Source organism: Carcharodon carcharias, chromosome 19 (assembly GCF_017639515.1).
Source record: "Carcharodon carcharias isolate sCarCar2 chromosome 19, sCarCar2.pri, whole genome shotgun sequence".
Classification (NCBI taxonomy): domain Eukaryota; kingdom Metazoa; phylum Chordata; class Chondrichthyes; order Lamniformes; family Lamnidae; genus Carcharodon; species Carcharodon carcharias.
In genome coordinates, this window is record NC_054485.1 from 109,744,789 (window position 1) to 109,815,420 (window position 70,632).

At 50.0% G+C, this 70,632-nt stretch overlaps 1 protein-coding gene, 1 long non-coding RNA gene and 1 pseudogene across 2 annotated transcripts; 1 reads left to right on the forward strand and 2 right to left on the reverse strand.

Moving 5' to 3' along the window:
• Window positions 1-406: 406 nt before the first annotated feature.
• On the reverse strand, window positions 407-37,283 carry LOC121291331 (annotated as a pseudogene).
• On the reverse strand, window positions 27,099-37,436 carry LOC121291411 (zinc-binding protein A33-like). Its single transcript, XM_041212537.1, has 5 exons — window positions 37,288-37,436; window positions 36,382-36,471; window positions 32,622-32,644; window positions 32,409-32,524; window positions 27,099-27,860 (listed from the first exon to the last, which is right to left on the reverse strand). The coding sequence occupies exons 2-5, from the start codon at window positions 36,403-36,405 to the stop codon at window positions 27,274-27,276; spliced, it is 750 nt and encodes a 249-aa protein (XP_041068471.1). The 5' UTR covers window positions 36,406-36,471; window positions 37,288-37,436; the 3' UTR covers window positions 27,099-27,273.
• A 45-nt stretch (window positions 37,437-37,481) lies between these two features.
• On the forward strand, window positions 37,482-43,562 carry LOC121291412. Its single transcript, XR_005945997.1, has 3 exons — window positions 37,482-37,550; window positions 39,998-40,072; window positions 43,439-43,562. It is a non-coding gene; the product is annotated as an uncharacterized LOC121291412 (long non-coding RNA).
• Window positions 43,563-70,632: the final 27,070 nt, after the last annotated feature.

Consider the following 70,632-nt stretch of genomic DNA (forward strand, 5'->3'; position numbering starts at 1 on the left):
CTGGATTTCTCTCTCAGGTTTTCATGTTCTGGGTGCAGAGTGAGAAATGGAAACACAGAAGAAATCCCAGCTACAGACTGGGAAACAGGTGAAGAGATGGAGGATGGGACTGGGTGGTTTGACTGACTGAAGCAGGGATTAAATGAAGGAAGGAGACACACAAGATATTAAATTTACATTTTATATTAATCCGCTGACATTGATATTTGTATTGGTTTTATTTACAATCTGACTGGGATTTTACAATTTGAGATTAAATGACAAATTTAATGACAATCTGTTGTCAATGGTGGTTTCAAACCCCCAACCCCTGACCTCTGCTCCTGACTTTAATCACGGGGTCAAGTCATGGTGACGTCAGGGATGATGTAACATCCCGAGACCCCGCCCCTTTCCCAGAACCGAATCAGAACCTGGAGCAGATTCTCAGAAATTGGTTTTCATCCCAAGTGCTGAAGAAAGGATAAAGTTTCTCAGTGAATTTATTCCCAGTGAAGCTGTGGAGATGGGACTTGGTGTCCGCGCTGTAAAATGAAACTGTCCCAGACTCAAAACTGAGATAAACTCCCACCTTCCCGGGGATCTGACCGACAGGGAGACGGGATTCAGGAGAGGATTTTATATAAAACTGATCCTCAAACCGCTCAATGGTCCAGAATCCAGTCTCCGGGATCAGACTGACCCTGTCCTTCCTCTCCACAGACTCTGCGGCTACTCCCAGACTCCAGCGCCGATTCCCCTCCACCTCCACCTCCCAGTAATGTCTCCCCGATGTGAATCCCTCTGATCCCAGGACACAGGGACAGAGCCTGTCTGTAAACCTCTTCCCGGTGTCAGGGAGACTCGTCCGGGTCCGGGTCCGTCTCAAACTCTTCAGATCCTCAGACACCTCGAGCTCGGGATTCGCTGTTTCCACATCCAGGTTCACAGAGACTGGGAGAGAAAAGCAGAGAATTAGAGACTCACTGGGGATCGGGGGAGAGACTCACTGGGGATCGGGGGAGAGACTCACTGGGGATCGGGGGAGAGACTCACTGGGGATCGGGGGAGAGACTCGCTGGGGATCGGGGGAGAGACTCGCTGGGGATCGGGGGAGAGACTTTAATCGATCTGACCGTTGTTGATTTGTTTTCCTGTAGCTTAACATGAAAAAGAGCCGGCCTGAAGGGAGGAAATGAGAATCTGACAACAGCAGAAAACACTGGGACTTCCACAGAGGGAGGTCACAGCTTCTGGAAATATCAGACATTACACCCACCCTCCTCAGCTCTGTGGGACTGTGTGGGGATAGAAATAAGAAAATGAGCAAAAGCTGGGACTGGAGCCTCAATGTAAAAATAAATCCTGTTCCCAGATTAATGCATCACAAAAGAGTTTTACAATATCTGGGATTCAAACACCCACCACACTGCTGAGCAGATTACTGATTGAGGAAACTCACTCTGTAGCACTGGGGGTATGAATGTGTGTGTACGTGAAAGAGTGAATATTGGATGAAAATTACCTACAAATGAATCAGAAAAAGTTAACATGCGAGTACAGCAAGAAATTAAGAAGGCAAATGAAATGTTGGTCTTTAGTAAAGGGGATTGGAGTATAAAAATATGGAAATCTTGCTACAATTCTACAGGACATTGGTGACACTGCACCTGAAGTACTGTGTAAAGTTTTGGTCTCATTACTTAATAAAGAATATATTTATATTGGAAGCAGTTCAGAAATGTTTAATAAGCTGATTCCTGGGATGAATGGGTTGTCTTATGAGGAAACCTTGAGCAGGTTGGGTCAATACCTTTGGAGTTTAGAAAAATCTGAGTTGAAGTTATTGGAAAGTATCACATTCTAAGGGGATTTGAAAGGGTCAATGCTGAGAGGATGTTTCCCCTTATGAGGAAATCTAGAACCAGCTCGCAGAGTTTAAAAATAAGGGGTCTCCCATTTAAAATGGAGATGAGGAGGAATTTCTTCCGGATCGGATGCATCCCAGGTAACTGATGGAAGAAAAGGTGGAAATTGTGGATCCTCTGCCCACAATCTTCCAATCCTCCTTGAATCTAGGGGAGGTACCAGAGGACTGCAGGATTGCAAATGTTAAGCACTGTTTTAAGAAAGGGAGGAGGGGTAAACCCAATAATTACAGGCCAGTCAATTCATCATCGCATGCGGGGAAACTTGTAGACACAAATATCTGCGGGAGAATGATTTGGCCTTTGTAAAAGTATGCAATTAAAAATAAAATACATAAACATACAAATAAATAATAAAGTCAGTATGGATTTGATAAAGGCAAATGTCTTGATTGTGTTCTTGATGAAGTGGTGAAGAGATTTGATGAGGGGACTGCGATTGATGTGTTTAGCGACTTACAGAAGGCATTTCACAATGTCCCACATGAGACTTGTCAGCAATATTAAAACTCATGGAATTAAAAGGAATGGATGTAAATTTGACTAAGGATGGAATATTCCGTGCCCGGCGGCAGCAGGCTTGATGGTGGCCTGTGGACAATATGACACAATCCAGCGGGAAGGCAGATCGTGATCGTCCGCTCAGCCTGACGACAGTGAGCTGCATTTCCCGCCAATGGTCGCTGGGGAGCTCATTGTAATAAATCAGTAAATCATTAAAAGCCTGCCAGGCTTTTGGACCCCCGCCGGCTTGTCCACTTGGTGGCCTTTACTTTGGGGGAATTGGTGGTGAGTGAACAGCATCGTTCTGCAGAGCTCGCCAGGGTGGCCTGTTGCTTTGCAGGCTTCGGGGTGCCAGGGTGAAGTGCTGCCCTGCCATGGAAGTGACTATCATCGGGGGTGGGGGCATCTGGGGGCAACTGCAGCCCAGCCTCAGAGGTGACCATTGTCAGGGGTGGGAGACAGGGTAGGCGAGGGAAGTGGCCATGCAGTAGGGACAACTGTATTAACTGAGCATCCTTCTGCAACTGAGACAGTTCAGGCGCAGCCACAGTGATATGATTGGGGTTGGGCTCGTAGCCTGCCCACCCAGGCAAGCACCAAAGTGTCACCAAGTGCTGCAGACCTTATCCCACATCCCTGCTCCCCACACCGGCACAAGCTGCGAGTCCACAACCACTTTGCTGAACCGCGGAGCAGTTGGGCTGCACACATTGTGCAATCTCCTCGCCAACACTGGCCATGTAGCAGTCACTGCTGGAGGCGCTCACAGCCCCCTTGCAATCTCAGTATCCCACTTTGGAGCAGTCTCCCCCACGTCATAGGCTGACAGGGCAGCCATGCAGTGCACTCAACTGTAGCCATCCGAGGGGTGACCAGCACTTCCCAGGAAGTGTTAAGGGGCCGTCACACAGATCCATGCTAACCACGTCCTCTCCCTCTTTCATGCTGGATTGGATTGAGGGGCCATTGGATTTGTCCTGATCTCAGGATTCCCACAGGTGCAGGGTGCAATCGACAGCACACAAGTAGTGCTCAGGTCTCCAATGATACAGAAAGTGAACTACATCAACTGCAAGGCTTCCACTCGCTGAATGTGCAGCTGGTGTGCAACCACCAGAAATGCATCCTGCAGGTGTGCAGACAGTTTCCAGGGAGTGTGCATAACGCTCACATCCTCAGTCACTCACAGATCCAGGGTCCATAAAGGCTGCAGGGATAGCTCTTTAGGGACAAGGGCTACCCACAGAGGCCGTGGCTGATGACACCCGTGCGGTGCCCTCAGACTGCAGCAGAGCGACGCTATAATGAGGCTCATGCAGCAACTCATAACTTGGTGGAGCAGACCATCGGGATGCTGAAGATGAGGTTCTGGTGCCTGGACTGGTCTGGTGGAGCCCTGCAATACAGTCCACAGAGGGTGTCACACATCATTATCTGCTTCTCTCTTTACAACCTGGCTCTCTAACGGGGAGATGAGCTGCCTGAAGAGGACATGAAGGAGTTGAAGGTCTCCTTCGAGGAGGAGCACACCGGCAGGGATGAGGGTGTGGAGGTCCTCAGTGGTGACGATGTCAGAATGAGGCTCTTGCACTGGCTAGACAAGGCAGGCACGCTTGGGAGGCCTCAAACCTGTCAGATTTGTGGAGGATAATGACAACATGCAGTGAGATATCCCCATCAATCCTCGCAATGCAGTTGTGAACGTTTGACTCCGGTTTGCCTTATGGCAGTGCAAATACCCTCAGTGAGAATGTTCATGCCATGGAGATGCAGTGGGAGGCCCTAATAGTCGCTTGGTCGCAGGAGGCTGATGACGACATGCAGTGAGGACACTCCATAAATCTTCACCCAGCCTCTGAGAAGGTCTAACTCCTGTCTGGCTGAGGGCAGCTCACTTGCGCTCCATGATCAGGGCCATCACAGAGACGCAGCCATGAAACTTTAGGTGCATCTGATGCTGTGCATCACTGGTCACAGGTGCTGGTGTGATGGGGGCCAGCCCCACCTTAAAGGTGCTAAAAGCACGGAAAGAATGAGAGAACTCTGTGGTGCCTGCTCAATACATTCTGGGAGCGATGACCAGCACTGCTGAGGTGCAGGTATCAGTAATGTTTCCAGGGAGTGTGAGGCCAGACCATTACTGCGGTCCAAACACTGCACAGAGCAAATGGCAAGCAGCCCTAGGCTGAGGCATCTGCCTTTCTCTTGTTCAGTAAGGTAGCACATCCACTTGCCAAGATCACTGCTTGTCAGAAAAAGAGGTCTTGGCAGGGAAACATTCTTGGGAGTTCATTGAAAATAATGAACAGTGTGTAAAAGTGATCAACAATCATGCCCAGGCTGTGCAACTACTTTCCCTTAACTGCCCTAGCCCTGTCTTGGTGCTCCCCGGACATCCACAGCAGGAGTGGAGGCAGACTGCTGACTGTGACCCCCTGTCTGTGATGGCTTTGGCATGCAACCTCTGGAGGGCCCCTGCTTTCCGGTCCTGCTGTGTGGCAGTGTCGGTCACTCCCGGAGTCTCCTGGGTGGATGGCCCCGGGGTGTGCGCCTGTCGATCCTCCTCCCAATGGGTGCCCAGGGGCCCCAGGCTGACTCTTTGAGGAGGAGGGGTGGCTGGAGTGAGATCGAGCTGCCCAGCACCCGTCTCACATACACACTGTTGGAGGCCAACTCCATCAGTGATGGAGTTCAGCCCACGCAGCAGTGCAGGAGTGACGTTCTGGACCATGGCGGCCACCATCCTGACAGTGTTGCCCTTGGTGCATTGCAATCCCAGTGCTATCACCTCAGCCTGAAGGTGGATGGACTCCTCCATTGTGCCTTGCAACCTGAGGAGTGGAGCGGACATCCCTTCCTGATGTTCCCGAGTTTGCCTTTACAGCTCCAGCAACTGTGACATGACCGAGTCCAGAGTCTCATCATCTGACTCGAATTCAACAGGTTCCTGGCCTCCAGCTGCCCTCCAAATGCTGGGGACCTGGGAAGTCCCTGCCACTGCCTGCTGTGGATCAGACTGTGCTCACTGGTATTTAATCCTGTGCCTATTCTAGAGCCAAGTCCCACCAAGGTCTCTGCGCTGGTGGAGGGTGTGGGTAGTGCTGTGATGGAACTTCTGCAGGGTTGTATTCAGGTCCCCCTTTGTCCCTTCCGAACTGGCTTGGAGGCCCTGGGTCATGGGCTCTTTCAACACTTGGGCTGATGGGCTTACGGAAGCAAGGGAAGATAATTAGTACACGGCAGTGGCCTGTGGCACAGAACACATCACTCAGCATGGTTGTCTGATGTATGTTGCACTGCTGGACCCTCACTTGGTTGAGCACCACTGACCTCACTGTCAGCACTGGACAGGTCCGATCATCGCCGGCCAGCCAGATGGCTCTGTTCTCAAATTCTGTAAGGATCTTGAGCTCCGGCATCCCTCCACCAGCCTGCAACATTTCCCTCCTGTTGTGTGCCAGTTTGTCCTGCATGAACAGAGATGGAGAGAGTGTAAGCAGGATGCAAATCTGGGAAAATTCTGCCTGAAGTGCGGTCGTGGGTGGCCAGAATGGGGTGTTACCTGCTGATGGAAATGTCGGGTTTTCATGCCGTGTTGTCACGAGCCCGCCTCATTATTTATGCATTCCCAGGAAATACGCCACCCCCATGGTGGGTGGGCTCTATTCGACTGCCTGCCAATGCCTCGCTGTTGCACCACGCCAGCCACCATGTTTAAAAGGCAGCCACACTGACAGCACTCGTCGCTACCAGTTCACCACCGCTACCTGGGAGAAATGGCCAGCAAAGGATGATAAGTATGCCTGGCACGTTTGGGTGGTGAGTGGTTCCATGGACAGGCTGAGGGCAATGCTGGTGTGTGTGAGTGTGTGAATGGTGATGTCCTTTGAACTGGTAGTGAGTGTGGGCCTGTGGATGTGTGATGGGTTTGTGAGTGAGAGAGTTGGAAGTGATGAAAAGAGTAACTTACCCTGGAGATGGAGGAAATCATTCATTCATCTTGCGGCACTGGGTGGCTATCCTCTTCTGTAGGGGGTTTGCGCTGACCACCGCCTCTAGAGCTGTGTTGGTCAAGTTGTTTCCCATCCTGTGGCCAGAGCGGAGGTAAAGAACATCCTGGTGGGCCTCTACAGCATCCAACAGTCGCTCGAGGGACCCGTCGTTGAAGTGGTGGGGGTCGGGGTGGGGGCTGCAGTCTTTTTTCCTTTGCTGGCCATTTCTCCCAGGTAGCGGTGGTGAACTGGTAGCGACGAGTGCTGTCATTGTGGCTGCCTTTTAAACATGGTGGCTGGCGTGGTGCAACAGCGAGGCGTTGGCAGGCAGTCGAATAGAGCCCACCCACCATGGGGGTGGCGTATTTCCTGGGAATGCATAAATAATGAGGCGGGCTCGGGACAACACGGCATGAAAACCCGACATTTCCATCAGCAGGTAACACCCCATTCTGGCCACCCACGACCACACTTCAGGCAGAATTTTCCCAGATTTGCACCAAGAGACAGAAAGCAGAGAATAGCGGTAAGCAGTTGTTTTTCAGACAGGAGGGAAGTATACAGTGGTGTTCCCCAGGAATCGGCATTAGGATCATGGATCTTTTAGCTATATATGCTAATTATCTGAACTTGGGGTATTCAGGGTCCAATTTAAAAGTTTGAAGATGATTGAAAACTCACAAATGTAGGAAACAATGAGAAGGATAGTAACAGCATTCAGGAAGACAGGGATAGACAGTGAAATGGGCAGACACAGGGCAAATGAAATTCAACACAGGGACATGTTAGGTGATACATTTTGGTCGGAAAAATGAGATCAAACAATACGAACAAAGTGATGCAATTTTAAAGGAGGTGCAGGAACAAAGGGACCTGGGTGTATATGCTCAAATCTTTAAAGATGCCAGGATACATTGTGATGACTGCTAATGAAAACTTGGCTTTATTAATGGGGAATAGAGTAAAAAAACAAGCAGGTTGTCCTAAAATTTAATGAGCTACTGGTTAGGCCTCAGCTGAAGCACTGTGTTCAGTTCTGGACATCACTGTTTAGGAAGGACGTCAAGGCCTTGGAGAGGGTGCAGAGATTAACTAGAAGGTTCCAATAATGAGGGCCTTCAGTTATATGGGCAGATGGAGAAACTGAGGTTGTTCTCCTTAACCAGAGAAGGTGAAGAGGAGATTTGATAGAGGTGCTCAAGGTCTGGCAGCATTTGTCTCTTCTTCAGTACTGAAGGCTTGTGCTCCAGAACTTGCAGTGCCCTTAGCCAAGTTGTTCTAACACAGCTCCAACACTGGCATCTACCCGGCTACGTGGGAAATGCCCGGGTATGTCCTGTACGCAGCAGGAAAAATCAAACCCAGCCGATTACTACCGATCATCAGTGAAGTGATGGAAGGGATCATCAACAGTGCACTTGCTGAGAAATAAGCTGCTCACTGATGCCTAGCTTGGGTTCTGCCAGGGCCATTCAGCTCCTGACCTCATTACAGCCCTGGTTCAAACATGGACAAAAGAGCTGAACTCCCGAGATGAGCTTAGAGTGACTGCAAGGCTGCATTTGACCGAGTGTGGCATCAAGGAGCCTTAGCAAAACTGGAGTCAATGGGAATCGGGGGGAAAACTCTCTGCTGGTTGGAGTCATACCCAGCACAAAGGAAGATGGTTGTAGTTGCTGAAGGTCAATCATCTCAGTTCCAGTTAATCGGTGCAGAAGTTCCTCAGGGTAGTGTCCTAGGCCCATCACTTTCAGCTGATTTCATCATGAGGTCAGATTGGGGATATTCACTGATGATTACGCAATGTTCAGCACCATGCATGATTCCTCAGGTACTGACGCATTCTATGTCAAAATGCAACAGACCTGGACAATATCCAGGCTTGGGCTGACATGTGGCAAGTAACATTCACATCATTCAAGTGTCAGGCAATGATCATCTCTTCACGAGAGAATCTAACCATCTCAGTATTTTGCTTTTATCTTAGAGAATCTAAGCATCTCTGCTTGACATTCAATGGAATTCCCATTGTTGAATTCCCCCACCATTGACACCTTGAGAGTTACCATTGACCAGGACCAGCCATATAAAACTGTGATGGCAAGACCAGGTCAGAGACTGGGTAGTCTGTGGTGAGTGACTCACGCCCTGACTCTCAAAGCGTGTCCATCGTCTACAAGGCAAAAGTCAGGAATGTTTTGGAATACTCTCCACTTGCCTGGATGAGTGCAGCTCCAACAACACTCAAGAAACTTGACGCCATCCAGGACAAAACAGAGTATTTGACTGTCAGCCCATACCGCCTTAAACATTCATTCTCTCCACAACCGACGAACAGTGGCAGCAGTGTGTACCATCTAAAAGATGCACTGTAGTAACTCGCCAAACCTCCTTTGACAGCAGCTTCCAAACCCATGACCTCTACCACCTAGAAGGACAAGGACAGCAGAAGCACAGAAACTCCTGCAAGTTCCCCTCCAGGTCACATCCCCATCCAGACTTGAAACTATATCTCTTTTCCTTCACTGTCACCGGATCAAAATCCTTGAACTCCCTCCCTAACAGCACTGCGGGTGTACCTACACCACATGGGCTGCAGAGGTTCAAGAAGACAGCTCACCACAGCCATCTCAAGGGCAATTAAGAATGGCAACAAATGGTGGCCCAGCCAGTGATGTCCACATCCCATGAAAGAATAATAAAAAACAATTGCGAAAATAAAGTACACCCATGCAGTTTGTACTCAGCCATCAGATTTACTTGGTTACTAGCTGAGTACAAACTTGCTGTAATGGTTTGTTCAGTAGGTCTCACAAAGCAGTTCAGAGGCTTGTAGGGTTGAACAGTAGTGTTTATTGGTACACATATGCATATGTATAAAGCATAGCCCAGACTAGTAGCTAACTTCATGTTGACTTCTACCAGAGTTGCTCCATACAACGCTAATTCATGTGTCTTTCTACATCATACTGTAGGTGATACTGTTCTCTAGTCCCACATTAACCCTTGCTATGCTGAACACCCTAATACTACATACTGAAATTCCAAAAAGAAATATAAAACAGGATAGAATTTCTTCACTGATGATGCAGAAAATAAAGTGTTAATACAATTACCATGAGTTATAAAGTGAGTTATACTTATGAAAGCTGTCTCTTTCACTGTATTTTTCCACTAGAACCCTTGACGTACACATCTGCACGTTATTTTCTTTATGTGTTTTGCTAGATGTGCTTATTCAAAGGGGGAACAGATATTGAACTCCAAAGGTGACATACATGACCAGGAATGGGGCGTAAACAATTGTGTCTGTACCTTATGAGTCATTGAATAAACATCTTGCTATTGGAATGAGTGAAAATTTAAGGTGATAAGAGTGCAAATCAAGCAGGCTGCTTTGTCCTGGTGTCAAGATTCTTAAGTGTTGATGGAGCTGCACTCATCCAGGCAAGTGGAAAGTATTCCACCTCACTCTTGACTTGTGCCTTGTAGATGATGAATAGGCTTTGGGGAGTCAAGAGGTGAGTTATTGGTGCAGAATTCCCAGCCTCTGACCTATTCTTGTAGCCACAGTATTGATATGGTTGGCTCTGTTCAGTTTCTGATTGATGGTAATGCACAGGTTGCTGGTAGTGGGGGATTCAGCAATGGTAATGCTGTTGAATATCAAGGGGATAGATAGGATTCTCTCTTGTTGGAGATGGCCATTGCCTGGCAATTGTGTGGTGCAAATGTAACTTGCCAATTATCAGCCCTAGCCTGGATATTGTCCAGATCTTGCTGCATTTGGGCATGGACTGCTTCAGTATCTGAGGAGTCACAAATGGTGTTGAACATTGTGCAATCATCAGCGAACAAGCCCACTTCTGATCTTATGATGAAAGGAAGGTCATTGATGAAGCAGCTGAAGATGGTTGGGCCTAGGACACTACCCCAAAGAACTCTCACAGAGATGTCCTGGAACTGAGATGATTGACCTCCAACAACCACAACCATCTTCCTTTGTGCTAGGTATGACTCCAACCAGTGGAGAGCTTTCCCCCTGATTCCCATTGACTCCAGTTTTGCTAGGGCTCCTTGATGCCACACTCGGTCAAATATGCCTTGATGTCAAGAGCAGTCACTCTCACCTCACCTCTGGAGTTCAGTTCTTTTGTACATGTTTGAACCAAGGCTGTAATGAGGTCAGGAGCTGAGTGACCCTGGCGGAACCCAAACTGGACGTCAGTGAGCAGCTTATTTCTGAGCAAGTGCTGCTTGATAACACTGTCAACGACCCTTCCTTCACTTTACTGATGATCGAGATGGGGTGATAATTGGCCAGGTTGGATTAGTCCTGCTTTCTGTTGACAGGAAATACTTGGGCAATTTTCCACATTGCTGGGTAGATGCCAGTGTTCTAGCTATACTGGAACAGCTTGGCTAAGGGCGCAGCTAGTTCTGGAGCACAAGTCTTCAGTACTATTACCGGAATATTGTCAGGGCCCATAGCCTTTGCAGTATCCAGAGCCTTCACCAATTCCTTAATATCACGTGAAATGAATCAAATTGGCTGAAGACTGATCTCTTATTGTTGTACGGTCTGTTCCCTCCTGTCACACTTTATCCTTACTCATATCTCTACCCTGCACCTTGTTCTCTCTCTTTAATCTTCCAAATCTCCCTTCGCATGAGCCCTTCCCACCCACCCACTATTTAATTTCAAGTCCCCTCTTCAACACTAGTTATACAATGCCCCATATTATTAGTCCAAGCATGTTTCAGGTGAAGAGTGCCCCAATGGTACAGCTCCCTCTTTCTCAAGTACTGCTTTTTAATTCAGCCCACAGCTGGTCATACTCCCTCAGCAGAACATCTTTCTCAGTCCTACCTATGTCGTTTGTAATAACTATTTATTACGAACAGGTTTCCGGAAGCAACAATAAACTTTATTTACAGAGAATTCTTCAGATGCTACATTGTTGATATCCCATATGGACCACGACAACTGGATCCCTCCCTTCCCACTGAAAATTCCTCAACAATTTTAGATTGTAATCTCTGGGCCTATCTTGTTCTGAGACTTTTTTCTTGCTGTTTTTTTTATCTTTTTTCTTTATTAACCCCTTTACTTTGCATTCAGATGGCTGGTCTCCAGCCATTCACACCTCATCTAGACACATCTTATGCTTCTTTACTTTGTCCACTACCACGCCTTTTGCCTTTGCACCATGAAACTTTTCTTCACTTAATCTCTCCTGACCCCCACCCTATTACAGACCAGCCCCTTTGATCTCTTGCCTTTCACATGCTCAAATCCTTTCTAACTTTCCTTAGTTCTGATCAAAAGTCACAGGTCTGAAACATTAACTCTGTGCTTCTCTCCACAGATGCTGCCTGACCTGTTGATTATTTCCAGCATTTTCTGTTTTTATCTCAAAGTTTCTTTTCTGTTAACATCTTCACAAATCTGCTTTGCATAAAGCCTGAGTCTGCCCACAGACATTAATAGGGAATTAGGATCTCCATTGGGACATCCTTGCACCCACTTGGACAAATGATAAGCCTCATTCCCCCTCCAAATACTTCGCATGCTCCAACCATGCCACCTCCTATGATCCCTCATGCCTCTGTTGCCAAGCTCTGCCCTTCCACCCATCCCTATGGGCCCTCATACCGAGCTATGACACTTCCGTGACCACTGACCCACTGTACACTTTCCCGAACTGATGAACCCTGTACCGTATAGTGGCCAGGTCGGGAATGCCTGATGCAGGCTCCTGACTTAGTTCTGTTGAAGGGTCATGAGGACTCGAAACGTCATCTGTGCTCTTCTCCGCCGTTGCTGCCAGACCTGCTGAGTTTTTCCAGGTATTTCTGTTTCTGTTTTTGTTTTGGATTTCCAGCATCCGCAGTTTTTTGCTTTTGCCACTATCTGCAGGGCTGACTTATTGGACCTTAAATGTAAAGTTTATTTACAGGCCGCATAAGGCGACTTCCTCCCTTCCTGTCACTGTGTTTGACTCTATTTTCTGTATAAAATTCCCTCTCCCCCGGCCCCTTATACAGATAGATCCCTCCCCCAGCAAATAAAGAATATTGGGGACTACCTCTTACTTTCGCACTATCTAATCGGAGATTTTTCACATCTTTTCACTAGATCTGTAAGGAGACAGAGAAGTCACCGCAAGTCCCTGAAAACAGTGAGTTACGGAAATGAATCACACTCCTGAAAAATGTCGCAGCGGCCAGGACCAAAGATGGCGCTGCCGACGTCATCCCAGCTGGGCGGCAGCCAGTACCAAAGATAGCGCCGCCGACGTCATCCCAGCTGGGCGGCAGCCAGTACCAAAGATAGCGCCGCCGACGTCATCCCAGCTGGGCGGCAGCCAGTACCAAAGATAGCGCCGCCGACGTCATCCCAGCTGGGCGGCAGCCAGTACCAAAGATAGCGCCGCCGACGTCATCCTAGCTGGGCGGCGGCCAGGGCCAAAGATAGCACTGCTGGTGACAGCTGGGCGGCGGCCAGGGCCAAAGATAGCACTGCTGGTGACAGCTGGGCGGCGGCCAGGGCCAAAGATAGCACTGCTGGTGAAGGGTGTGTGTGTGTGTGTGTGGGGGGAGGGGGTGGGTGTGGTTGTAGGGACAAACAAGCAGTGATAGAAGCAGATCATCAAGAGATGTCACCAACAATAGAACAAAACACATAGGTGTTAAAGTTGGTGATATTATCTAAACGAATGTGCTAATTAAGAATGGATGGTAGGGCACTCAAGGTATAGCTCTAGTGGTGGTGGGGAGAGCATAAAAGATTTTAAAATATTTAAAAATAATGGAAATAGGTGGGAAAAGAAAAATCTATATAATTTATTGGAAAAAAAAGGAAGTGGGAAACAGAAAGGGGGTGGGGATGGAGGAGGGAGCTCAAGACCTAAAGTTGTTGAATTCAATATTCAGTCTGGAAGGCTGTAAAGTGCCTAGTCGGAAGATGAGGTGCTGTTCCACCAGTGTGCGTCGGGCTTCACTGGAACAATGCAGCAAGCCAAGGACAGACATGTGGGCAAGACAGCAGCGTGGAGTGTTAAAATGGCAAGCGACAGGGAGGTTTGGGTCATTCTTGCGGACAGACCGCAGGTGCTCTGCAAAGCGGTCGCCCAGTTTACGTTTGGTCTCTCCAATGTAGAGGAGACCACATTGGGAGCAACGTATGCAGTAGGCTAAGTTGGGGGAAATGCAAGTGAAATGCTGCTTCACTTGAAAGGAGTGTTTGGGCCCTTGGACGGTGAGGAGAGAGGAAATGAAGGGGCAGGTGTTGCATCTTTTGTGTGGGCATGAGGTGGTGCCATAGGAGGGGGTTGAGGAGTAGGGGGTGATGGAGGAGTGGACCAGGGTGTCCCGGAGGGAGCGATCCCTACGGAATGCCGATAAGGGGGGTGAAGGGAAGATGTGTTTGGTGGTGGCATCATGCTGGAGTTGGCGGAAATGGCGGAGGATGATCCTTTGAATGCGGAGGCTGGTGGGGTGATAAGTGAGGACAAGGGGGACCCTATCGTGTTTCTGGGAGGGAGGAGAAGGCGTGAGGGTGGGTGCGCGGGAGATGGGCTGGACACGGTTGAGGGCCCTGTCAACCCTGTGGGTGGAAAACCTCGGTTAAGGAAGAAGGAGGACATGTCAGAGGAACTGTTTTTGAAGGTAGCATCATCGGAACAGATGCAACGGAGGCGAAGGAACTGAGAGAATGGGATGGAGTCCTTACAGGAAGCGGGGTGTGAGGAGCTGTAGTCGAGGTAGCTGTGGGAGTCGGTGGGTTTGTAATGGATATTGGTGGACAGTCTATCACCAGAGATTGAGACAGAGAGGTCAAGGAAGGGAAGGGAAGTGTCAGAGATGGACCACGTGAAAATGATGGAGGGGTGGAGATTGGAAGCAAAATTAATAAATTTTTTCAAGTCCCGACGAGAGCACGAAGCAGCACCGAAGTAATCATCGATGTACCGGAGAAAGAGTTGTGGAAGGGGGCCGGAGTAGGACTGGAACAAGGAATGTTCCACATACCCCATAAAGAGACAGGCATAGCTGGGGCCCATGCGGGTAACCCATAGCCACACCTTTTATTTGGAGGAAGTGAGAGGAGTTGAAGGAGAAATTGTTCAGCGTGAGAACAAGTTCAGCCAGACGGAGGAGAGTAGTGGTGGATGGGGATTGTTTGGGCCTCTGTTCGAGGAAGAAGCTAAGGGCCCTCAGACCATCCTGGTGGGGGATGGAGGTGTAGAGGGATTGGACGTCCATGGTGAAGAGGAATCGGTTGGGGCCAGGGAACTGGAAATTGTTGATGTGACGTAAGGTGTCAGAGGAATCACGGATGTAGGTGGGAAGGGACTGGTCAAGGGGAGAGAGAAGGGAGTCAAGGTAACGAGAAATGAGTTCTGTGGGGCAGGAGCAAGTTGAGACGATCGGTCTACCGGGGCAGTTCTGTTTGTGGATTTTGGGTAGGAGATAGAAGCGGGCCGTCCGAGGTTGGGCGGCTATCAGGTTGGAAGCTGTGGGAGGAAGATCCCCAGAGGGGATGAGGTCAGTGACAGCCCTGGAAACAATGGCTTGATGTTCAGTGGTGGGGTCATTGTCCAGGGAGAGGTAGGAGGAAGTTTATTAATTTTGCTTCCAATCTCCACCCCTCCATCATTTTCACATGGTCCATCTCTGACACTTCCCTTCCCTTCCTTGACCTCTCTGTCTCAATCTCTGGTGATAGACTGTCCACCAATATCCATTACAAACTCACCAACTCCCACAGCTACCTCGACTACAGCTCCTCACACCCTGCTTCCTGTAAGATCTCCATCCCATTCTCTCAGTTCCTTCGCCTCCGTTGCATCTGTTCCGATGATGCTACCTTCAAAAACAGTTCCTCTGACATGTCCTCCTTCTTCCTTAACCGAGGTTTTCCACCCACGGTCGTTGACAGGGCCCTCAACCGTGTCCGGCCCATCTCCCACGCATCCGCCCTCATGCCTTCTCCTCCCTCCCAGAAACATGATAGGGTCCCCCTTGTCCTCACTTATCACCCCACCAGCCTCCGCATTCAAAGGATCATCCTCCGCCATTTCCGCCAACTCCAGCATGATGCCACCACCAAACACATCTTCCCTTCATGCCCCCCGGAGGCATTCCGTAGGGTTCGTTCCCTCCGGGACACCCTGGTCCAATCCTCCATCACCCCCTACTCCTCAACCTCCACCTATGGCACCTCCCCATGTCCACGCAAAAGATGCAATGCCTGACCCTTCACTTCCTCTCTCCTCACTGTCCAAGGGCCCAAACACTCCTTTCAAGTGAAGCAGCATTTCACTTGCATTTCCCCCAACTTAGTCTACTGCATTCGTTGCTCCCAATGCGGTCTCCTCTACACTGGAGAGACCAAACGTGAACTGTGCGACCACTTTGCAGAACACCTGCGGTCTGTCCGCAAGAATGACCCAAACCTCCCTGTCGCTTGCCATTTTAACACTCCACCCTGCTCTCTTGCCCACATGTCTGTCCTTGGCTTGCTTCATTGTTCCAGTGAAGCCCAACGCAAACTGGAGGAACAACACCTCATCTTCCAACTATGCACTTTACAGCCTTCTGGACTGAATATTGAATTCAACAACTTTATATCTTGACCTTCCTCCTCCATCCCCACCCCCTTTCTGTTTCTTCCCCCTTCCTTTTGATTTTTCCAATAATTTATATAGATTTTTCTTTTCCCTCCTCTTTCCATTATTTTTTAATCTTTCATGCCCCCCCACCCCCACTAGAGCTATACCTTGAGTGCCCTACCATCCATTCTTAAGTAGCACATTCGTTTAGATAATATCACCAACTTCAACACCTCTGTGTTCGTTTGTTCTTTTGTCTGTGACATCTTTTGATTATCTGCTCCTATCACTGCTTGCTTGTCCCTACAACCACACCACCCCCCTCCACTTCTCTCCCCCCACCCAACACCGCCACCCCCCCCCACCTTAAACCAGCTTATATTTCACCCCTCTTCTTGGATTCACCCAGTTCTGCTGAAGGGTCATGAAGACTCGAAACATCAACTCTTTTCTTCTCCGCCGATGCTGCCAGACCTGCTGAGTTTTCCGAGGTAATTCTGTTTTTGATTTGCCGAGAGTGTTTGGCCAGGGAGAGAGGAGCGAGTGGGGGGAATTATGTTCCCCCTGTAAATACTTGCCCAACCCTCTACACGGACTCCCGATGCCGACTGACACACAGTGTCACAGTATCTTTACAGTGCAGGAGGCCATTCGGCCCTTTGGGTGTGAACTAGTTCTCTGAAAGGACACCCCCCACCCCATGAACCACCGAATTTTGAACTTCATGCACGCTCAATCTTTCTGATGTCACCACGCGGTGCAGGCCTGCACAGATGGGCCTTAACTGTGTGTGCACGCAGACCGCCTTGCGTAGCAGGAGACACAGAGTGCTTAATATTCCTTTTGTCTTGTGTCCATGACATCCGTGTCAATCTCTCCTGAGCTCCCATCGATCCCTGACCTTCCATTTTGCTCCAACTCTCCCCCCCCCACCTTAAACAGTATAAAGTCCATCACATTTCTACTTCTCTTTAATTCTGAAGAAGAGTTATATGGACTCGAAACGTTAACTCTGTTTCTCTCTCCACAGATGCAGCCAGACCTGCTGTGTTTTTCCAGAGTTTTCTGTTCTTAATGCACTGTGCCTTCCGCCAACACAAGATGGCCACCTTTACCCTTCTGCGTATGTGCAGAAAACCAATGACATCATTGGCCAGAGGCAAAGTGCTAGCCAAATGCTGCGTTTGCTGCCAATGTGGTGCATGCGCAGTTGTATCATTTTAACTCTGTGACATCACTGCGAGTAACAAAAGTCAGAATTGTAAAGAGCGTATTATTTTTTTCTTGGACTGTAGCTTTAAGATTGGTCTGTGCTGTTAAAAGCTACCATGGCTGCGGTTCAAAAGAGATGTTCAATGGAGCAGGAAGTAGAAAATCTGCAATGTTATGGAACAGTGTGTGCCGGGTTGGACCGCATGGTGCTGGAATGGAGACCTGGTTTAAGAGGGAACTGCCTGGCAACAATGTTTTGATTGGCTCTTGACCAAGTAGCCAGGTCCTGTGTGAGGTTAGTGTAGTCAATCAGCTCCTAGCCTGAAAAGAGGAAAGATCTGAAACCTCTCTCTTCTTGTGTTTTGTAAGACTCCAGTAATCCTGTCATAGTAGCTAGCTAGCTATTTCTCACATTGCTGTATCCTACTTCCCTTGAGAGACTCCTGTCAGGAGGAAAAGGGGAAAAATCACCAGTGGAGACATTAAAAGCAAGTTTCAACCAGAGAACCACAGACTGCAAGTGCTCTGTGTCAGCCACAGGGAATTTGGAAGAAAGCAATCAAAGTTAACCCATCGAATCCCAAACTCCGGATTGGTGTGATTGAACTGTTTTATCTCACCCATAAAATCCATGTTTTGTGTGTCTTAAGTGTGTGTGTGAGAGAGTTTGTGTATAGGGGTTTATGAAGGGGTAGAGTTTAAGCTATAGAGTTAAAAGTTAGCAGTTCATATTTCTTTTTTTGTCACTGGTTACAGACAATTTGTTTAATAAACTGTGAGAATTGAGTTGTTAAGATTACAAACCTGGTGCTTGTATTCTTTTAACCCAAATTAGACAGGTAGAATTGGGGCAATTTGGTGGTCTAATTAAACTTCTGACATTTGTCACGTCTCAGGGAGCAGTGGTGCTTGATACTACAGCACACCACCCCCAGTAAGTCGTGACAAAATTTGGTGACTTGAGCAACCACTGGAACAAAAGACAACAATGATTGAGATGTAGATTTAGTAAGTAATATAGTCTAAAAGGAAACACCAGATTTGATAAGATGGCACTGGAAACTGCTAAAGCTTTCCTGCAAGTGGAAGAGATGTCCCTGACAATTTTACAAGGGATCCCAAAAGCCAGGTTAATCAAATTGGCAAGTAAATTAAGAGTAGGATTGCCTGCCAAAGCTAGGAAGGCAGAGATAATCAAAGAGATAGCATAGCATTTAAAACTGGAGGGAATACCCGAGAAACCGAGTTCTCTAAGGGGTGGTTCATTGGGCTTGAATTCAGTTGCAAATAAAAAAAATTGGAGCTAGAGGCAGCAGAAAGAGAAAGGGCACTCCAAAGGGAATTAGAAATGGAAAGGTTAGAACAGGAGGAAAGAGAAAAAGAGAGAGATGGAGAATTCCAGCTTAGAGTGCTGGCAGTTAAAAAAGAAACACCAGGAGGTGAGGCAGGACTTATGCCCAGATAACAATCCAGTGGGGAGATGTTTAAATTTGTACAGACTCTTCAAAATTTGAAGAAATAGATGTTAGAGCATTCTTTATTTCATTTGAGAAGATAGCTAAACAGATGGATTGGCCAAAGGAAAACTGGACATTGCCCATGCAACGCAAATTGACAGGTAGAGCACAGGAAATTTATGCCTCACTGTCAGAGGTTTCTCGGGACTATGACGTGGTGAAAAAGGCCTATGAATTGATCCCTGAAGCATACAGACAAAAATTTTGAAATTTAAGAAAACAGCCTGGACAAACTTACATTGAACTTGAAAGACTTAAACAAAGCAGTTTTGACAGGCGAATACGAGCATTAGGAACTGAAACTATGAAGTTCTCAGAAAGATTATTCTCTTGGAAGAGTTTAAAAACTCCCTACCTTCTGTAATAAGAACCCATGTGGAAGACCAAAGGGTTGCAACTGCCAAAAAGGCAGCAGTGGTAGCTGATGATTATGAGCTGATTAATAAAACCAAACTATTTTTCCATCACCTACATAAATTTGAAAAAGATAGCAAGTGGGAGAGTGAAAGGAAGGTGAGTAGCCAGAGTAAAGAATGGATAGCTGGGAATACTTTTGAGATCTCTTCCCCAGATCAAGAAGAAAGGTGGTGAGGTTGGAGGTGAAACTTGAAGACTGAAGTGTTCCGATTGTAATAAAGTGGGGCACATTTGTCCAGAATGCTGAAAGTTGTGAGGGAAGCCAATGGGACTTATTGGAGTTTGTAAGAGTGAGTCCAAAAAGGGAACTCAAAACGAAAATTCCACAGACCAAATCGTAGCTTTAACTACAAATAAGGGTCCGGAGGTAAATACAGCAGTTTGGGTATGAAACAACTGAAGTTTACCGCCTATCACTCACAGACACGGAGCTCTAGAGAGATATCATCAGAATCTCAAAACCATGATTAAGACCTATTGCCATGAATACCCAAAGGATTGGGGCAAAGGATTAGATTTCTTACTATTTACTAGCAGAGATTCTCCCAATGAATCCATTGGATTTACCATTTGAATTGATCTATGGTCATGAAATAAGAGATCCATTAAAATTGATTAAAGAAAAGTTCCTGAAGCCAAACGATGAATCCTCCATGTTGGATTACGTGTCCATTTTTCTAGACTTACAGGAGCATGTAAAGTAGCACAAGAGCATTTAAAAATCTCACAAGTCAAAATGAAAGAATGGGCAGACAAACATGCTTCAGCTAGAACATTCCAAGCAGGAGATGAAGTATTGGTATTATTACCTATGCAGGGTGAACCTGTGGAAGAAAAATTCAGTGGCCTCTACAAGAGGAGTCAGTGCAATGACTTATCTGATAGATACCCCTGAGCGTAGGTTATGTCACATAAACACATTGAAGCAATATCATTGCAGATAGAATAATGAGAAAGAGCAAGTGTGCCAACTGGTAGGAGTAATGGAGGATGACAAAGACAGTAAAAATCAGGTAGAAGGGGAAGTAGACAGTGCACAAAGCGAACCAGCTACCATTCGACTAGCCAATATGAAAATAATGGGACAGTTATAGACATTGTGTTCTCATATTTAGAGGAAGGACCATGGGAGGATTTAATAAGATTACTTAGGAAGTATAAGGGAATTTGTAGAGATGTACCAGGATGTACTACGTTAACTAAACATGATGTGGACATAGGACACTCAGTGCCAATAAAACAATGTCATTATCGGCTGAGTCGAGAAAAATGAGCTCAGTAAGAAACAGAGCTCAAACATAAGCTGGAAAATAAATTGATCGAGCCCAGCCAAAGCAGCTGGAGTTCACCAGTCATGTTGGTTCCTAAACCGGATAGATCCACTAGATTTTGTATAGATTACAGGAAAGTGAATGTAGTAATGAGGACAAATTTGTACCCGTTTCCTCAGTTAGAAGATTGCATCGATAGGGTTTGCAGTGCCTCATTTCGTTCTAAAATTGATGTATTGAAAGGGTACTGGCAAGTGCCATTAACATCAAGGGCTTGAGAAATATCTGCCTTTGTTACACCCAGTGGATTGGATCAATGTCAAGTCACGCCGCTTGGATTTAAGTATGCCCCAGCTACATTCCAGAGACTTATGAATCTAGTCGTAGCTGAAGTACCTAACTGTGCTTTAGTTAGACGATGCGTAATGTATAGAAACACATGGGAAGAATATCTAAAGCAGTTAGAGGACCTGTTTAAACAGCTGCAATTAAATCAGGCCAAAAGCCAATTTGCAATAGCAAGGGTAACTTACCTAAGTCACATTGTAGGACAGGGCAAGTGTTGCTGAGGTCAGAAAAAATGAATGGAATTTCCCATTCCTAAAACCAAACGAGAAATTATGAGGTTCTGGGAATGTGTGGGTTTTATAGAAAGTTTGTGCCTAGTCGGGCATTAAACTTTAAAAGTGTTGAAGTGATAACAACAATGCTAGAGTTTCCTTTTCCACTATAGAGTACTTGCTCTGATATTGATTTATTTTGTGAGAAAAGTACCCCACCGGCTTCTCAATCCCTAATTTGTCATCTTGTATTAGAACTGCACCTACCTGCGAGTCACTAGCGTCAATCACCATTTTAAAAGCTTTGGTAAAGTCAGGGGCGGCCAACACCGGTTCATTTATTAAGATTGCCTTCAGCTTTTCAAAGGCTGCTTGGCATTCTGCTGACCATACCCCTTTTGCCTTTTTCTTAAAAAATTGCTTAGAGTTCTTTCATAGAGATATTGTGCTGAAAGACACGATAACAAGGAAACACTAATCTACACTGACCATAATCTGCTGGTGTTCATTAAGAAGTTTAAAACTCAAAATGTGAGACTGTTTAGATGGAGACTATTGTTTCAACCATCCATTATAAAGCTTGTTCACATTACCAGTAAAGATAATATGATTGCAGATGCATTGTCCCGGGTGTAAATTACTGAAATCAGTTAATGCTTACAATTATATAAGGGGGATGGATGGATGAATGAGTGTAAGTCTGTTGTCTATATATCACATACCCTGTGATGAAATGCATTTTTTAATTGGCGTTTCAGCTTTTTAAGGATGGAGGCATCTAAAGAACATATTTTTATTTTTTTCTTGGACTGTGGCTTTAAGATTGGACTGTGGCTTTAAAAACTACTATGGCTGCAGCTTAAAAGAGATGTTCAATGGAGCAGGAAGTGGAAAATCTGCAATGTTGCTACTATGGAACAGTGTGTGCTGAGTTTCTTTTTATTCATGGGATTTGGGCATTACTGGCTAGGCTAGCATTTATTGCCCATCCCAAATTGCACTTGCATTTAGTCAACCACATTGCTGTAAGTCTGGAGTCACATGTATGCCAGACTAGGTAAGGATGGCAGATTTTCTTCCCTAAAGGGCATTAGTAGACCAGATGGGTTTTTACAATGATCAACAATGGTTTCATGGTCATCATTAGATTTTTAATTCCTGATTTTATTGAATTCAAATTCCATCATCTGCCATGGTAGGATTCAAACCCAGGTCCCCAGAGCAGAACCTTGGATCTCTGGATTACTAGTCCAGTGACAATACCATTGCCTCCGCTGGATTAGACAGCATGGTGCTGGAACGGAGACCTGGTTTAAGAGGGAACTGCAAAGCAAAAGTATTTTGATTGGCTCCTGACCAAGTGGCCATGTCCTGTGTAAGGTTAGTACAGTAGATCAACTCCTAGCCTGAAAAGAGGAAAGATCTGAAACCTCTCTCTCTCTCCTGTGTTTTGTAAGACTCCAGTAGTTCTGCCATAGTAGCTGGCTGGCTATTTCTCACATCCTGTATCCTACTTTCTTTGAGAAATTCCTGTCAGGAGGAAAAGGGGAAAAAAATCACCAGTAGAGACATGAAAAGTAAGTTTCAACCGGAGAACCGCAGGCTGCAAGTGCTGGGAGACCACTTTGTGTCAGCCACAACAACCTGCAAGGAATTTAGAAGAAAGCTCAACCCAACACTTTGTCCCTTTCCCAAGGCACCTTCCCATGCAAGCGCAGGGTATGTAACACCTGCCCTTTTACCTCCTCTCTCCTTATGTCCAGGTGAAGCAGTGATTTACTTATACCTTTTTCAATTCAATATATTGTATTCACTGCTCACAATGTAGTCTCCACTGGGGAGATTACACACAGATTGGGCAACCACTTTGCTGAACATCTCTGTCTTCAGTCCACAACCATAACCCTAAGCTAACGGTGCCTTGCCATTTTAAAGTCTGCACCATGATCTCACACTGACATCCCCGACCTCGACCCACTGCACTGGTCCAGTGAAGCTCAACAGCAGCTCGAGGAATAGCAGCTCACCTTCCAATTAGGCTCTTGACAGACTTCAACATTCAGTTGAAATTTCAGAACATAATCTCTGCCTCCCCCCCACCCTCCACCCCTCTCCAACATTTTGTCTCCTTTGCATTTGTCTGTCTTAACTTTATTTTTCTCGTTCTTGCTTTCAGGTGGCAATGGTTCATTATTCTGCCATTCACACATCCTCTGGAGACATCTTTTGTTTCCTTAGTTGTCCCATTACAACTCCCTATGGCTCGGCCCCACCAACTGTTTTGTCATTTAATGTCTTCGTCTTCTGCCCTATCACAGACCTTCCTTTTATTACCCTCCCCCATTTCACCTCCTTAAAATCTATTATATTTCTAACTTTTCCCAGTTCTGATCAAAGGTCACAGCCTGAAATGTTGACTCTGTTCCTCTCTCCACAGTTTCTTCCTCACCTGTTGGGTGTTTCCAGCATTTTCTGCCCATGTCCTTGCCCTTCCCTATCCCTGTAACGTTCTCCAGCCCACAGTAAACATGTGATTTCTGCTCTTTTAAAACATAATTTCCAAACTCCCCATATCCTTGAAGAGAGCTAATTTGTGTGTTTGTTGTTATTAATGATATGAATGAATGCTACTAATGATATGTTGAATACCGGTGGAATGTTCTCATTTTCACAATACAATACTAACTTTTTTAATACAAGTGACAGTGGGACTGATAATGGAGCTGTTGCTGGATGCACGTTTCCTTGAAGAATATTAGAAAAATATCAAACAATATGAGTATCCTATTACGTTTTAGGAACATTGAGCAGAGATAATGATTAGGGAACAGCTTTGAGCATCTCTGCTCTGCCTGCCAGTGTGATCCTAGCAGTGTGAAGGTTGAACACGGGAGCTAAATGAGGAAAAGTGTTGGAGCCATCAAGTGTGGAGATGATAGTGGCAGGGATTAGGTACTGGGTGTGAGCTAGGTGGGGGTGGAGATGGGTAATGGTCTGGAGATAATGTTAAGATCTCAGCTGATCTTACCCCTGGACAAGCCTGATCCCAGGGAGGAACCCAGCTTGTTAGATCCTAACTTTTGTTTGTTTAGATACATGGAGAGTGGCTACTGAGAGTCACCGGAGTCAGCTAATGAACTTTTAACAAAAGCATAAAATATTTATTAAGGAAGAAGAGATGAATTGAATCACAATACTCCTTCATTCACAAGTACACCTTTACATATATATACAGATTTGCAAGGAGAACACAAGTTACAAAAGCTATCTTATACTTTAATGTTCACAGTAAGTACACAGTCCATGTAAACCAATAGGTGACCTGTGGTCAGACACACCACACTCTGAAACCAAGTGACAGATGCACCTCAACCAAATGCTATAGCTCTCTCATCAACTCCCCCCAGATGCTTGTTATACTGTGAGCCAATCAGTCTCACTGAACTCCATCTTTCCAATCTCTGCTCTCCAAGAACTCGCATTGGAATCTTCTCCCAAACAGGTGCTTTCTCTCAGACATCTTCCGCAAGGGTCCAGCTCCAGGGTTTCAAATTCTCCTTCCAATGTTCCTCTCCCTTAGATCACCACATGCATTCAAGCTTTCCTCCACGCACTCTCTCTCACTGGCTCAGCTTTCAACAGTACACCACTTCTTCACATGCCCAGTTGTCTCTTTGGACGCCTGACTTCTCACAAGCCTTTATTGTTTTCTGCTTCCTGTACCTTGGAGCTTGAAGCCTTTCTCTGCCCCCCAACTCTTAACTTCACTTAACAGGACCTTTTCCAAGTTCCTGTCCTTCATTTGACAAGAAGATCTGCTTGGGACTTTCTCCTGTTTCACTCCCCTGGATTTAGGGGACTTTCTTCTTTAGCTTGGGACTTGCTAACTGTCCCCTTTGCTCCAGTCTCTCCTGGCAGCTGTCTTCAAAATCAGATCAAAAGTGCTTCTTCTAGTTTCTTCTGTGTGTGTGTCTACGGGTGGGGCCTGCCTCTCTGGACCTGTGTTGCTAGTCAACAGCGCAGTTTTTTTCTACTTGTGTTTGCTTAACTGCTCTTTAGGAGTCGTAAAACTCATTAGAAATGCAAGGACCTTTTAAAGTGAAACTAAAACTCAACCATAACACAAATATACAGAAATACAAATCAGACTCAAAGTTTAGAGCATGTTCCTAACACCAACAAATACAAATATAATTTAAACTATCCCTATCTCCTAACAATAGTTGTAAGTGAAATAAAGGGAAAATGGAGAGGAGCAGAAAGGGAAAGGGGAAGACCTGTTCCATTACAACTACAACACTGGCATCTACAACTTTGGCATCTATCCGGCAATGTGCAAAATCACCCAAGTATGGCCTGTACACAAAAAGCAGGACAAATCCAACCCGGCCAATTACCGCCCATCAGTCTACTCAAGATCATCAGAAAAGTGATGGAAGGTGTCATCAACAGTGCTTTCAAGCGGCAGTTGCTTAGCAATAATCTGCTCACTGATGCTCAGTTTGGGTTCCGCCAGGGCCACTCAACTCCTGACCTTATTACTACGTTGGTTCAAACATGGACAAAAGAGCTGAACTCCAGAGTTGAGGTAGGAGTGATTGCCCTTGACATCAAGGCAGCATTTGACCGAGTGTGGCATCAAGGAGCCCGAGCAAAACTGGAGTCAATGGGAATCGGGGGAAACTCGCCACTGGTTGGATTCATAACGAGCACAAAGGAAGATGGTTGTGGTTGTTGGAGGTCAGTCATCTCAGTTCCAGGACATCACTGCAGGAGTTCCTCAGGATAGTGTCCTAGACCCAGCCATCTTCAGCTGCTTCACCAATGACCTTCCTTCCATCATAAGGTCAGAAGTGGGGATGTTCACTGATGATTGCACGATGTTCAGCACCATTCACGACTCCTCAGATACGGAAGCAGTCCATGTCCAAATCCAGCAATACCTGGACAATATCCAGGCTTGGGCTGACAAGGACAAGTAACATTCAAGCCACTCAAGTGCCAGGTACTGACAATCCCCAACAAGAGAGAATCTAACCATCGCCCCTTGACACTCAATGGCATTACCATCGCTGAATCCCCACTATCAACATTCTTGGGTTACCATTTGCCAGAAACTGAACTGGACCAGCCATATAAATACTATGGCAACAAAAGCATGTCAGAGGCTAGGAATTCTGTGGTAACTCACCACCTGACTCCCCAAACCCTGCCACAATCTACAAGGCACAAGCCAGGAGTGTGATGGAATATTCTCGACTTTCCTGGATGATTGCAGCTCCCACAACACCCAAGAAGCTTGACACCATCCAGGACAAAGCAACCAGCTCGATTGGCACCACATCCACATACATTCACTCCCTCCACCACCGATGCACAGTGGCACAGTGTGTACCATCTACAAGATGCACTGCAGAAACACACCAAGACTCCTTAGACAGCACCTTCCAAACCCATGACCACTACCATCTAGAAGGACAAGGTCAGCAGATAGATGGAAACACCACCAACTGGAAGTTCCCCTCCAAGCCACTCACCATCCTGACTTGGAAATATATTGCCGTTCCTTCACTGTCATTGGGTCACAATCCTGGAACCCCCTTCCTAACAGTATTGTGTGTGTACCTACATCACATGGACTGCAGTGATTAAAGAAGGCAGCTCACCACCACCTTCACAAGGGTAATTAAGGATGGGCAATAAATTTTGCTCTAGCCAGCAAAGCTCACATCTTTTGAATGCTTAAAAAGATCCTTGGATCGGTCCTTTCGGGTGTGGGGAAGGAGTGTGTCAGTATTAAACTGAGAAGGAGTGTGGAAAGAGAGTCTCAGCATGCACTCTAGGGGAAGGGTCAGCTTCAAGTGAGGGGCTTGAAGAGGGAAGAATGTAAATTCCCAAACACCATGGAAATGCAGTATTGTCACCCTTCAATATCTGGATTTCTCTCTCAGGTTTTCATGTTCTGGGTGCAGAGTGAGAAATGGAAACACAGAAGAAATCCCAGCTACAGACTGGGAAACAGGTGAAGAGATGGAGGATGGGACTGGGTGGTTTGACTGACTGAAGCAGGGATTAAATGAAGGAAGGAGACACACAAGATATTTAATTTACATTTTATTTGAATCCTCTGACATTGATATTTGTATTGGTTTTATTTACAGTCTGGTTGGGATTTTACAATTTGGAAATTAAATGACACATTTAGTGACAACCTGTTGTCAATGGTGATTTCTAACCCTCAACCCCTGACCTCTGCTCCTGACCCTAATCATGGGGTTAATTCATTTGTGACGTCAGGGATGATGTAACCACGCTAAGGCCCCGCCCCTTTTCCAGATCCGGATCAGAACCGGAGCAGATTCTCAGAAACTGGTTTCCATCATAAGTTTCAAAGAAAGGATAAAGTTTCTCAGTGAATTTATTCCCAGTGAAGCTGTGGAGATGGGACTTGGTGTTCGCGTTGTAAAATGAAACTGTCCCAGACTCAAAACTGAGATAAACTCCCACCTTCCCAGCGATCTGACCGACAGGGAGACGGGATCGCGTAAAGGAGTGTATGTTAAACAGATGATCAAACCGCCCAATGGTCCAGAATCCAGTCTCCGGGCTCAGACTGACCCACCTCTTCCTCTCCACAGACTCTGAAGCTACTCCCAGACTCCAGCCCCGATTCTCCCCCACCTCCACCTCCCAGTAATGTTTCCCTGATGTGAATCCCTCTGATCCCAGTGCACAGATACAGTCTGTAAACCTCTTCCCGGTGTCAGGGAGACTCCTCCCAGGCCCGATCCATCTCAAACTCTTCAGATCCTCAGACACCTCAAGCCAGGGATTTGCTGTTTCCACGTCCAGGGTCACAGAGACTGGAAGAAAAAGCAAAGAATTTGAGAGAGTTACTGGGGATCATGGAGGGCAGGTGTGGGAGGAAGGAGGGACTCGCTAGGGATCAGGGGAGAGACTCGCTGTGGATTGGGGGTGAGATTTCCTGGGGATGTGGGAGTGGTGAGAGAGCCACTGGGAATTGAGGGAGAGACTCGCTGGGGATCAGATGTGAGACAGTCACTGGGGATTGAGAGAGAGACTTGCTGGGGATTGGCGGGGTGGTTGGGTGGATTCACTGGGAATCAAGGAAGATCCTTGATCTGACCGTTTTTGATTTGGTTTCCTGTTGCTCACCATGAAAAAGAGCCACCCTGAGGGGAGGAAACGGGAATCTGACAACAGCAGAAAACACTGGGACTTTCACAAAGGGAGGTCACAGCTTCTGGAAATATCAAATATTACACCCACCCTCCTCAGCTCTGTGGGACTGTGTGGGGATAGAAATAAGAAAATGAGCAAAAGCTGGAACTGGAGCCTCAATGTAAAATTAAATACTGTTCCCAGTTTAATGCATCACAAAAGGATTTAACAAACATTACCACACTGCTTGCCAGATTACTGATTGAGGACACTCATGTTGAAGGGCTGGGTCTATGTGTGTGTGTGTGTGTGTGTGTATCTGGTATGTGTGTGTACAGATGAGTGTCTGTGTGTGTATTAGATGTTTGTGTATGTGTGTGCATGTGTGTATATATGGGGGGAAAATTACCCACAGTTAGCTCCAGTAAATTCTCCACAGGCATGGAGATTCTTTACAGAACAGATGGGAAAGTGTTTGGATTCATGGAGGATTTGTGGAATACTGACACCTGTACTGGGGACAGAGGGAGCTGTAGTATTGGGACAGCCTTCACCTGAACTGCACTGGGACCAGTGTCCTGGTGAATAAGATAAAAGCAAAAAACTGCGGATGCTGGAAATCCAAAACAAAAATAAAAATACCTGGAAAAACTCAGCAGGTCTGGCTGCTTTAGCTCCTCACACCCCACTTCCTGTAAGGACTCTATCCCATTCTCTCAGTTCCTTCGCCTCCGTCGCATCTGTTCTGATGATGCCACTTTCCAAAACAGTTCCTCTGACATGTCTTCCTTCTTCCTTAACCGAGGTTTTCCACCCACGGTCGTTGACAGGGCCCTCAACCGTGTCCAGCCTATCTCCCGCGCATCCGCCCTCACACCTTCCTCTGCTTCCCAGAAACATGATAGGGTCCCCCTTGTCCTCACTTATCACCCCACCAGCCTCCGCATTCAAAGGATCATCCTCTGCCATTTCCGCCAACTCCAGCATGATGCCACCACCAAACACGTCTTCCCTTCACCCCCCCCACCGCCCCCCCCCCCCCCCCCCCAGTGGCATTCCGCAGGGATTGTTCCCTCCGGGACACCCTGGTCCACTCCTCCATCACCTCCTCCCATAGCATCTTCCCATGCAACCACAGAAGGTGCAACACCTGCCCCTTTACTTCCCCTCTCCTCACTGTCCAAGGGCCCAAACACTCCTTTCAAGTGAAGCAGCATTTCACTTGTACTTCCCTCAATTTAGTCTATTGCATTTATTGCTCCCAATGCGGTTTCCTCTACATTGGAGAGACCAAACGTAGACTGGGTGATCGCTTTGCGGAACACCTCCGGTCTGTCCGCAAGCATGACCCAGACCTCCCTGTCGCTTGCCATTTCAACACTCCACCCTCCTCTCATGCCCACATGTCCGTCCTTGGCCTGCTGCGTTGTTCCAGTGAAGCTCAACGCAAACTGGAGGAACAGCACCTCATCTTCCAACTAGGCACCTTACAGCCTTCCGTACTGAATATTGAGTTCAACAACTTTAGATCTTGAACTCTCTCCTCCATCCCCACCCCCATTCCGATCCCCCCCTTTTTATTTCCAATAATTTATAGAGATTTTTCTTTTCCCACCTTTTTCCATTATTTTTAAATGTATTTCCATTCATTGTTTTATCTCTACCTTTTAGCCTATTTCAATCCCTTGATCCCTTCCCTTCACCCCACCCCACCCCCACTAGGGCTATCTGTACCTTACTTGTCCTGCTTTCTACATTTAATTAGCACATTCCTTAGATAATATCACCACCTTCAACACCTCTTTGTCCTTTTGTCTATGACATCTTTTGGCTATCTCCACCTATCACTGGTCCTCTATCCAGCTCTACCCCCCAACAACCACCCCCCCCACCCCCCCCCACCCCACAAACCAGCATATATTTCACCTCCTTTCTATTTTTACTTAGTTCTGTTGAAGAGTCATACGGACTCGAAACGTTAACTGTGTTCCTCTCCACAGATGCTGCCAGATCTGCTGAGATTTTCCAGGTATTTTTATTATTGTCCTGTTGAATAAGGCTGTTGCAATAGCAGCGTAATGGGCAGAGTCCCTGCCTCTGAGTCAGAAGCTTCAGGTTTGAGTCCCACTCCCGGACTTAATGGCCAAGGAAGTTGCATTCGTGAAATGGCCAATAGGTTGATTATCAACTTGTAAATCCTTTCAACAAACACCAATGGCTGGTGGTAGGAGCGGGAGAGATTCCATGCGACAGAATTAAAATCGGAGCCTCGACCTTCACCCTGTATTCAAAGGACTATACTCCACCATTTCTGCCACTTATAGCCTGATTCCACCACCAAACACGTCTTCCCCTGCCCTCCTGTTTGAAGGCACCGCTCCCTCTGTGATACACTGATCCATTCCCCAGTCACCCCCAATACCCCCTCCCTTTCCTACAGCATCTTTCCATACAAGCACAGGAGAGGCAACACCTGCCATTTTACCTCCTCTATTCTCACCATCCAACGCTCCAAACACTCTTTCCAAGTGAAACAACGATTTACGTGTCCTTTTTACAATATAGTATTCACTGTTCACAATGTGGTTTCCTGTACATTGGCGAGACCAAACTCAGACTGGGTGACTGTTTTGTGGAACTCCTCCATTCATGTCACAAGCATGATCTCGAACTTCTTGCCACCTGACATTTTAATTCTCCATCTTGCTCTACTTTGACCTTTCCATCCCAGGCCTCCTGCAATACTCCAATGAAGCTCAACTCAATCTCGAGGAACAACAGCTCATTTTTTGACTCGGCACTCAACAGCCCTTTGGACTCAACACTGAGACTCAAGAACTTTAGGCTAGAACTGCTGCCTCCGTTTTTTTTGTGTGCGTTTCTTTTTTGAGATTTTTTTTCTCATTTCTTTCTTTATTATTGCTTTTTATCGAGATGACTGCTGTCCAGCCATTCACAGCTCATCTAGCCAGAACTTTTGTTTCTTTACTTTACCCACTACTGTTCCCTTTAGCTTTTGTATGATGAAACCTTTTCTCTGCTGTCCTCCACTCTAATCACAAACTTCTGACCAGATCCCCCTACCCCCCAACCCTGTACCCCTTTCAATTGCGTAAACTATTACATTCCTAATTTGCTTTAGTTCTGATGATAGGTCGTTGATCTGAAATGTTAGCTTTGTCTTTCTCTCCACAGATTCTGTCTGGCCTGCTGAACATTGCCAGCATTTCTTGTTTTTAGTTCAAATTTCCAGCAACTGCAATATTTTACTTTTGGAAAAGCAGTGACCTGGATGCAAATAATAATTCCACTCCTGAGTTTTATAAGGGCCAAATGACGGAGCTGACTCTCTTCCCACTGAAACCCTTACACCATGTGCTGGAGACAGAGACCCAGACTCCCTTAGACACAGTCATGTTAATACATATGGACAGAAAGCACGTCACCTCTGCTCATCGAAAAAAACAAATCCTTTCTTCAAAGCTGCCTGGAAAATTTAGATCAAGATCTCAACACCAAGATATTTCCATTCTGGTCTGAGGGAACAAATAATATTTGATACAGGGACACATGTGGAGCCGGTTATTCAATATAACACTCCACAGTCAAACCTCTACCTTCATACTCTCCTTAGATGGATAAAAAATATTCACCTGGAGTGAGTGCAGTGTTTCCTCAAGGCAAATGAGAAAATAAGCTTTCCTGACACTCAGGAAATGGATTACAATCCAATGCTTGCTCCCCAGGTCCACAGTGAACACCAGCTGACTCCATACCCTTCACCACTCCTCCTCCCTCAACACACAGGCAAAGCCCCATTCCCAGGCTTTCTGTCCTGACGTTGCTCATGGACATGAGTGTGGTTAACAAGGTAGAGATGTATCAGGAAGCTGAATATTGTAGAGGAGGAAAGGTTCAGTTGGGAATGGTGAGCTTTCCACTTGCTGAAGTTTGTAAAGTATCGATGGGCTCTGGAGACAGTGCTTCATCTGACAGTTCCTGTATTGGTGATGTTCGGGGAGCTGATAGTTCCAGCTGACCAGCTGAAGGTGATGCTTTTTTTGGAAGGTGGATTTGGTGCATGAATAAGAACTCAATTCCAATCAGGGCCATTTTTATCCACATTTCTTTATAACAAAGCACTTAAACATATTGCCTTTGATATTTGCATGCATACAATTCAAATTATAAGATATAGATCAGGAAAGAGGAACTTATTTGAGTTTTACCAGGGTTAATGGCATTCAGCATTTCTCTGCCCACTGGGTACGGTAAAGGGCCATTGAATTTTCCGAAGGACAGGACATCATCTGCTCGTGATAGCTTATTACTGTGACCTCTAATCCTGTAAATATTAAACATTTGATTATAAATTGACCATAAACACTTTCCTGAGTAATTTTACTAACTTGCACTGAGCTTCAGTAAAGTTTATGTCCTACCTCCTCTTCTGAGATGCTTCCTCCTGAAATAAACAAAACACAAATCTGAGTTAACAGAGACTCTCATTCTATATCAGGTTTATCTAACCTTTTTGGTTGGGGGCCCACATTTCACTTTTTTCTCATTCAAGGGGTTCGACGATCAAATTTTGGTACAAAATTTGGTACGAAAAACTCATTATCTTGAATTTAAAAATATCATTGTCAAAGTAATAAATTTCAAAAAAGAGTAATTCATAAAAACACCCATTAAAAAGTGCCAAGCAGCAGCGCTTACCAGGAAAATCTTTTTTTTGCCTTTACACTTTAGAAGCAGAGAGAGACAGACTAGGCCCCAAGTCGTGGTCATCAAGCAAGGGGCAGGGACCAGGCCTGAACTAAGGATGTGATTTTACTAACACTGACCTTGCATTCTCCTCTGATGGCACACATTTCATGCTGGCCTCAGTGGAATTCATATGAAATCAGGCTGCAATTCAGCCTGGGTTTTTGTCCCCTTCCGACTTGCTTTGTGAATCGATTTTTGGGAGTGGGGGGGGGGGGATGCAAGGCAAGCAGGATGTGTGTGTATGGCTCAATCCCAATCTCAGGGTTCTCGATCTTACACTCAATCACCCAGAGTCACCTACTCTCACACACACCCACACACATTCACAAACAGAGGCACACACACCCACACAGACACACACACACAGCAGAATTTTCCCAAAATTTGCACTAAATCCAGTAGCGGGCAAGTAAAACTACTTTTTATCCACCGGCCGCAATGGCAGGTTTTCACGCCGTATCATCCCGAACCCGCCTTATTATTTATGCATTCCCGGGAAACATGCCGTTTCCATGGCAGGCGGGCTCTCATTCGCCCGCCCTCCATCACCCCGCCGCTGTGTCACGCCAGGTGCCATGTTTAAAGCCCAGCCACAAGCACACAGCTCAGTGCTTCCAACTCACCACTGCTGCATGGAAGACATGGCCCTGAAACTAAGGAAGACTGTAGCCCCCAGGTTCAGCCACCCGTCTCTCGAGCGATGCCGTGGAGGCCCACTGGTGTGTCCTGTACCCCCCAGTCTGGCCACATGATGGGCAGCAATGTGACCAATCAGTTTGGGAGGCGGTGGCAGCGGTGGTCAGCGCCAATGCCCTTCAGAAGAGGACAGGCACCCAGTGCCGCAAGAGGATGAATGATTCCCTCCATTCCGCCAGGGTAAGTTAGTCTTTTCATCACTCTCAACTCATACACTCACAAACCCATCACACATCCACAGGGCTCACACTCACTGTCAGTTCAATGGGCATCATCATTCGCTCTCTCACACTCACCGTCACTGTCCTCATCCCATCCATGGGACCACTCACCACCCACACAGGCCAGGCATATTTATCATCTGGCCCGGCAGGAGTCCTGCTTAAACTGTCTCCATCTGTATCCATGCAGGACAAGCTGGCACACAACAAGAGGGAGGGATTGCAGACCAATGGTGGAATGCCCAAAATCAAGGTTTTCATGGACTTTGAAAACAGATCCATCCAGCCGGCAAGGATCTGGACCGGTCCTGCACTGACGGTGAGGTCAGTGGTGCTCTACCAAGTGAGGATCCAGCAGTGCAACATCCATCAGACAACCAAGCCATGAGTGATGTGTCCTCTTTCACAGGCCACCACCATGTGCTAATTATCCCTCCTTGCTTCTGCAGGAACATCTGCCAAACAACCGACAGAGTCCAATGATCCAGGGCCTCTAATCAAACCCCAAAGAAACCTCTGAAGAGGAATCTGGAGGCACCCTCCCTGAAGTCCCGTCACAGCACTCACCCATTCCCTCCACCAGCGCAGAGTCAGACCTAGCTTTACAATAGCCTCGGGATCACAACCCGGTGAGCACATCGCACTGTCCCATCCACTGTAGGCAAGGCAGGGACTTACCAGGTTTCCAGCACTCGGAGGACTACTGGAGGCCAGAACGTTGCTGAGTTCGAGTCAGATGACGAGCCTCTGGACTCGGTCATGTCACAGCTGCTGGAGCTGAAAAGACAAGCTCAGGAACATCAGGAAGGATTGTTCGCTGCACTCCTCAGACTGCAATGCACGATGGAGGAGTCCTTCTGCTTTCAGTCTGAGGTGATAGCGCCAGCATGCTAATGCACTGTGGTCAACACTGGTAGGATGGCGGCCACCATGGAGACCTTGGCCCAGGACTTCACTCCTGCACTGCTGCACGGGCTCAACTCCACTGCTGCTGACTTTATTGGCCTCCAACAGTATGTACACGAGAGGGGTGCCAGGCAGCTCGATCTCACTCCAGCTATCCCTGCTCCTCAAGGAGTCAGCCTGGGGCCCCTGGGCACCGGTAGGGAGGAGGATCACATTCCAGGCCCATTCACCCAGGTGACTCCGAGAGTGTCCGGCCCATCCAACTCCCCTCTTCCTGTGACCTCAACAGCTCCAGCTCCACAAGTCACTGTAACCCTGTCACAACATCTTGGTGCTCCCCCGACAGCCACATTGGTGGTAGCCAGCTGACTGCTACTTGCTGTCTGTGATAACTTTGACGGGCATTCCTCTGGACGGCCTGGCCTGCTTTCGGGGTCCTGCTGTATGTCAGTGGCACCCTCCTTGGTCTGTGGAGTTGGAGCTTCTGGGATCACAGGAAGAGGGAATTCGATGGGCTAAACCCTCCCCGAGTCAGCTTGTTGCCCGGGGATGTGCACCTGCTGATCCTCCTCCCTATGCCTGAGGGCCCCTGGCTGATTCCTTGAGGAGAAGGGGAAGCTGAAATGAGATCGAGCTTCCCCGCACCCCTCTCACGTTGCACCGTTGGAGGCCAACTCTGGCATCAGCGATGGAGTTCAGCCCGCGCAGCAGTGCAAGAACGACATCCTGGACCAAGGTCTCCATGGCGGCTGCCATCCTGCCAGTGTTGCCCTCGGTGCGTTGCAATGCCGGCACTATCACCTCAGCCTGAAGGCAGACAGACTCCTCCATCGTGCCTTGCAATCTGAGGAGTGCAGCGGACATCCCTTCCTGATGTTCCTGAGCTTGCCTTTGCAGCTCCAGCAACTGAGGTATGACCGAGTCCAGAGGCTTCTCATCTGATTTGAGCTCAGCAGATTTCTGGCCTCCAGCAGTCCTCCAAGTGCCAGAAACCTGGGAAGTCCTTGCTGCTGCCTACTGTGGATCGGACAGTGCGATGTGCTCACCAGATTATGATCCCGAGGTGACACTAGGGCTAGGCCCCACCAAGGTGTGCGCATCCACGCTGGTGGAGGGTGTGGGTGAGCACTGTGACGCGTCTTCAATTAAGGTGTCATCAGATTCCCAACCTCCACCCACTCCTGGACCATCCCAACCTCCAGGAGCTCCCAGACCATCCTGACCATCGCCGACTCTCTGGGCCTCCAATCCCTTCTGGGCCGTCCCAGCCTCCATCCGATTGCTCAGCACTTGTTGCTTCCTGCTTGCCACCCTGCTTGCTGTTCCTCTCCCAAACCCTTGCTTGCTTTCCTTGTACTCTGCTTTTCCTGGTGGCCGCCCTGCTCATTCCTCCATCTTAGCCCTGTGCTCCTTCAGCCAGTGTGGGAGGACGAGAGAGAACAACACTTTGAAAACAAAGGAGCAGCCACTTATCTTCACACCACTTGCTGTTCGGCGAATCAAAGACTGATTCCCTCCAGAATTTGCTGCTTGCTGACCACAAATGTGGCAAAGAAACCGCCTGTGATTGGAGGATCAGATCCATGCAGATATCTTTCATTCAACTTACCCATTGTTTGAACTGTGAATCCATGGGCCGGATACAGAGGCTTCGGGAACTGGATTGTGGCCCACGGCCCGAGTGTTGGACAAGCCTGTTCTATAACCAGAAAGCAAAAATTACACTCGCATTGTTACATGTTGCTGAGAATTGTCAATTCCCATTCCTGCAGGCACACAAGTGGAAAGAGGATATTATAAAAGGACATGGAAAGGAAGTAGACAGGGCAAAAAATATTTCCAAGAATTGAGACGATAACAGGAAAGATTAATCTACTTCACTTGAGAACAGAGAAAACCTAATTGGGTTCTTGAAAATTATGAAAGGAGTCTGCACAATACATGTAGTGAAGACATTTCCAATTGTAGGAAGCCCAGAAATCGGGGCTATAAAAATAATATAGTTAGAAATAAATCCAATAGGGAGTTCAGGCGAAACTTCTTTACTAAGAGAGTGATGAGAGTGTAGACCTCACTAAAACAGGGTGTGATTGAGGTGAAAGTTACAGATATATTTAAGGGGAAACTAGATAGGAATCTGAGGGAAAAAGAGAAAGAAGGATATTTGGACAGGGGGAATGAAGTAGTGCTCTCTGTTTCCCCTTGAATTTCTACAATTCACACAGATCAACTTCTTGTTAATTTCACAAAACAGCTTCAGTTTTTCCTGATGTTCCTCACATGAAGTTTACTTTCCTTCTCTTTCAGATTCACCTTTAATTTTCGAACTTTCTCAGCCAAATTCGCTAAGACCCGACTTATCCTGAGGTTTCTTTCCAGAAACACCTGTCTACATTCCGGGCAGGAATTTATCTCCTTTTCCCAACACTGGGTGATACAGGAGTGGCAGAAGTTGTGTTCACACTCCAGTAAAACTGGATCAGTGAAGAAATCAAAACAAAATGCGACACATTACCTTCTTAGTCCAACTCTCCTGCTGCCTGGAATCTATGTCCACACTCAGCACTTCCTAATTCAAACCACTTTCAGTTTCAATGTTGCTGTGCTGCTGCTGAACACATTCAGTTCAGTAATTCCCTCATGACGTTCACTGCAATACACAGGAATTATTGTTATTTGCTGCTCTAGGCCCCACCCACTCTGTGACCTGGAGACGAAACCCAGAATGAAGAATCAACAGGGTTAGAGGGACTGACAAGGAATAATTGAACCCAGGCGGTGAGAGTGAAAGTCTGTTGGTAGTGGGGGTGGGTGGAGAGAGGATGGGAGGAGGTGGGGATTTTGTCCTGTGAGTGACTGGCAGCCTGCTGCTCTCCTTCATATACTCTGTCTCAAAACAGCACCAGGCATGGATGGCCAAGTTGTGTTTTACTTTATGGGAAACACAAACTGAAACATATTGCCCTGCTCCTCCTGACCTCTCCCTTTAAATCCACAATGATTCTCTCAATCGTCACTTTGGTGGTCATTCCGTTTAACTGAAGTCCCTCATCCCTGGTCCCACTCCGATAAATCTCCCCTTGCATCATCCCTTTGGCCTTGATATCCTTCCCAAAGTGTGGTGCCCAGAATTGGCTGTAACTTCAGCAGAAGTGCATTGGAAAATGTGTAGGCGCTGTCTCCTCCAGGACAAAGCAGTCAGCTTGATTGGCACCTCAACCACAAACATTCACTCCCTCCACCATTGACCCACAGTAGCTGCAGTGTGTACATCTACAAGATGCACTGCAAGAATTCACCAAGGCTTCTTCGACAGCACCTTCCAAACCCACGACCACCACCATCTAGAAGGACAAGGACAGCAGATAGAAAGGAGCACCACCACCTGGAAGATCCCCTCCAAATCACTCACCATCCTGACTTGGAAATATATCACCTTTCCTTCATTGTCGCTGGGTCAAAATCCTGGAACTCCCTCCCTAACAGCACTGTGGGTGTACCTACACCACAGGGGCTGCAGCGGTTCAAGAAGGCAGCTCACCACCACCTTCTCAAGGGCAGCTAGGGAAATTCAACCTCAAGCTTTTTAATCAAACTGTACAGGCTACAGCAATTCTCCCTCAGATTGTATCTCTCTTCCTTGGGGAGGGGGAGGGGTTAAGGTGACATGAGTTATCCATGAGACCCAGTGTCCTCCACTTCAATGTGCAACGCATTTTCACTTCGCCGTTCAATTGAATTCACAAACGGAAAGAGGATCTAGTATCAGCATCAATGAATTCTAGATCAGTGATCAGACAGGATCTCCACAATGTACCATAGATCCAGCATCAGTGCACGACACCATGACTGCCCAGTGTGAATTCCTCCACTCATCACACAGCCTTTCTCAGTAATGTTGGTGCTGTGGATCCTATTGACTCTACTCCCACTCCACAGACCCACGTGAAACTTTAGAACAATCGAGGAGTCCATTATGTGAGCTGGCTGTACTACAGCAACCAAAACTAATCCTACTCATCAGATTCTTATCGCCTTATAACCAGAAGATATGTTTCTGCTATTAGCCTGGACTGAAATTAGCCAGTTCTCAGAAGTACGAGGAGAATTCCATATCCCACCTAATCCCCTCCTGAAAATAATATTCCTGCAATCTGCACATTAGTTTGGCAGAATATCATCAACTAACCTTGTGCATCTCTTCAGAAACAGCACACCATTCTCACAGTAAACCGTCCAGACATGACATGGGCTTTTTCTGATATAGAGACGAAGAGAGGAAAACTGGGCTGAAATTTTCATTGAGCGGGTGTGTGTGGGAGTTGGCAGCACGCCCACCGACAATTAACATGCCCATTAAGGCAATTAAAATAATTTTTTCATGAAACCTCATCCACGTACGGGATGAGGTTTCGAATTGGAATTAAGAATTAAAAAAAAAACGTTTGAATCTTATTTATAACATGTCCCTGCTCATGTGAGAGAGTCACGTGAGCAGGGACATGTTTTTAACATTTTAAAATCCTTTATTTATGTATTTAAACATCTTCTGCTCCCTGAGGCAGCTCTGTGCCTTCAGGGAGCTTTCAGTGCACGCACCCGCTGGCCATTAATTGGCCAAACAGCGTGAAATTACAGTCGAGGCCCAATCACTCCTGGGCCCACTCTCCGCGCCCGCCCAATGAAGTAAAAATCCTGCCCACTGTGTTTCATCCCGAGGACATTCTCGACCCTCTTGTCCATTCCTCTGGGCTCCATCCTCCTCCCAGAAACCTTCTTCCGACCGCCCATTTGTCTCATCACACATGAGATTTCCCAGCCCCAGATGTTGCAGCAGATGTTGAGTGAAGACAAATGGAGTGTTATCTGCAGCAAAGCCCAGTCCTGATTGATCAGCCACTCGGGACTGTCTGTCCCACTATCCACGGGGAGGCTGGCTCAGCACAGGCAGGGTTCAGACAACCACATGGCTTGTTTCGTGAACATATCCTCCTTCTTATCCTTCATCTCTCAGTGCATCTTGAACATACAGGGAGTTGATCTGTCGAGCGGTGACTGTGATGGGTGACTGGCTGTGCTGAGCTTTATTAACCTTCTTCCTGGCAGCTGCTGGATGTGTCTCTGTAGCAGTCCGCTGGAACCATTCCTGTAACTTGTAGTGCAGCTAATACTCATATCACCCAGAAACTGTCTGTTAACAGGATTTTCTTCCTTTAATGCTGCAGGTGAATGTGACTTGGCAACGTTCAACTGATTTCATCTGGGGGAAGGATCTGCAAAAAATGAAATGTAAACCAAGTGTAAGTATAAAGGAAACAGCAAAGGAGAGCGGAGGACTGACTAAACTAAGCGGGAATTAAAAGTCCAATGAGTAAATAGAATTATACAATAGGATTGTAAACATAATTTGGAGTCATACCTAACACAAAAGACGGTGGTTGAATTTGTTGGAGGTCAATCATCTCAGTTCCAGGACATTACTGCAGGAGTTCCCCAGGGTAGTGTCCTCGGCTCAACCATCTTCAGCTGCTTCATCAATGACCTTCCTTCCATCACCAGGTCAGAAATGGGGATGTTCGCTGATGATTGCATAATGTCCAGTACCATTCATGACTCCCCAGATACTGAAGCAGTCCCTGTCCAAATGCAGCAAGACCTGGACAATAGCCAGGCTTGGGTTGACAAGTGGTAAGCAATATCTGCACCACATAAGTGCCAGGCAATGACCATCTCCAACAAGAGAGAATTTAACCATTGCCCCTTGACGTTCAATGGTATTACCATCACTGAATCCCCCACTATCAACATTCTTAGGTTACCACTGACCAGAAACTAAACCGGACCAGCCATATAAATACTGTGGCTACAAGAGCAGGTCAGTGGCTAGGAATCCTGCAGCAAGTAACTCACCTTCTCACTCCCCAAAGCCTGTCCACCATCTACAAGGCACAAGTCAGGATTGTGATGGAGTACTCCCCACTTGCCCGGAAGAGTGAAGCTCCCACAACACTCAAAAAGCTCTACACCATAAAAGGCAAAACAGCCCACTTGATTGGCACCCCATCCATAAACATTCAGTCCCTTCACCACCAACACACAGTAGCAGCAGTGTGTGCCATCTACAAGATGCACTGCAGAAACTCACCATGGCTCCTTAGACAGCCTTTTCCGAACCCATGTACACTACCAACTAGAAGGACAAGGGCAGCAGGGTAATGGGTACACCGCCACCCAGGAGATCCCCCTCCAAGCCATACACCATCCAGACTCGGAAATATATCACTATTCCTTCATGGTCACTGGGTCAAAATCCTAAAACTCCCTCTAACAGCACTGTGGGTATACCTACACCACATGGACTGCAGCGGTTCAAGAAGGCAGCTCACCACCACCTTCTCAGGGGCAAGTAGTGATAGATAATAAATGCTGGCCCAGCCAGCAACATTGACATCTCGTGAATAAATTTAAAATAAATAAATAAATAAAACAGGACAAATCCAATTCAGCTAATTACCACTCCATCAGCCTACTCTAAATAATCAGCAAAGTGAGGGAAGGTGAATGTGATTGACAGAGATATCAAGCGACACTTTGTCAAGAAACTATCAGATTTTTCCTGACATAATTGAGAGATTTTAAAGTAGGCTTGTGTGTGCGTGTGTGTGCATGGTGTGTGTGTGTGTGTGTGTGTATTAGTTCTGTGTGTGTTTGTACGTGTGTGTGTGTGTGTGTGTGTGTGTGCATGGTTTGTCTGTGTGTGTATTAGTTCTGTGTGTGTTTGTGCGTGTGTGTGTGTGTGCATGCATGGTTTGTCTGTGTGTATTAGTTCTGTGTGTGTTTGTGCGTGTGTGTGTGTGTGTGTGGTGTGTGTGTATTAGTTCTGTGTATGTTTGTGTGTGTGTGTGTGTGTGTGTGGTGTGTATTAGTTCTGTGTGTGTTTGTGTGTGGTGTGTGTGTATTAGTTCTGTGTGTGTTTGTGTGTGTGTGTGTGGTGTGTGTGTATTAGCTGTGTGTGTGTTTGTGTATGTCTGTGTGTGTGTGTGTGGCTAACTTAATTAAATTAGAGACGATCAGACTGCAAGTTTAAATTATCAAAGAAGTGAGGTGTAAAACAGATGTTTGAAATAGAGATGAGTAAAGCTAGGGTGAAGTTTCAGCAGGGATGATGTGAATGAAATTTGCATTTTTAGAGAAATGGAGGAGTGTTTGATTTTCAAAGGGACATGGACATGGAGAATGTTTACAACTGGTAAGATAAATAAGGAAAGGTTATTACAATCATTTTTCCCAAAAGTGCTGGACATAATGAGAACATGAAAGTTTTTAATACTCTGGGAAAAATAACTTCTAAAGACAAGTTGAAACAATGAGATTTACAAATCAAAAAGGGAGAACTTTATTTAAAGAAGGATGGAATGCTGTGTGAGTTGTGCCCGTGTGAGATCTGGAAAGGGTACTCTGTGATATAGACTTGGGGGAAAAGCTTCTAGCTACCCTGCAAAGGTTTGCTGTGTAACTGTAATCTTGCGTGTGTGTTTATGTTTTTTTTCTTATTTTGTTAATAAATGTTTTAATTTTAATCTTTAAAATCTCTAAAGGTGGTGGAGGACTCATTACTCCTCACTTCAGTGCACAAGCCTTCTCGTAATAAATACAAGTTGCAAAATCGTTGTGATAGCTTGGCCAAATTTCCCTTGTGGATTTGGTCAGCCTGGCAAATACCACCTGCCATATCATAACGTATCATAACGCAGACTGGGTGACCGCTTTGCAGAACACCTCCGGTCTGTCCGCAAGCATTACCCAGACCTCCCTGTCGCTTGCCATTTTAACACTCCACCTGCTCTCATGCCCACATGTCCGTCCTTGACTTGCTGCATTGTTCCAGTGAAGCTCAATGCAAACTGGATGAACAGCACCTCATCTTCCGATTAGGCACTTTACAGCCTTCCGGACTGAATATTGAGTTCAACAACTTTAGATCATGAACTCTCTCATACAACCCCACCCCCTTTCCGTTTCTTCCCCCTCCTTTTTGTTTTTTCCAATAATTTATATAGATTTTTCTTTTCCCACCTATTTCCATTATTTTTAAATGTATTTTCACCCATTGTTTATCTATACCTTTTAGCCCTTTTAGTATTCCTTCACCCCACCCCCACTAGGGCTATCTGTACTTTGTCTGTCCTGCTTTCTACTCTTAATTAGCACATTCCTTTAGATAATATCACCACCCTCAACACCTCTTTGTCCTTTTGTCTGTGACATCTTTTGGTTATCTCCACCTATTAATGGCTTCTTGTCCCAACAAACCCGCCCCCCCACCCCCCACCCCCTGAAACCAGCTTATATTTCACCCCTTTCCTATTTTTACTTAGTTCTGTTGAAGGGTCATGAGGACTCAAACATCAACTGCGCTCTTCTCCCCCTGCTGAGTTTTTCCAGGTATTTCTGTTTCTGTTTTTGTATCATAATGCTTGCTGGCCTATAACTTTCCATATTAGCAGAGACCTGGTAGGAATGAGAACATAAAAACAAAATCTACCAATGAAATAAATCAGGAATGAAAAGCATCTTTGGTGTTTCAGGTGAAGAAACCCCCATTGTGAGTTCTGATGAACAGATAAACATTCAAAACATCATTCACTTGTCTTTCCCCATCACAGATACTGAATGGACTTCCAGGCACTGCCAGAATTTTCACTTCTTTTCCTGGTTGGAACAATTCCCCAATGAGTCCCATCGATTATGAACGAATATGCGGAGTGGGAGGGGATGGAGGAAAAGAAGGAGACTCAGTTTTCCCACAAGCTGGGAGGGTTGGGAGGTGCGGGAGAGTAATGCTCCACAGGTTGGGGAGCCAGGGGGATAATGCTCCCAATGAGCGGGTATTGCTCGGGGGGGGGGGGGGGGGGGGGGGGGGGGGGGCGGTGGTGGTTTGGAAGGAGGAGATATTGCTCCCAAGGGGCAGGGAAATATTGTTGCAGGGGGTAGAGGGGTGGGGGCTAGGATAGGTGTGGAGGGAGTATGAGGTGGTCGGAGGGTTAGAAGGGCTGGTAGGCAGGAGAATGGGGGAGTGGGGATGGGGATAGTAGGGGTGAGGAGTATGGATGGTGTGAGGGCTAGGACAAGGGGTGGTGGTATACAAGGGTGTAGGGGGTTGGGTGTAGGAGTAGGGTAGAGGGGATGGGGTAGGGGGTGGTGGTTAAGATGAGGGTTGGGGTGTGGAAGGAGTTATTAGGTTAGAGGGAGTGGCAGGTTGGGTTAGTGGTGTTGGAGGGTAGCGGTGGTGGGTAGTGGGTGTGGGGGCTAGGCTAGGGTGGGTGGGGCTGTAGGAGGAGGTGGGATTTTGGGGGTTGGGTGTAGGAGGGGATGGGGTGCCCCACTAGTCTTCAGACTAATCAATATCTGGTACCTCTGTCTGAAAAAGGCTTTTTAAATTTCTGGTTTAGTTCTAAACACATGAATTCTACCTAATACTTGTTTTCCACCTAACTATATCTCTGTATCTCTATTGTCTGATACTGGAAATTGGGAGGCTAGCCCATGAATTGTCGGTACCTGCACTTAACCCCACTGAAATGTCCAGGTATGGTGGCTATGGATAAGGACTTAGTTAATTTCGAACAACATTCTATCTGTGAGCACTTAAACAGGCCAAGGTTACTTGCTGTGAGCACATTTGGAGATAGCCAATTACTGATGCATGATGGTTTAATACCAAGTATGTCAGGTGGATGGCTGCTGTTGACAATTGATATGGTTTCAATGTTTGTAAACAAATAAATATTCGTAATTGATGTGGTTGCAGGCCAGTTCCTTCACTTGATTACTTTTAGATATCTAATGATGATTTAAAAATTCCTTTCGAACACAGAGTATGGCAGCCGAGTGCGAGTTAACGCTATTGTGCGCAGAATTCTGTCAATGTTTTCAGGTAGGGATACCTCAGGTATTGGCTATGATCATTCAATAACTGTTACCCTCACTTTTACCTAAAGTACCTCGCAGGCAACCCCCAGAAATAAATTTCACATCTTTAGCACCCACTTCAGCAATTTTGAAGCTTTGTTAACTGCCGAATGCTGACCTTGCTTTTACCAGGTGAAGGGCAATTTCATCATCCAAAGTGGTGATTTTGGGGAGGACACTCCCAAGATAGGGGAACCTCTGAACTGAGTTGAGGACTGAATTGTGACTCTGGGGTCTTAGAGTTTGTGGCCAGGGGCAGGTTGGTATAAAATCTCTTTTACAGACTCATTGTGAGGCCAAAGTGTTTCTGAGGCCTGGACAAAGCGGCCAACAAGCAGCTGGATGTCATCTGAAATATCTGTTATGAGAGCTCAGGCATCAACAAACAAGAGTTCACTTGGTGGCTGTTTTCTGATCTTTGTGGAAGCCTTGAGCCTTTGCAATTGATGATTCTGCACTGTCAAACTTTACTGATCTTTCTATAGCTCATTATTACCACCTTCTATGTGAATTTGGTACTACAATGGGCTGCATGGGAAAGTTAGACTCTCAAATGAATTTTCATTTTTACCATTGGATGCAAAACAGGCGTTACCAAATCAACCGCACATTTTATTTCCAGCATGGCAGGGAACATGAAAAATTCTACCCTTTAAACTCAATATTTACAAAACTTCTGTCTCCCTGGAGAAATATTTTGTGTATTTCTCATCACTAACTCTGCGTGGTGCTGAATACCTGAGGAATGTTCTAATTTTCAGAGCATAACTTATGCCTGCTGTTTTACTACAAAAGAATGGGGGAATGATGAGAAAGGATAGAGTTGTTGTCGGATGCACACATTTCCCTGAAGGATGTTACTGAAATATCAAACAGTGTGAGCCTCCCATTACATTTCAGGAACATTGCTGTACCTGACCAGATATAATGATTAGGTGAACGCTTTACTGAGCTCCTCAGCTCTGCCTCCCGGTGTGACCCTGGCACTTTGAAAATATGAAGATGGGAGGACAGTGAGGAGAGCGTAGGAGCATCAAGACTGGGTGATAACAGCAGGAATAACACACTGAGCTCGAGATGGGGAGGAAGGTGGGTGATACTCTGCATATGGTAATAAGCAGAACAGAAGGGAAAATGGTGAAGTTGGTGACAATGAAGTGAAGCGGGAAAGCAGTGGATCCTCAGATTGACCCTTTTGAGTGTGAGGAGGGAATGAGTCAGTATTAAAAATGAGAGGCAGTGGGAAAAGAGAGCGTAAGCTAGGGGAAGCATCAGCTGGGAGTGTCAGGCTGAAGATAGGGGAAATGTAAATAGAAAAGCATGTGGAAGATGAGTACCATATTATACTAAGTTTCAATGCAGAGTTGTTGGTTAAAGACACTGGGGTAAACATTGGGGTGAAAGAAAGAGCAGAGAGTCAGGATGATGTGGGAGTGAGAGGGAGCAGAGAGTCAGGATGGTGTGGGAGTGAGAGGGAGCAGGGAGTCAGGATGGTGTGGAAGTGAGAGGGAGCAGAGAGTCAGGATGATGTGGGAGTGAGAGGGAGCAGAGAGTCAGGATGATGTGGGTGTGAGAGGGAGCAGTGTGTCAGGATGATGTGGGAGTGAGAGGGAGGAGAGAGTCAGGATGATGTGAAAGTGAGAGGGAGCAGAGAGTCAGGATGATGTGGGACTGAGAGGGGGCAGAGAGTCAGGATGGTGTGGGAGTGAGAGGGAGCAGAGAGTCAGGAATATGTAAGGGTGAGAGGGAGCAGGGAGTCAGTATGATGTAGGAGTGAGAGGGAGCAGAGAGTCAGGATGATGTGGGAGTGAGAGGGAGCAGGGAGTCAGGATGATGTAGGAGTGAGAGGGAGCAGAGAGTCAGGATGACGTGGTAGTGAAAGGAAGCAGAGTGACAGGAAGATGTGGGAGTGAGAGGGAGCAGATAGTCAGGATGATGTGGGGGTGAGAGGGGGCAGAGAGTCAGGATGATGTGGGGGTGAGAGGGAGCAGAGAGTCAGGATGATGTGGGAGTGAGAGGGAGCAGAGAGTCAGGATGATGTGGGAGTGAGAGGGGGCAGAATGTCAGGATGATGTGGGAGTGAGAGGGCCAGAGCCTCAGGATGATGTGGGAGTGAGAGGGAGCAGAGAGTCAGGATGATGTGGGAGTGAGAGGGAGCAGAGAGTCAGGATGATGTGGGAGTGAGAGGGAGCAGAGTGACAGGATGATGAAGGAGTGAGAGGGAGCAGAGTGTTAGGATGATGTGAGGGATTGAGAGGGAACAGAGAGTCAGGATGATGTGTGACTGAGAGGGGTCAGAGAGTCATGATGATGTGGGGGTGAAAGGGAGCAGAGAGTCAGGATGGTGTGGGGGTGAGAGGGAGCAGAGTGTCAGGATGGTGTGGGGGTGAGAGGGAGCAGAGAGCCAGGATAGTGTGGGAGTGAGAGGGAGCAGTCAGGATGGTGTGGGACTGAGAGGGAGCAGAGAGTCACGATGGTCTGGGTATGAGAGGGAGCAGAGAGTCAGGATGATATGGGAGTGAGAGGGAACAGAGAGTCAGGATGATGTGGGAGTGAGAGGGAGCAGAGTATCAGGATGATGTGGGAGTGAGAGGGGGCAGAGTGTCAGGATGATGTGGGAGTGAGAGGAAGCAGGGAGTCAGGATAGTGTAGGGGTGAGAGGAAGCAGGGAGTCAGGATGGTGTGGGGATGAGAAGGAGCAGAGAGTCAGGATGGTGTGGGGGTGAGAGGGAGCAGAGAGTAAGGATGATGTGGGGGTGAGAGGGAGCAAAGACTCAGGATGGTGTGGGGGTGAGAAAGAGCAGAGAATCAGGATGGTGTGGGAGTGAGAGGGAGCAGAGTATCAGGATGATGTGGGAGTGAGAGGGGGCAGAGTGTCAGGATGATGTGGGAGTGAGAGGGAGCAGGGAGTCAGGATGGTGTAGGGGTGAGAAGGAGCAGTGTGTCAGGATGATGTGGGAGTGAGAGGGAGCAGAGAGTAAGGATGATGTGGTAGTGAAAGGAAGCAGAGTGACAGGATGATGTGGGAGTGAGAGGGAGCAGATAGTCAGGATGATGTGGGGGTGAGAGGGAGCAGAGTGTCAGGATGATGTGTGGGATTGAGAGGGAGCAGAGAGTCAGGATGATGTGGGACTGAGAGGGGGCAGAGAGTCAGGATGATGTGGGGGTGAGAGGGAGCAGAGAGTCAGGATGGTGTGGGGGTGAGAGGGAACACAGTGACAGGATGATGTGGGGGTGAGAGGGGGCAGAGAGTCAGGATGATGTGGGAGTGAGAGGGAGCAGAGAGTCAGGATGATGTGGGAGTGAGAGGGAGCAGAGAGTCAGGATGATGTGAGGGTGAGAGGGAGCAGAGAGTCAGGATGATGTGGGAGTGAGAGGGAGCAGAGAGTCAGGACGATGTGGGAGTGAGAGGTAGGAGAGTGTGAGGATGATGTGGGAGTGAGAGGGAGCAGAGTGTCAGGATGATGTGGGAGTGAGAGGGAGCAGAGAGTCAGGACGATGTGGGAGTGAGAGGTAGGAGAGTGTCAGGATGATGTGGGGGTGAGAGGGAGCAGAGAATCAGGATGGTGTGGGAGTGACAGGGAGCAGAGAGTCAGGATGGTGTGGGAGTGAGAGGGAGCAGAGTGAAAGGATGATGTGGGAGTGAGAGGGGGCAGAATGTCAGGATGATGTGGGAGTGAGAGGGAGCAGGGAGTCAGGTTGGTGTGGAAGTGAGAGGGAGCAGAGAGTCAGGATGATGTGGGAGTGATAGGGAGCCGTGTGTCAGGATGATGTGGGAGTGAGAGGGAGGAGAGAGTCAGCATGATGTGGGAGTGAGAGGGAGCAGGGAGTCAGGAGATGTGGGAGTGAGAGGGAGCAGAGAGTCAGGATGATGTGGGAGTGAGAGGGGGCAGAATGTCAGGATGATGTGGGAGTGAGAGGGAGCAGGGAGTCAGGTTGGTGTGGAAGTGAGAGGGAGCAGAGAGTCAGGATGATGTGGGAGTGAGAGGGAGCAGTGTGTCAGGATGATGTGGGAGTGAGAGGGAGGAGAGAGTCAGGTTGATGTGGGAGTGAGAGGGAGCAGAGAGTCAGGATGATGTGTGGGATTGAGAGGGAAAAGAGAGTCAAGATGATGTGGGACTGAGAGGGGGCAGAGAGTCAGGATGGTGTGGGGGTGAGAGGGAGCAGAGAGTCAGGAATATGTGAGGGTGAGAGGGAGCAGGGAGTCAGTATGACGTGGGAGTGAGAGGGAGCAGAGTGATATGATGATGTGGTAGTAAAAGGAAGAAGAGTGACAGGAAGATGTGGGAGTGAGAGGGAGCAGATAGTCAGGATGATGTGGGAGTGAGAGGGAGCAGAGAGTCAGGATGATGTGGGAGTGAGAGGGGGCAGAATGTCAGGATGATGTGGGAGTGAGAGGGCCAGAGCCTCAGGATGATGTGGGAGTGAGAGGGAGTAGAGAGTCAGGATGATGTGGGAGTGAGAGGGAGCAGAGTGACAGGATGATGTGGGAGTGAGCGGGAACAGAGAGCCAGGATGATGTGTGACTGAGAGGGGTCAGAAAGTCATGATGATGTGGGGGTGAAAGGGAGCAGAGAGTCAGGATGGTGTGGGTGTGAGAGGGAGCAGAGTGTCAGGATGGTGTGGGGGTGAGAAGGAGCAGAGAGTCAGGATAGTGTGGGGGTGAGTGGGAACAGAGAGTCAGGATGGTGTGGGGGTGAGAGGGGGCAGAGAGTCAGGATGCTGTGGGGGTGAGAGGGAGCAGAGAGTCAGGATGGTGTGAGGGTGAGAGGGAACAGAGAGTCAGGATGGTGGGGGAGTGAGAAGGAGCAGGGAGTCAGGATGATGTGGGGGTGAGAGGGAGCAAAGAGTCAGGATGGTGTGGGGGTGAGAATGAGCAGAGAATCAGGATGGTGTGGGAGTGAGAGGGAGCAGGGAGTCAGGATGGTGTGGGAGTGAGAGGGAGCAGAGTGTCAGGATGATGTGAGGGTGAGAGTGAGCAGAGAGTATGGATGATGTGGGAGTGAGAGGGAGCAGAGTGTCAGGATGATGTGGGGGTGAGAGGGAGCAGAGAGTCAGGACGATGTGGGAATGAGAGGGAGCAGAGAGTCAGGATGATGTGGGAGTGAGAGGGAGCAGAGTGACAGGATGACTTGGGAGTGAGAGGGAGCAGAGTGTCAGGATGATGTGTGGGACTGAGAGGGAGCAGAGAGTCACGATGGTCTGGGGATGAGAGGGAGCAGAGAGTCAGGATGATGTGGGAGTGAGAGGGAGCAGAGTATCAGGATGATGTGGGAGTGAGAGGGAGCAGGGAGTCAGGATGGTGGGGGAGTGAGAGGGAGCAGGGAGTCAGGATGGTGTGGGGGTGAGAGGGAGCAAAGAGTCAGGATGGTGTGGGGGTGAGAAAGAGCAGAGAATCAAGATGGTGTGGGAGTGAGAGGGAGCAGGGAGTCAGGATAGTGTGGGGGTGAGAGGGAGCAGAGAGTCAGGATGGTGTGGGGTTGAGAGGGGGCAGAGAGTCAGGATGGTGTGGGAGTGAGAGGGAGCAGGGAGTCAGGATTGTGTGGGGGTGAGAGGGAGCAGAGAGTCAGGATGGTGTGGGGATGAGAGGGGGCAGAGAGTCAGGATGGTGTGGGGGTGAGAGGGAGCAGGGAGTCAGGATAGTGTGGGGGTGAGAGGGAGCAGAGAGTCAGGATGGTGTGGGGTTGAGAGGGGGCAGAGAGTCAGGATGGTGTGGGAGTGAGAGGGAGCAGGGAGTCAGGATGGTGTGGGGGTGAGAGGGAGCAGAGAGTCAGGATGGTGTGGGGATGAGAGGGGGCAGAGAGTCAGGATGGTGTGGGGGTGAGAGGGAGCAGAGAGTCAGGATGATGTGGGAGTGAGAGGGAGCAGAGTGTCAGGATGATGTGGGAGTGAGAGGGAGCAGTGAGTCAGGATGGTGTGGGGGTGAGAGGGAGCAGGGAGTCAGGATGGTGTGGGAGTGAGAGGGAGCATAGTGTCAGGATGGTGTGGGAGTGAGAGGGAGCAGAGAGTCAGGATGGTGTGGGAGTGAGAGGGATCAGGGAGTCATGATGGTGTGGGGGTGAGAGGGAGCAGAGAGTCAGGATGGTGTGGGGGTGAGAGGGAAGAGAGAGTCAGGATGGTGTGGGGGTGAGAAGGGACAGAGAGTCAGGATTCTGTGGGGGTGAGAGGGAGCAGAGAGTCAGGATGGTGTGAGGGTGAGAGGGAGCAGAGAGTCAGGATGGTGGTGGAAGTGAGAGGGAGCAGGGAGTCAGGATGATGTGGGGGTGAGAGGGAGCAAAGAGTCAGGATGGTGTGGGAGTGAGAGGGAGCAGAGAGTCAGGATGATGTGGAGTGAGGGGCAGAGAGAGATGGAAGACACAGGTGACAGGATGATGTGGGAGTGAGAGGGAGCAGATAGTCAGGATGATGTGGGGGTGAGAGGGAGCAGAGTGTCAGGATGATGTGTGGGATTGAGAGGGAGCAGAGAGTCAGGATGATGTGGGACTGAGAGGGAGCAGAGAGTCAGGATGGTGTGGGAGTGAGAGGGAGCAGAGAGTCAGGATGGTGTGGGGGTGAGAGGGAACACAGTGACAGGATGATGTGGGAGTGAGAGGGAGCAGAGAGTCAGGATGATGTGGGAGTGAGAGGAGCAGAGAGTCAGGATGATGTGAGGGTGAGAGGGAGCAGAGAGTCAGGATGATGTGGGAGTGAGAGGGAGCAGAGAGTCAGGACGATGTGGGAGTGAGAGGTAGGAGAGTGTCAGGATGATGTGGGAGTGAGAGGGAGCAGAGTGTCAGGATGATGTGGGAGTGAGAGGGAGCAGAGAGTCAGGACGATGTGGGAGTGAGAGGTAGGAGAGTGTCAGGATGATGTGTGGGACTGAGAGGGAGCAGAGAGTCACGATGGTCTGGGGATGAGAGGGAGCAGAAAGTCAGGATGATGTGGGAGTGAGAGGGAGCAGAGTGTCAGGATGGTGTGGGAGTGAGAGGGAGCAGAGTGTCAGGATGATGTGGGAGTGAGAGGGAGCAGAGAGTCAGGATGATATGGGAGTGAGAGGGAGCAGAGAGTCAGGATGATGTGGGAGTGAGAGGGAGCAGATTATCAGGATGATGTGGGAGTGAGAGGGGGCAGAGTGTCAGGATGATGTGGGAGTGAGAGGGAGCAGGAAGTCAGGATGGTGTAGGGGTGAGAGGGAGCAGGGAGTCAGGATGGTGGGGGAGTGAGAGGGAGCAGGGAGTCAGGATGGTGTGGGGGTGAGAGGGAGCAAAGAGTCAGGATGGTGTGGGGGTGAGAAAGAGCAGAGAATCAAGATGGTGTGGGAGTGAGAGGGAGCAGGGAGTCAGGATAGTGTGGGGGTGAGAGGGAGCAGAGAGTCAGGATGGTGTGGGGTTGAGAGGGGGCAGAGAGTCAGGATGGTGTGGGAGTGAGAGGGAGCAGGGAGTCAGGATGGTGTGGGGGTGAGAGGGAGCAGAGAGTCAGGATGGTGTGGGGATGAGAGGTGGCAGAGAGTCAGGATGGTGTGGGGGTGAGAGGGAGCAGAGTGACAGGATGATGAAGGAGTGAGAGGGAGCAGAGTGTCAGGATGATGTGAGGGATTGAGAGGGAACAGAGAGTCAGGATGATGTATGACTGAGAGGGGTCAGAGAGTCATGATGATGTGGGGGTGAAAGGGAGCAGAGAGTCAGGATGGTGTGGGGGTGAGAGGGAGCAGAGTGTCAGGATGGTGTGGGGGTGAGAGGGAGCAGAGAGCCAGGATAGTGTGGGAGTGAGAGGGAGCAGTCAGGATGGTGTGGGACTGAGAGGGAGCAGAGAGTCACGATGGTCTGGGTATGAGAGGGAGCAGAGAGTCAGGATGATGTGGGAGTGAGAGGGAGCAGAGTGTCAGGATGGTGTGGGAGTGAGAGGGAGCAGAGAGTCAGGATGATATGGGAGTGAGAGGGAACAGAGAGTCAGGATGATGTGGGAGTGAGAGGGAGCAGAGTATCAGGATGATGTGGGAGTGAGAGGGGGCAGAGTGTCAGGATGATGTGGGAGTGAGAGGAAGCAGGGAGTCAGGATAGTGTAGGGGTGAGAGGAAGCAGGGAGTCAGGATGGTGTGGGGATGAGAAGGAGCAGAGAGTCAGGATGGTGTGGGGGTGAGAGGGAGCAGAGAGTAAGGATGATGTGGGGGTGAGAGGGAGCAAAGACTCAGGATGGTGTGGGGGTGAGAAAGAGCAGAGAATCAGGATGGTGTGGGAGTGAGAGGGAGCAGAGTATCAGGATGATGTGGGAGTGAGAGGGGGCAGAGTGTCAGGATGATGTGGGAGTGAGAGGGAGCAGGGAGTCAGGATGGTGTAGGGGTGAGAGGGAGCAGGGAGTCAGGAAGGTGTGGGGGTGAGAGGGAGCAGAGAGTCAGGATGGTGTGGGGGTGAGAAGGAGCAGTGTGTCAGGATGATGTGGGAGTGAGAGGGAGCAGAGAGTAAGGATGAGGTGGTAGTGAAAGGAAGCAGAGTGACAGGATGATGTGGGAGTGAGAGGGAGCAGATAGTCAGGATGATGTGGGGGTGAGAGGGAGCAGAGTGTCAGGATGATGTGTGGGATTGAGAGGGAGCAGAGAGTCAGGATGATGTGGGACTGAGAGGGGGCAGAGAGTCAGGATGATGTGGGGGTGAGAGGGAGCAGAGAGTCAGGATGGTGTGGGGGTGAGAGGGAACACAGTGACAGGATGATGTGGGGGTGAGAGGGGGCAGAGAGTCAGGATGATGTGGGAGTGAGAGGGAGCAGAGAGTCAGGATGATGTGGGAGTGAGAGGGAGCAGAGAGTCAGGATGATGTGAGGGTGAGAGGGAGCAGAGAGTCAGGATGATGTGGGAGTGAGAGGGAGCAGAGAGTCAGGACGATGTGGGAGTGAGAGGTAGGAGAGTGTCAGGATGATGTGGGAGTGAGAGGGAGCAGAGAGTCAGGACGATGTGGGAGTGAGGGGTAGGAGAGTGTCAGGATGATGTGGGGGTGAGAGGGAGCAGAGAATCAGGATGGTGTGGGAGTGACAGGGAGCAGAGAGTCAGGATGGTGTGGGAGTGAGAGGGAGCAGAGAGTCAGGATGATGTGGGAGTGAGAGGGAGCAGGGAGTCAGGATGATGTGGGAGTGATAGGGAGCCGTGTGTCAGGATGATGTGGGAGTGAGAGGGAGGAGAGAATCAGCATGATGTGGGAGTGAGAGGGAGCAGGGAGTCAGGAGATGTGGGAGTGAGTGGGAGCAGAGAGTCAGGATGATGTGGGAGTGAGAGGGGGCAGAATGTGAGGATGATGTGGGAGTGAGAGGGAGCAGGGAGTCAGGTTGGTGTGGAAGTGAGAGGGAGCAGAGAGTCAGGATGATGTGGGAGTGAGAGGGAGCAGTGTGTCAGGATGATGTGGGATTGAGAGGGAAAAGAGAGTCAAGATGATGTGGGACTGAGAGGGAGCAGGGTGACAGGATGATGTGGGAGTGAGAGGGAGCAGAGAGTCAGGATGATGTGGGGGTGAGAGGGAGCAGAGAGTCAGGATGATGTGGGAGTGAGAGGGAGCAGAGAGTCAGGATGGTGTGGCAGTGAGAGGGAGCAGAGAGTCAGGATGATGTGGGAGTGAGTGGGAGCAGAGAGTCAGGATGGTGTGGGGGTGAGAGGGAGCAGAGAGTCAGGATGATGTGGGGGTGAGAGGGAGCAGAGAGTCAGGATGATGTGGGAGTGAGAGGGAGCAGAGAGTCAGGATGGTGTGGGGGTGAGAGGGAGCAGAGAGTCAGGAATATGTGAGGGTGAGAGGGAGCAGGGAGTCAGTATGACGTGGGAGTGAGAGGGAGCAGAGTGACATGATGATGTGGTAGTGAAAGGAAGAAGAGTGACAGGAAGATGTGGGAGTGAGAGGGAGCAGATAGTCAGGATGATGTGGGGGTGAGAGGGGGCAGAGAGTCAGGATGATGTGGGGGTGAGAGGGAGCAGAGAGTCAGGATGATGTGGGAGTGAGAGGGAGCAGAGAGTCAGGATGATGTGGGAGTGAGAGGGGGCAGAATGTCAGGATGATGTGGGAGTGAGAGGGCCAGAGCCTCAGGATGATGTGGGAGTGAGAGGGAGCAGAGAGTCAGGATGATGTGGGAGTGAGAGGGAGCAGAGAGTCAGGATGATGTGGGAGTGAGAGGGAGCAGAGTGACAGGATGATGAAGGAGTGAGAGGGAGCAGAGTGTTAGGATGATGTGAGGGATTGAGAGGGAACAGAGAGTCAGGATGATGTGTGACTGAGAGGGGTCAGAGAGTCATGATGATGTGGGGGTGAAAGGGAGCAGAGAGTCAGGATGGTGTGGGGGTGAGAGGGAGCAGAGTGTCAGGATGGTGTGGGGGTGAGAGGGAGCAGAGAGCCAGGATAGTGTGGGAGTGAGAGGGAGCAGTCAGGATGGTGTGGGACTGAGAGGGAGCAGAGAGTCACGATGGTCTGGGTATGAGAGGGAGCAGAGAGTCAGGATGATGTGGGAGTGAGAGGGAGCAGAGTGTCAGGATGGTGTGGGAGTGAGAGGGAGCAGAGAGTCAGGATGATATGGGAGTGAGAGGGAACAGAGAGTCAGGATGATGTGGGAGTGAGAGGGGGCAGAGTGTCAGGATGATGTGGGAGTGAGAGGAAGCAGGGAGTCAGGATAGTGTAGGGGTGAGAGGAAGCAGGGAGTCAGGATGGTGTGGGGATGAGAAGGAGCAGAGAGTCAGGATGGTGTGGGGGTGTGAGGGAGCAGAGAGTAAGGATGATGTGGGGGTGAGAGGGAGCAAAGACTCAGGATGGTGTGGGGGTGAGAAAGAGCAGAGAATCAGGATGGTGTGGGAGTGAGAGGGAGCAGAGTATCAGGATGATGTGGGAGTGAGAGGGGGCAGAGTGTCAGGATGATGTGGGAGTGAGAGGGAGCAGGGAGTCAGGATGGTGTGTGGGTGAGAGGGAGCAGAGAGTCAGGATGATGTGGGAGTGAGAGGGAGCAGAGAGTCAGTATGGTGTGGGGGTGAGAAGGAGCAGTGTGTCAGGATGATGTGTGGGATTGAGAGGGAGCAGAGAGTCAGGATGATGTGGGACTGAGAGGGGGCAGAGAGTCAGGATGATGTGGGGGTGAGAGGGAGCAGAGAGTCAGGATGGTGTGGGGGTGAGAGGGAGCAGAGAGTCAGGATGGTGTGAGGGTGAGAGGGAGCAGAGAGTCAGGATGGTGGTGGAAGTGAGAGGGAGCAGGGAGTCAGGATGATGTGGGGGTGAGAGGGAGCAAAGAGTCAGGATGGTGTGGGAGTGAGAAGGAGCAGTGTGTCAGGATGATGTGGGAGTGAGAGGGAGCAGAGAGTAAGGATGATGTGGTAGTGAAAGGAAGCAGAGTGACAGGATGATGTGGGAGTGAGAGGGAGCAGATAGTCAGGATGATGTGGGGGTGAGAGGGAGCAGAGTGTCAGGATGATGTGTGGGATTGAGAGGGAGCAGAGAGTCAGGATGATGTGGGACTGAGAGGGAGCAGAGAGTCAGGATGGTGTGGGAGTGAGAGGGAGCAGAGAGTCAGGATGGTGTGGGGGTGAGAGGGAACACAGTGACAGGATGATGTGGGAGTGAGAGGGAGCAGAGAGTCAGGATGATGTGGGAGTGAGAGGAGCAGAGAGTCAGGATGATGTGAGGGTGAGAGGGAGCAGAGAGTCAGGATGATGTGGGAGTGAGAGGGAGCAGAGAGTCAGGACGATGTGGGAGTGAGAGGTAGGAGAGTGTCAGGATGATGTGGGAGTGAGAGGGAGCAGAGTGTCAGGATGATGTGGGAGTGAGAGGGAGCAGAGAGTCAGGACGATGTGGGAGTGAGAGGTAGGAGAGTGTCAGGATGATGTGTGGGACTGAGAGGGAGCAGAGAGTCACGATGGTCTGGGGATGAGAGGGAGCAGAAAGTCAGGATGATGTGGGAGTGAGAGGGAGCAGAGTGTCAGGATGGTGTGGGAGTGAGAGGGAGCAGAGTGTCAGGATGATGTGGGAGTGAGAGGGAGCAGAGAGTCAGGATGATATGGGAGTGAGAGGGAGCAGAGAGTCAGGATGATGTGGGAGTGAGAGGGAGCAGATTATCAGGATGATGTGGGAGTGAGAGGGGGCAGAGTGTCAGGATGATGTGGGAGTGAGAGGGAGCAGGAAGTCAGGATGGTGTAGGGGTGAGAGGGAGCAGGGAGTCAGGATGGTGGGGGAGTGAGAGGGAGCAGGGAGTCAGGATGGTGTGGGGGGTGAGAGGGAGCAAAGAGTCAGGATGGTGTGGGGGTGAGAAAGAGCAGAGAATCAAGATGGTGTGGGAGTGAGAGGGAGCAGGGAGTCAGGATAGTGTGGGGGTGAGAGGGAGCAGAGAGTCAGGATGGTGTGGGGTTGAGAGGGGGCAGAGAGTCAGGATGATGTGGGGGTGAGAGGGAGCAGAGTGACAGGATGATGAAGGAGTGAGAGGGAGCAGAGTGTTAGGATGATGTGAGGGATTGAGAGGGAACAGAGAGTCAGGATGATGTATGACTGAGAGGGGTCAGAGAGTCATGATGATGTGGGGGTGAAAGGGAGCAGAGAGTCAGGATGGTGTGGGGGTGAGAGGGAGCAGAGTGTCAGGATGGTGTGGGGGTGAGAGGGAGCAGAGAGCCAGGATAGTGTGGGAGTGAGCGGGAGCAGTCAGGATGGTGTGGGACTGAGAGGGAGCAGAGAGTCACGATGGTCTGGGTATGAGAGGGAGCAGAGAGTCAGGATGATGTGGGAGTGAGAGGGAGCAGAGTGTCAGGATGGTGTGGGAGTGAGAGGGAGCAGAGAGTCAGGATGATATGGGAGTGAGAGGGAACAGAGAGTCAGGATGATGTGGGAGTGAGAGGGAGCAGAGTATCAGGATGATGTGGGAGTGAGAGGGGGCAGAGTGTCAGGATGATGTGGGAGTGAGAGGAAGCAGGGAGTCAGGATAGTGTAGGGGTGAGAGGAAGCAGGGAGTCAGGATGGTGTGGGGATGAGAAGGAGCAGAGAGTCAGGATGGTGTGGGGGTGAGAGGGAGCAGAGAGTAAGGATGATGTGGGGGTGAGAGGGAGCAAAGACTCAGGATGGTGTGGGGGTGAGAAAGAGCAGAGAATCAGGATGGTGTGGGAGTGAGAGGGAGCAGAGTATCAGGATGATGTGGGAGTGAGAGGGGGCAGAGTGTCAGGATGATGTGGGAGTGAGAGGGAGCAGGGAGTCAGGATGGTGTAGGGGTGAGAGGGAGCAGGGAGTCAGGAAGGTGTGGGGGTGAGAGGGAGCAGAGAGTCAGGATGGTGTGGGGGTGAGAAGGAGCAGTGTGTCAGGATGATGTGGGAGTGAGAGGGAGCAGAGAGTAAGGATGAGGTGGTAGTGAAAGGAAGCAGAGTGACAGGATGATGTGGGAGTGAGAGGGAGCAGATAGTCAGGATGATGTGGGGGTGAGAGGGAGCAGAGTGTCAGGATGATGTGTGGGATTGAGAGGGAGCAGAGAGTCAGGATGATGTGGGACTGAGAGGGGGCAGAGAGTCAGGATGATGTGGGGGTGAGAGGGAGCAGAGAGTCAGGATGGTGTGGGGGTGAGAGGGAACACAGTGACAGGATGATGTGGGGGTGAGAGGGGGCAGAGAGTCAGGATGATGTGGGAGTGAGAGGGAGCAGAGAGTCAGGATGATGTGGGAGTGAGAGGGAGCAGAGAGTCAGGATGATGTGAGGGTGAGAGGGAGCAGAGAGTCAGGATGATGTGGGAGTGAGAGGGAGCAGAGAGTCAGGACGATGTGGGAGTGAGAGGTAGGAGAGTGTCAGGATGATGTGGGAGTGAGAGGGAGCAGAGAGTCAGGACGATGTGGGAGTGAGGGGTAGGAGAGTGTCAGGATGATGTGGGGGTGAGAGGGAGCAGAGAATCAGGATGGTGTGGGAGTGACAGGGAGCAGAGAGTCAGGATGGTGTGGGAGTGAGAGGGAGCAGAGTGTCAGGATGATGTGGGAGTGAGAGGGAGCAGAGAGTCAGGATGATGTGGGAGTGAGAGGGAGCAGGGAGTCAGGATGATGTGGGAGTGATAGGGAGCCGTGTGTCAGGATGATGTGGGAGTGAGAGGGAGGAGAGAATCAGCATGATGTGGGAGTGAGAGGGAGCAGGGAGTCAGGAGATGTGGGAGTGAGTGGGAGCAGAGAGTCAGGATGATGTGGGAGTGAGAGGGGGCAGAATGTGAGGATGATGTGGGAGTGAGAGGGAGCAGGGAGTCAGGTTGGTGTGGAAGTGAGAGGGAGCAGAGAGTCAGGATGATGTGGGAGTGAGAGGGAGCAGTGTGTCAGGATGATGTGGGATTGAGAGGGAAAAGAGAGTCAAGATGATGTGGGACTGAGAGGGAGCAGGGTGACAGGATGATGTGGGAGTGAGAGGGAGCAGAGAGTCAGGATGATGTGGGGGTGAGAGGGAGCAGAGAGTCAGGATGATGTGGGAGTGAGAGGGAGCAGAGAGTCAGGATGGTGTGGCAGTGAGAGGGAGCAGAGAGTCAGGATGATGTGGGAGTGAGTGGGAGCAGAGAGTCAGGATGGTGTGGGGGTGAGAGGGAGCAGAGAGTCAGGATGATGTGGGGGTGAGAGGGAGCAGAGAGTCAGGATGATGTGGGAGTGAGAGGGAGCAGAGAGTCAGGATGGTGTGGGGGTGAGAGGGAGCAGAGAGTCAGGAATATGTGAGGGTGAGAGGGAGCAGGGAGTCAGTATGACGTGGGAGTGAGAGGGAGCAGAGTGACATGATGATGTGGTAGTGAAAGGAAGAAGAGTGACAGGAAGATGTGGGAGTGAGAGGGAGCAGATAGTCAGGATGATGTGGGGGTGAGAGGGGGCAGAGAGTCAGGATGATGTGGGGGTGAGAGGGAGCAGAGAGTCAGGATGATGTGGGAGTGAGAGGGAGCAGAGAGTCAGGATGATGTGGGAGTGAGAGGGGGCAGAATGTCAGGATGATGTGGGAGTGAGAGGGCCAGAGCCTCAGGATGATGTGGGAGTGAGAGGGAGCAGAGAGTCAGGATGATGTGGGAGTGAGAGGGAGCAGAGAGTCAGGATGATGTGGGAGTGAGAGGGAGCAGAGTGACAGGATGATGAAGGAGTGAGAGGGAGCAGAGTGTTAGGATGATGTGAGGGATTGAGAGGGAACAGAGAGTCAGGATGATGTGTGACTGAGAGGGGTCAGAGAGTCATGATGATGTGGGGGTGAAAGGGAGCAGAGAGTCAGGATGGTGTGGGGGTGAGAGGGAGCAGAGTGTCAGGATGGTGTGGGGGTGAGAGGGAGCAGAGAGCCAGGATAGTGTGGGAGTGAGAGGGAGCAGTCAGGATGGTGTGGGACTGAGAGGGAGCAGAGAGTCACGATGGTCTGGGTATGAGAGGGAGCAGAGAGTCAGGATGATGTGGGAGTGAGAGGGAGCAGAGTGTCAGGATGGTGTGGGAGTGAGAGGGAGCAGAGAGTCAGGATGATATGGGAGTGAGAGGGAACAGAGAGTCAGGATGATGTGGGAGTGAGAGGGGGCAGAGTGTCAGGATGATGTGGGAGTGAGAGGAAGCAGGGAGTCAGGATAGTGTAGGGGTGAGAGGAAGCAGGGAGTCAGGATGGTGTGGGGATGAGAAGGAGCAGAGAGTCAGGATGGTGTGGGGGTGTGAGGGAGCAGAGAGTAAGGATGATGTGGGGGTGAGAGGGAGCAAAGACTCAGGATGGTGTGGGGGTGAGAAAGAGCAGAGAATCAGGATGGTGTGGGAGTGAGAAGGAGCAGAGTATCAGGATGATGTGGGAGTGAGAGGGGGGCAGAGTGTCAGGATGATGTGGGAGTGAGAGGGAGCAGGGAGTCAGGATGGTGTGTGGGTGAGAGGGAGCAGAGAGTCAGGATGATGTGGGAGTGAGAGGGAGCAGAGAGTCAGTATGGTGTGGGGGTGAGAAGGAGCAGTGTGTCAGGATGATGTGTGGGATTGAGAGGGAGCAGAGAGTCAGGATGATGTGGGACTGAGAGGGGGCAGAGAGTCAGGATGATGTGGGGGTGAGAGGGAGCAGAGAGTCAGGATGGTGTGGGGGTGAGAGGGAGCAGAGAGTCAGGATGGTGTGGGGGTGAGAAGGAGCAGTGTGTCAGGATGATGTGGGAGTGAGAGGGAGCAGAGAGTAAGGATGAGGTGGTAGTGAAAGGAAGCAGAGTGACAGGATGATGTGGGAGTGAGAGGGAGCAGATAGTCAGGATGATGTGGGGGTGAGAGGGAGCAGAGTGTCAGGATGATGTGTGGGATTGAGAGGGAGCAGAGAGTCAGGATGATGTGGGACTGAGAGGGGGCAGAGAGTCAGGATGATGTGGGGGTGAGAGGGAGCAGAGAGTCAGGATGGTGTGGGGGTGAGAGGGAACACAGTGACAGGATGATGTGGGGGTGAGAGGGGGCAGAGAGTCAGGATGATGTGGGAGTGAGAGGGAGCAGAGAGTCAGGATGATGTGGGAGTGAGAGGGAGCAGAGAGTCAGGATGATGTGAGGGTGAGAGGGAGCAGAGAGTCAGGATGATGTGGGAGTGAGAGGGAGCAGAGAGTCAGGACGATGTGGGAGTGAGAGGTAGGAGAGTGTGAGGATGATGTGGGAGTGAGAGGGAGAAGAGTGTCAGGATGATGTGGGAGTGAGAGGGAGCAGAGAGTCAGGACGATGTGGGAGTGAGAGGTAGGAGAGTGTCAGGATGATGTGGGGGTGAGAGGGAGCAGAGAATCAGGACGGTGTGGGAGTGACAGGGAGCAGAGAGTCAGGATGGTGTGGGAGTGAGAGGGAGCAGAGTGAAAGGATGATGTGGGAGTGAGAGGGAGCAGAGAGTCAGGATGATGTGGGGGTGAGAGGGAACAGGGAGTCAAGATGGTGTGGGGATGAGAGGGAGCAGAGAGTCAGGATGATGTGGGAGTGAGAGGGAGCAGAGTGTCAGGATGATGTGGGAGTGAGAGGGAGCACAGAGTCAGGATGATGTGGGAGTGAGAGGGAGCAGAGAGTCAAGATGGTGTGGGGGTGAGAGGGAGCAGAGAGTCAGGATGATGTGGGAGTGAGAGGGAGCAGGGAGTCAGGAGATGTGGGAGTGAGAGGGAGCAGAGAGTCAGGATGATGTGGGAGTGATAGGGAGCCGTGTGTCAGGATGATGTGGGAGTGAGAGGGAGGAGAGAGTCAGCATGATGTGGGAGTGAGAGGGAGCAGGGAGTCAGGAGATGTGGGAGTGAGAGGGAGCAGAGAGTCAGGATGATGTGGGAGTGAGAGGGGGCAGAATGTCAGGATGATGTGGGAGTGAGAGGGAGCAGGGAGTCAGGTTGGTGTGGAAGTGAGAGGGAGCAGAGAGTCAGGATGATGTGGGAGTGATAGGGAGCCGTGTGTCAGGATGATGTGGGAGTGAGAGGGAGGAGAGAGTCAGCATGATGTGGGAGTGAGAGGGAGCAGGGAGTCAGGAGATGTGGGAGTGAGAGGGAGCAGAGAGTCAGGATGATGTGGGAGTGAGAGGGGGCAGAATGTCAGGATGATGTGGGAGTGAGAGGGAGCAGGGAGTCAGGTTGGTGTGGAAGTGAGAGGGAGCAGAGAGTCAGGATGATGTGGGAGTGAGAGGGAGCAGTGTGTCAGGATGATGTGGGAGTGAGAGGGAGGAGAGAGTCAGGTTGATGTGGGAGTGAGAGGGAGCAGAGAGTCAGGATGATGTGTGGGATTGAGAGGGAAAAGAGAGTCAAGATGATGTGGGACTGAGAGGGGGCAGAGAGTCAGGATGGTGTGGGGGTGAGAGGGAGCAGAGAGTCAGGAATATGTGAGGGTAAGAGGGAGCAGGGAGTCAGTATGACGTGGGAGTGAGAGGGAGCAGAGTGACATGATGATGTGGTAGTGAAAGGAAGAAGAGTGACAGGAAGATGTGGGAGTGAGAGGGAGCAGATAGTCAGGATGATGTGGGGGTGAGAGGGGGCAGAGAGTCAGGATGATGTGGGAGTGAGAGGGAGCAGAGAGTCAGGATGATGTGGGAGTGAGAGGGGGCAGAATGTCAGGATGATGTGGGAGTGAGAGGGCCAGAGCCTCAGGATGATGTGGGAGTGAGAGGGAGCAGAGAGTCAGGATGATGTGGGAGTGAGAGGGAGCAGAGAGTCAGGATGATGTGGGAGTGAGAGGGAGCAGAGTGACAGGATGATGTGGGAGTGAGCGGGAACAGAGAGCCAGGATGATGTGTGACTGAGAGGGGTCAGAAAGTCATGATGATGTGGGGGTGAAAGGGAGCAGAGAGTCAGGATGTTGTGGGTGTGAGAGGGAGCAGAGTGTCAGGATGGTGTGGGGGTGAGAAGGAGCAGAGAGTCAGGATAGTGTGGGGGTGAGTGGGAACAGAGAGTCAGGATGGTGTGGGGGTGAGAGGGGGCAGAGAGTCAGGATGCTGTGGGGGTGAGAGGGAGCAGAGAGTCAGGATGGTGTGAGGGTGAGAGGGAACAGAGAGTCAGGATGGTGGGGGAGTGAGAAGGAGCAGGGAGTCAGGATGATGTGGGGGTGAGAGGGAGCAAAGAGTCAGGATGGTGTGGGGGTGAGAATGAGCAGAGAATCAGGATGGTGTGGGAGTGAGAGGGAGCAGGGAGTCAGGATGGTGTGGGAGTGAGAGGGAGCAGAGAGTCAGGATGATGTGAGGGTGAGAGTGAGCAGAGAGTATGAATGATGTGGGAGTGAGAGGGAGCAGAGTGTCAGGATGATGTGGGGGTGAGAGGGAGCAGAGAGTCAGGACGATGTGGGAATGAGAGGTAGCAGAGAGTCAGGATGATGTGGGAGTGAGAGGGAGCAGAGTGACAGGATGACTTGGGAGTGAGAGGGAGCAGAGTGTCAGGATGATGTGTGGGACTGAGAGGGAGCAGAGAGTCACGATGGTCTGGGGATGAGAGGGAGCAGAGAGTCAGGATGATGTGGGAGTGAGAGGGAGCAGAGTGTCAGGATGGTGAGGGAGTGAGAGGGAGCAGAGTGTCAGGATGATGTGGGGGTGAGAGGGAGCAGAGTGTCAGGATGATGTGTGGGATTGAGAGGGAGCAGAGAGTCAGGATGATGTGGGACTGAGAGGGGGCAGAGAGTCAGGATGATGTGGGGGTGAGAGGGAGCAGAGAGTCAGGAAGGTGTGGGGGTGAGAGGGAACACAGTGACAGGATGATGTGGGGGTGAGAGGGGGCAGAGAGTCAGGATGATGTGGGAGTGAGAGGGAGCAGAGAGTCAGGATGATGTGGGAGTGAGAGGGAGCAGAGAGTCAGGATGATGTGAGGGTGAGAGGGAGCAGAGAGTCAGGATGATGGGGGAGTGAGAGGGAGCAGAGAGTCAGGACGATGTGGGAGTGAGAGGTAGGAGAGTGTGAGGATGATGTGGGAGTGAGAGGGAGAAGAGTGTCAGGATGATGTGGGAGTGAGAGGGAGCAGAGAGTCAGGACGATGTGGGAGTGAGAGGTAGGAGAGTGTCAGGATGATGTGGGGGTGAGAGGGAGCAGAGAATCAGGATGGTGTGGGAGTGACAGGGAGCAGAGAGTCAGGATGTTGTGGGAGTGAGAGCGAGCAGAGTGAAAGGATGATGTGGGAGTGAGAGGGAGCAGAGAGTCAGGATGATGTGGGGGTGAGAGGGAACAGGGAGTCAAGATGGTGTGGGGATGAGAGGGAGCAGAGAGTCAGGATGATGTGGGAGTGAGAGGGAGCAGAGTGTCAGGATGATGTGGGAGTGAGAGGGAGCACAGAGTCAGGATGATGTGGGAGTGAGAGGGAGCAGAGAGTCAAGATGGTGTGGGGGTGAGAGGGAGCAGAGAGTCAGGATGATGTGGGAGTGAGAGGGAGCAGGGAGTCAGGAGATGTGGGAGTGAGAGGGAGCAGAGAGTCAGGATGATGTGGGAGTGATAGGGAGCCGTGTGTCAGGATGATGTGGGAGTGAGAGGGAGGAGAGAGTCAGCATGATGTGGGAGTGAGAGGGAGCAGGGAGTCAGGAGATGTGGGAGTGAGAGGGAGCAGAGAGTCAGGATGATGTGGGAGTGAGAGTGGGCAGAATGTCAGGATGATGTGGGAGTGAGAGGGAGCAGGGAGTCAGGTTGGTGTGGAAGTGAGAGGGAGCAGAGAGTCAGGATGATGTGAGGGATTGAGAGGGAACAGAGAGTCAGGATGATGTGTGACTGAGAGGGGTCAGAGAGTCATGATGATGTGGGGGTGAAAGGGAGCAGAGAGTCAGGATGGTGTGGGGGTGAGAGGGAGCAGAGTGTCAGGATGGTGTGGGGGTGAGAGGGAGCAGAGAGCCAGGATAGTGTGGGAGTGAGAGGGAGCAGTCAGGATGGTGTGGGACTGAGAGGGAGCAGAGAGTCACGATGGTCTGGGTATGAGAGGGAGCAGAGAGTCAGGATGATGTGGGAGTGAGAGGGAGCAGAGTGTCAGGATGGTGTGGGAGTGAGAGGGAGCAGAGAGTCAGGATGATATGGGAGTGAGAGGGAACAGAGAGTCAGGATGATGTGGGAGTGAGAGGGAGCAGAGTATCAGGATGATGTGGGAGTGAGAGGGGGCAGAGTGTCAGGATGATGTGGGAGTGAGAGGAAGCAGGGAGTCAGGATAGTGTAGGGGTGAGAGGAAGCAGGGAGTCAGGATGGTGTGGGGATGAGAAGGAGCAGAGAGTCAGGATGGTGTGGGGGTGTGAGGGAGCAGAGAGTAAGGATGATGTGGGGGTGAGAGGGAGCAAAGACTCAGGATGGTGTGGGGGTGAGAAAGAGCAGAGAATCAGGATGGTGTGGGAGTGAGAGGGAGCAGAGTATCAGGATGATGTGGGAGTGAGAGGGGGCAGAGTGTCAGGATGATGTGGGAGTGAGAGGGAGCAGGGAGTCAGGATGGTGTGTGGGTGAGAGGGAGCAGAGAGTCAGGATGATGTGGGAGTGAGAGGGAGCAGAGAGTCAGTATGGTGTGGGGGTGAGAAGGAGCAGTGTGTCAGGATGATGTGTGGGATTGAGAGGGAGCAGAGAGTCAGGATGATGTGGGACTGAGAGGGGGCAGAGAGTCAGGATGATGTGGGGGTGAGAGGGAGCAGAGAGTCAGGATGGTGTGGGGGTGAGAGGGAGCAGAGAGTCAGGATGGTGTGGGGGTGAGAAGGAGCAGAGAGTCAGGATGATGTGGGAGTGAGAGGGAGCAGAGAGTAAGGATGAGGTGGTAGTGAAAGGAAGCAGAGTGACAGGATGATGTGGGAGTGAGAGGGAGCAGATAGTCAGGATGATGTGGGGGTGAGAGGGAGCAGAGTGTCAGGATGATGTGTGGGATTGAGAGGGAGCAGAGAGTCAGGATGATGTGGGAGTGAGAGGGAGCAGAGAGTCAGGATGATGTGGGAGTGATAGGGAGCCGTGTGTCAGGATGATGTGGGAGTGAGAGGGAGGAGAGAGTCAGCATGATGTGGGAGTGAGAGGGAGCAGGGAGTCAGGAGATGTGGGAGTGAGAGGGAGCAGAGAGTCAGGATGATGTGGGAGTGAGAGGGGGCAGAATGTCAGGATGATGTGGGAGTGAGAGGGAGCAGGGAGTCAGGTTTGTGTGGAAGTGAGAGGGAGCAGAGAGTCAGGATGATGTGGGAGTGATAGGGAGCCGTGTGTCAGGATGATGTGGGAGTGAGAGGGAGGAGAGAGTCAGCATGATGTGGGAGTGAGAGGGAGCAGGGAGTCAGGAGATGTGGGAGTGAGAGGGAGCAGAGAGTCAGGATGATGTGGGAGTGAGAGGGGGCAGAATGTCAGGATGATGTGGGAGTGAGAGGGAGCAGGGAGTCAGGTTGGTGTGGAAGTGAGAGGGAGCAGAGAGTCAGGATGATGTGGGATAGAGAGGGAGCAGTGTGTCAGGATGATGTGGGAGTGAGAGGGAGGAGAGAGTCAGGTTGATGTGGGAGTGAGAGGGAGCAGAGAGTCAGGATGATGTGTGGGATTGAGAGGGAAAAGAGAGTCAAGATGATGTGGGACTGAGAGGGGGCAGAGAGTCAGGATGGTGTGGGGGTGAGAGGGAGCAGAGAGTCAGGAATATGTGAGGGTGAGAGGGAGCAGGGAGTCAGTATGACGTGGGAGTGAGAGGGAGCAGAGTGACATGATGATGTGGTAGTGAAAGGAAGAAGAGTGACAGGAAGATGTGGGAGTGAGAGGGAGCAGATAGTCAGGATGATGTGGGGGTGAGAGGGGGCAGAGAGTCAGGATGATGTGGGAGTGAGAGGGAGCAGAGAGTCAGGATGATGTGGGAGTGAGAGGGGGCAGAATGTCAGGATGATGTGGGAGTGAGAGGGCCAGAGCCTCAGGATGATGTGGGAGTGAGAGGGAGCAGAGAGTCAGGATGATGTGGGAGTGAGAGGGAGCAGAATGTCAGGATGATGTGGGAGTGAGAGGGAGCAGGGAGTCAGGTTGGTGTGGAAGTGAGAGGGAGCAGAGAGTCAGGATGATGTGGGAGTGATAGGGAGCCGTGTGTCAGGATGATGTGGGAGTGAGAGGGAGGAGAGAGTCAGCATGATGTGGGAGTGAGAGGGAGCAGGGAGTCAGGAGATGTGGGAGTGAGAGGGAGCAGAGAGTCAGGATGATGTGGGAGTGAGAGGGGGCAGAATGTCAGGATGATGTGGGAGTGAGAGGGAGCAGGGAGTCAGGTTGGTGTGGAAGTGAGAGGGAGCAGAGAGTCAGGATGATGTGGGAGTGAGAGGGAGCAGTGTGTCAGGATGATGTGGGAGTGAGAGGGAGGAGAGAGTCAGGTTGATGTGGGAGTGAGAGGGAGCAGAGAGTCAGGATGATGTGTGGGATTGAGAGGGAAAAGAGAGTCAAGATGATGTGGGACTGAGAGGGGGCAGAGAGTCAGGATGGTCTGGGGGTGAGAGGGAGCAGAGAGTCAGGAATATGTGAGGGTGAGAGGGAGCAGGGAGTCAGTATGACGTTGGAGTGAGAGGGAGCAGAGTGACATGATGATGTGGTAGTGAAAGGAAGAAGAGTGACAGGAAGATGTGGGAGTGAGAGGGAGCAGATAGTCAGGATGATGTGGGGGTGAGAGGGGGCAGAGAGTCAGGATGATGTGGGAGTGAGAGGGAGCAGAGAGTCAGGATGATGTGGGAGTGAGAGGGGGCAGAATGTCAGGATGATGTGGGAGTGAGAGGGCCAGAGCCTCAGGATGATGTGGGAGTGAGAGGGAGCAGAGAGTCAGGATGATGTGGGAGTGAGAGGGAGCAGAGAGTCAGGATGGTGTGGGGGTAAGAGGGAGCAGAGAGTCAGGATGATGTGGGAGTGAGAGGGAAAAGAGTGTCAGGATGGTGTGGGAGTGAGAGGGAGCAGAGTGTCAGGATGATGTGGGAGTGAGAGGGAGCAGAGAGTCAGGATGATATGGAAGTGAGAGGGAGCAGAGAGTCAGGATGATGTGGGAGTGAGAGTGAGTAGATTATCAGGATGATGTGGGAGTGAGAGGAGGCAGAGTGTCAGGATGACGTGGGAGTGAGAGGGAGCAGGGAGTCAGGATGGTGTAGTGGTGAGAGGGAGCAGGGAGTCAGGATGGTGTGGGGGTGTGAGGGAGCAGTGAGTCAGGATGTTGTGGGGGTGAGAGGGAGCAGAATGTCAGGATGATGTGGGAGTGAGAGGGAGCAGGGAGTCAGGATGAGTTGGGGTGAGAGTGAGCAAAGAGTCAGGATGGTGTGGGAGTGAGAGGGAGCAGGGAGTCAGGATGGTGTGGGGGTGACAGGGAACAGAGAGTCAGGATGGTGTGGGAGTGAGAGGGAGCAGAGAGTCAGGATGATGTGGGAGTGAGAGGGAGCAGAGAGTCAGTATGATGTGGGAGTGAGAGGGAGCAGGGAGTCAGGATGGTGTGGGGCTGAGAGGGAGCAGAGAGTCAGGATGATGTGGGAGTGAGAGGGAGCAGGGAGTCAGGATGAGTTGGGGGTGAGAGTGAGCAAAGAGTCAGGATGGTGTGGGAGTGAGAGGGAGCAGGGAGTCAGGATGGTGTGGGGGTGACAGGGAACAGAGAGTCAGGATGGTGTGGGAGTGAGAGGGAGCAGAGAGTCAGGATGATGTGGGAGTGAGAGGGAGCAGAGTGTCAGGATGATGTGGGGGTGAGAGGGGGCAGAGAGTCAGGTTGATGTGGGAGTGAGAGGGAGCAGAGAGTCAGGATGGTGTGGGGGTGAGAGGGTGCAGAGAGTCAGGATGATGTGGGAGTGAGAGGGAGCAGAGTATCAGGATGATGTGGGAGTGAGAGGGGGCAGAGTGTCAGGATGATGTGGGAGTGAGAGGGAGCAGGGATTCAGGATGGTGTAGTGGTGAGAGGGTGCAGTGAGTCAGGATGGTGTGGGGGTGAAAGGGAGCAGAGAGTCAGGATGATGTGGGGGTGAGAGGGGGCAGAATGTCAGGATGATGTGGGAGTGAGAGGGAGCAGAGAGTCAGGATGATGTGGGAGTGAGAGGGGGCAGAATGTCAGGATGATCTGGGAGTGAGAGGGAGCAGAGAGTCAGGATGATGTGGGAGTGAGGGAGCAGAGTGTCAGGATGATGTGGGAGTGAGAGGGAGCAGAGTGACAGGATGATGTGGGAGTGAGAGGGAGCAGAGTGTCAGGATGATGTGTGGGATTGAGAGGGAACAGAGAGTCAGGATGATGTGTGACTGAGAGGGCTCAGAAAATCATGATGATGTGGGGCTGAAAGGGAGCAGAGAGTCAGGATGGTGTGGGGGTGAGAGGGAGCAGAGTGTCAGGAAGGTGTGGGGGTGAGAGGGAGCAGAGAGCCAGGATAGTGTGGGAGTGAGAGGGAGCAGTCAGGATGGTGTGGTACTGAGAGGGAGCAGAGAGTCACGATGGTCAGGTGATGAGAGGGAGCAGAGAGTCAGGATGATGTGGGAGAGAGAGGGAGCAGAGAGTCAGGATGGTGTGGGAGTGAGAGGGAGCAGAGTGTCAGGATGATGTGGGAGTGAGAGGGAGCAGGGAGTCAGGATGGTGTAGGGGTGAGAGGGAGCAGGGAGTCAGGATGGTGTGGGGGTGACAGGGAACAGAGAATCAGGATGATGTGGGAGTGAGAGGGAGCAGAGAGTCAGTATGATGTGGGAGTGAGAGGGAGCAGAGAGTCAGTATGATGTGGGAGTGAGAGGGAGCAGGGAGTCAGGATGGTGTGGGGCTGAGAGGGAGCAGAGAGTCAGGATGATGTGGGAGTGAGAGGGATCAGACAGTCAGGATGGTGTGGGAGTGAGAGGGAGCAGAGAGTCAGGATGATGTGGGAGTGAGAGGGAGCAGAGTGTCAGGATGATGTGGGGGTGAGAGGGGGCAGAGAGTCAGGTTGATGTGGGAGTGAGAGGGAGCAGAGAGTCAGGATGGTGTGGGGGTGAGAGGGTGCAGAGAGTCAGGATGATGTGGGAGTGAGAGGGAGCAGAGTATCAGGATGATGTGGGAGTGAGAGGGGGCAGAGTGTCAGGATGATGTGGGAGTGAGAGGGAGCAGGGATTCAGGATGGTGTAGTGGTGAGAGGGTGCAGTGAGTCAGGATGGTGTGGGGGTGAAAGGGAGCAGAGAGTCAGGATGATGTGGGAGTGAGAGGGGGCAGAATGTCAGGATGATGTGGGAGTGAGAGGGAGCAGAGAGTCAGGATGATGTGGGAGTGAGAGGGGGCAGAATGTCAGGATGATCTGGGAGTGAGAGGGAGCAGAGAGTCAGGATGATGTGGGAGTGAGGGAGCAGAGTGTCAGGATGATGTGGGAGTGAGAGGGAGCAGAGTGACAGGATGATGTGGGAGTGAGAGGGAGCAGAGTGTCAGGATGATGTGTGGGATTGAGAGGGAACAGAGAGTCAGGATGATGTGTGACTGAGAGGGCTCAGAAAATCATGATGATGTGGGGCTGAAAGGGAGCAGAGAGTCAGGATGGTGTGGGGGTGAGAGGGAGCAGAGTGTCAGGAAGGTGTGGGGGTGAGAGGGAGCAGAGAGCCAGGATAGTGTGGGAGTGAGAGGGAGCAGTCAGGATGGT

What these genes read in the sequence shown, in the direction of transcription:
- LOC121291411 (XM_041212537.1), bottom strand. Translation starts at nt 36,405, where the DNA reads ATGGATTCACAGTTCAAACAATGG. An exon ending in GAAGCATCTCAGAAGAGGAG is followed by an intron (nt 32,525 to 32,621) that starts GTAGGACATAAA and finishes TAATATTTACAG; the next exon opens with GATTAGAGGTCACAGTAATA. An exon ending in GCTGAATGCCATTAACCCTG is followed by an intron (nt 27,861 to 32,408) that starts GTAAAACTCAAA and finishes TTTTTCTTCCAG; the next exon opens with TCTCTGTGACCCTGGACGTG.